The sequence below is a fragment of the Coenobita brevimanus genome, chromosome 104 (genome assembly GCF_032717465.1).
Source record: "Coenobita brevimanus isolate Jiangsu-jjx chromosome 104, ASM3271746v2, whole genome shotgun sequence".
Classification (NCBI taxonomy): Eukaryota; Metazoa; Arthropoda; class Malacostraca; order Decapoda; family Coenobitidae; genus Coenobita; species Coenobita brevimanus.
Window position 1 is genome coordinate 23349708 of NC_137057.1, and position 72089 is coordinate 23421796.

Here is a 72089-nt window from a genome sequence, read left to right on the forward strand (position 1 = left end):
GTGGTCCAGGAGCACTCCCAGTAATATTCTCGGTCTGTCTGTCTGTCTCTATACGTTTGTCTTTTTTTCCGTCTGTTTTTGTCCTTCTGTTATTTCTTGTTTGCCTGTGTATCTGTCAGTTTGATTGTGTGTCTGTCTGTCCATCTTCGTATATGTTGGACTGTGCCTGTCTGTCTGTCTTGGTGTCTGGTTGACTGGCGTTGTCTATTTTGTCTGTTTGTGTCTGTATGGGTTTATCTGTTTGCCTGTCTGTGTATCTGTTTGTCTGTATGTTTGGCTGTCTGCGTTTGTGGTTGTCTGTGCATTTGTTTGTGAGCATTTTCTGCCTCTGTGTCTGTTTATATGTCTGTTTGTCTGTCAGTGGATCAGACAGTCAGAGAGTTAATGTATCTACAGTATGAATGTCTGTTTATGTCTGCTATCTTTATATGTATCTCAAACCATTCACCGATATGACAGATTTTCTGGGACTTAAACAGTTAATAGCTGTCAACTAACCCTTCTGCATCGCTATGATCTCGTTAAGATTTTTTTTCTGGCTAATATCAGACGATTTTGTTCAGCTAAGACAAACCATAGCAGTTCAGGGGTTGAGTGGTTAGAGTGGCCGAATCGGAGTGAGGGTCTAAGTGGCTTTGGATATTACGTAACACCCCGTTCTTAGCGATTTATTCCAAGGGTTGAGTGGTTGAAGTGCCCCAGTCGGAGTTAGGGTCTAAGTGGCTTTGGGGATCGCATATTATCGTAACGCCTCTTCCACAGCGATTTATTCTGCCCATCACACTTCAGTACCGTATCCTCTCGTGTATTACTGATGCAAAGCGTCGATATGATAACATGTAAGAGAAGGTTAAGGTGTGATATGTAAACGGTAGTGTGAAGTCTCCAGATCCACTTAAAATACCACTGACAATACCTCCTAAGCTCCGGCACAGGTTGGATTCCGACGAGGTGATTGTACTGTAGGTTTATCGATAATGTAATGCCGTCAGGGAAAGCAGGCTGGTTACGTGCCCTTAAAACTACTGGACTACACAATTCTATCTTAGGTTCCTTACATACTATTGGACTACACTGTTCTATCTTAAGGTCCATACATAAACTACAGAACTAAACTATTCTATTTTGGGTTCCTTATTTAAACTACCGGACAACACTACTGTATTCTATCTTGGGTCTCCTGCATATCGAAGGAGTGATTGTATAGGATAGGCTGTTACCATTACTAAGGGTTAAACGTTATATGGACAAGATAGAAAAATACCTTGACTAAAATTAAGGATCCCTCGTTTGACAATAGTGTTTTAAAGAACCATTCTGTGTGTGTGTGTGTGTGTGTGTGTGTGTGTGTGTGTGTGTGTGTGTGTGTGTGTGTGGACTGTATTGGTCACTATAACGACATATTCGTTTATAAATACTATCTCCACACGAGTTAATTCAACATTTAAGAGACTTTTCAAGCTGGTAGGGTTGGAAAAAAAAATTATTAAATCCATCTCATACTACTGTGCTTGCCTGACCTGAATAAAATCGTCGGAAAATAACAAGAATTAAATGAGGAAATAGGTCATCGGATTGAGTCAATTAACCACATCACCACCTCGACTTTTTCTATATTCATGCTGTCTCTAAATAATTTTATTAAGCCAATGAGAAACTCCTTTTTTTCTGGTAATAGCAAGAATGAAATAAGGAAATAGGTCATCGGATTCAGTCTTAACCACTTGACAACGACTATTTTTTTTTTTTTTTATTTATTTTTTGTCCTGCTGTCTCCTAGGATTTTTATTAGGCTGCTGTGGGACTTCAGACTGATGGGCTTGGTTGCTGCCTTCGTTCACCTTCCCACTATAGTTTTTTTTTTTTTTTTTTTTTCATCTGAGGGAACTTATACCGTATTTAAGGTTACGTGAAAGTTGATCATTCTTAGTTATGAGTTAGGAATGAGTCTCCTTGGTTACCAGTCAAATTTATCCTTCTATCTGACTGCATTTGGCCATCAATTGAGCTGAAAGAGGTTAGGGAGTTTTGTCAGACGAGATTAAATGGGCTATACAACGGGACTTCTGTGAACAAAATCGTCTGGAGGAAGCATAATAAAAAAGAAGTTAAATAAAAAGCTATAATGAGGTCATGGGGTTTAAGGGGGTTTAAAAATAATCCATAAACCTTTCCACTGTTCTAGTCCCGATTTAACTTTTATTTTGGCCTACGGACGACGATTTTATTCAGCTGAGGGAAACTGCTGACGGGTAAGGAGAGAGAGACAGGGCTGTGAGAAGGAGGAATGGACGAAAAATAATAAAAGGTAGAAGAGGGTTGTATGTGAAGAGGCTGTGTGAATGTTTCCTCTCTCTCTCTCAGGCCCCTCGGGTCATTAAGAGGGTCACCAGGAATTTGACCGTGTCCCTGAGGGTTTGAGGGACTACTGAGGACTCCTGATACTGAGAGGGCTAGGACGCTACTGAGAGTTAGAGGCTACTGAGGACTACTAACTGAGAGGGCTAGGACGCTACTGAGAAGGCTAGGGGACACTGAGAACTACCGATTCTACTGAGAGGGCTAGAGGATACTGAGGACTACTGATACTGAGAGGACTAGGGCGCTACTGAAAGGGCTAGAGGGCAACTGAGATATAGGGGACACTGAGGACTACTGATACTACTGAGGGCTAGGGGTTACTGAAGACTACTGGTACTGAGATGGCTAGGACGATACTGAGAGAGGTAGAAGGCAACTGAGAGCTAGAGGGCCACTGAGGACTACAAAAGCTGAGAGTGAGGGCCTACTGAGAGGGCTAGGGGACTACTGATGACTAGGAGGCTACGGTACTGTGTGCTACGGGACTACTGAGAGGACTTGGAGGCTACTGATAGGACTAGACGGCTAGTGAGAGGGCTAGGAGCTACGAAAAGGACTACTGAGGGCTAAGTACCATTGAGAGGGCTACCGAGGGCTAGGAGCTACTGAGACGACAGCTGAAGGGGTGACTGCTGAGATGACTACTATGGACTATGCTTCTGACAGGGCTGTTGAGGGTTTGGTGCCTTCTGATAAGACCATTGAGGGCTGGGTGGCTATTTATAGGGCTGCTGAAATATATCTAGAGGGACTACTGACATTGCTGTTAGCTTAAGCTGTGTAAAAAGATAATTGTTTTGATAGTTTTATAAATTTACTTTGACAGGTCTTCGTTTTGCTGAATGTAATTGCCTGCTTGAGAGAGAGAGAGAGAGAGAGAGAGAGAGAGAGAGAGAGAGAGAGAGAGAGAGAGAGAGAGAGAGGAAAAGATTAGAGATAAAAAACAAAAGACGTATTGGTAGTGAAATGTGAAAAGGCAACTACTAGGGGTGGAAACGGGAGGTGGAATAATTACTTTTCTTTATAGGCTGTTAGAGTAGGAATGTGGCGGCTGCCCCACAACCGAGGAAGGAGAGGGGAGGGAGAGAAGAGGGGGGGGGAATCGTAACCATTTCAGTACGATGACGTTTTGTTTCAGTTCATTTTTTCAGTGTGTCAGCTTTTGGTCACAGACTTGACAACTACTCGTAGTTACTTAATGCCCAGCAGTTCTCTTATGTGCCACACACCTGCACATGTCACCACTTCGGTTCTTCTACCTACCTACCGTCCATATTGAATACATACGTGCTAGAGACGTATCAAACAGAACTGATGTGATGATAGTAGTGATATGTTCGCTTCAGTGAAATGCAGATAATAAGACTGTTCTCTGCCTCAGACAGAGATCGAACTCACCGCGTTTAAAACTGCTAACTTCCTTGTTCAGATGACCAACAACTCCTGAGACTGTCTGCGCCGCAGCAGCATTGTAACGTACAACATAGGGGAATGGACAGTGGAATTGGAACATACTTCTCCAGTGATTCTTATCTCGAAAGTAATCAAGGGTTGTGCTGTTGGTGACCTCATGACATTTAAATATGAGAAGTAGTTCAGTGCTTATATCATCCTGTAGGGCGTTATTTTCGAAGTGTAGATGCCCTTGAATAGGCAGCCGAGTACTACCAGGAAGACTAGGGACAGTAAATATTCTAGTACTTTTAAGAAACTTACTGACACCTCTTCCTTACCGATTTATTTCTGATTCTGCTTCGTTACTATATTTTTGTGTGTTATTTGTGCAATCTATGTCGATATTGAAAAGACATAAGAGGTGAACTTGGGTATATTAGTGAGTATTGTGGAAAATAAATCGTTAAGGAAGAGATGGTAGCGATCCTCCTTCCCCTTCAGAAATACGGGCCTAGATGTTCTTAACTCCTCGGCTGATACGGATTTCCCTCAGCAAAGAAAATCAAACTGAAATGCTTGAATGGTCCCACAGTCTCGGAGAAAAGTTTAACAGGGAAGTCACTTAACACTTTGAGTCAGGGGGATTTGGGGTGGTGGTGATGGGGGTGTGTGGAGGAGGGAGGGAGGGTGGGGGTGATGGGGGAGTCTAGTGGAGGGGTGGAGGATGAAGGAGAGGGAAGTGGAGGGGAGGAGTAAGAGGTTTAGTCCCGAAAATAAAAAGTTAGCAGCCTCCTTAACTACTTAGTGCCGCTCCCCACGACCAAGTTATTATTAATGCAGAGTTTAATTCCTGCCTCCCATGTCCATCCAGCCTCTCTCCTTCTCTCTCTCTCTCTCTCTCTCTCTCTCTGACCGGTGATAACGATTTTTTATTTATAGTGATGATCAAGATAGACCAGGTTGATGATAGTGGTGACTGTAGGGGTAGGCGATGATGGTGATAGTTGTGATGATGATAGTTGTGATGGCGGTGATAGTGGTAATGATAAAGATAGGCGACGATGAAGATGGTGAGGATGATGATGACTGATAATGATAGAATGTGATGTTGATTATTTTGACTGAAGATATATTATGATGGCGATGGTGAAGACAGTGACAGTCACGATGATGAAGATTGACAGTGGTGTTGGAGATGGTGATAACTGTGGTGGTGGTTGTGGTGGTGGTGGTTGTGGTGGTGGTGGTGGTGGTGGTGGTGGTTCATTAACTTGGGCCTAATGTGGTCGCTAATGCAAATGGAAAAAGGTCTAAGTCTTTTCTCCATATCATATTAATTCCATATTAAAGAACTGTTCCCTCCCTCGCTTTTTCCTCCTCCTCCTCCTCCTCCTCCTCCTCTTTTTCTTCTTCTTCTTCTTCTTCTGCTTTCTCTTCTGTTTCCTCTCATTCCCCCCAAGTCCTCACTCTTTTCTTACTTCCTTATTACTCTCTTCAGCTTTCTCATTAATCTTTTTTTATTCTCTCTCTCTCTCTCTCTCTCTCTCTCTCTCTCTCTCCTGCCTCCCGTTTACTCTCCCTTTTTCTGCTGCTTTTCTGTCAGTGTTCCCCTTTCTGCTTTCTCGTTATCACTTTTTTCTCTGTTTATTTATTACTCTTTTCTGCTGCTTCCTCTTACTCTCTTTTCTGCTGCTGCTTATTACTCTCTCTTTTCTGCTGCTACTTATGACTCTCTTGTGCTACTTATTACCCTCTCTTTTCTGCTGTTACTTCTTACTCTCTCTTTTCTGCTACTACTTATGACTCTCTCTTTTCTGCTGCTACTTATTACCCTCTCTTTTCTGGTGTTACTTATTACTTTCTCTTTTCCGCTGCTACTTATGACTCTCTTTTCTGCTGCTACTTATTAAGCTCTCTTTTCTGCTGTTACTTATTACCCTCTCTTTTCTGCTGCTATTTATTAAGCTCTCTTTTCCACTGCTACTTGTTACTCTCTCTCTCCCTTTTCTGCTGCTACTTGTTACTCTCTCTCTCTTTTCTGCGGCTACTTGTTACTCTCTCCTTTCTGCTGCTACTTATTAATCTCTCTTTTCTGCTGCTACTTAGTACTCTCATTTCTATTGCTTCTTTTCTGCTGTTACTTAGTACAGTACTTTCTTTTTCGCTGCTGCATGCTTTTCTTTCCTGTTATTTGTAAGTGTTTTGTGGTGTTACTTATCACCCTCACTTCTCTGTTACTAATTATTACTTTTCTGGTTTTACTTATTACTTTTATGCTGCTCTCTGTCTTTGTCTGTCTGTCTGTCTGTCTGTCTGTCTCTCTCTCTCTCTCTCTCTCTCTCTCTCACACACACACACACACACACACACACACACACACACGGTTTTTTCTCCCAGTTGCCAGTCATCTACATCTCCCCTGCCACTTTCCTGATTTAAAAAAGGCAAAAAGTTAATTGAGAATCACATTTTTTTTTTCCCTCCGATGAAATGCGGAAGCGACAGGAAACTATGGGATGGTCAACCCTTTCAGCCTGAGCACGTCTCTCATATCTATTGCTACGTTCAGCGATTTTCTTTATCTTCTTGGGGTCTGCTTGAAGTGTGTGTGTGTGTGTGTGTGTGTGTGTGTGTGTGTGTGTGTGTGTGTGTGTGTGTGTGTGTGTGTGTGTGAAGCAGGGGGTTAATGAAGGCCATATCGAACATCTCTAGTTCGTAAAATCTAACCTAATCTAGAACATCTCATAATAAAAGAGGTTAATAAAGAGTATGTCAAACCCCCCCGCCCCCCCCAGTTCGAAAAGTCTCTCCCGTGCTGAATAAAATCGCGTGGAGACAGCGGGGAAAAAATTGTTAATAAAAAAAAAATATCTTGGCACTGAGTTGGTTGGGTCATAGTGGAATCTTTTTCGTGTTTTTAAAGTGATATTTCAAAGAGTCCTTTCTTACCTTTCCCTTGTGAATGCTACCCCCCCCCCCGCCCCGACTCTGACTCTCTCTCTCTCTCTCTCTCTGCATGTGTGTGTGTGTGTGTGGTGTGTGTGTGTGTGTGTGTGTGTGTGTCCAACTCCATTTGTCTGTCTGCTCTCTCTCTCTCTCTCTCTCTCTGTGTCCACCGAGGATTCTTGTAAGAGGTATACCATCTTAAAAGGAGGCGGACTGGCACTTTACATCCGCCCTAAGAGGAAGATGGAGGCCAGAGAGTGAAGGAGGGAAGCGAGAGGGAGAGGGGAAGGAGAGAAGCGAGAGGGAGAGGGGAATGAGGGAAGCGAGAGGGAGACGGGAAGGAGGGAGGAATGGAGGGGAAGGATGGAAGGGTGGAGGGGATGGGTGAATGGGATGTGAGAGGTTGAGAGGGAAGGATGGAAGGGTGGAGGGGATGGGTGAATGGGGTGTGAGAGGTTGAGAGGGAAGAATGGAAGGGCAGATACTGAAGAAATGGGGAAAAAGGGAGAGATGGAGGGATGGGTGACAGGAATGTGAGAGACTGAGAGGGAGGGATGGAAGAGCAGACAGTGGAAGGGGGAGATGGAGAGGGGAAGGATGGGAAGATGGAGAGTTGGTGATAGGGATTTGAGAGGTAGTGATGGATGGATGGAAGGGTGTTGGCGAGGAAGGGTTGCATGGAGAGATGAATGGACTAACGGGGAGGAGGGATGGTGGAGTGCAAGGGATTGGTCATAGAGTTGGAGGGATAAGGGGTAGAGTGGGAGGGGATAGGGAGTGAATCAGTAATTGGAGGGAAAGGGTTAGAGGGGAAGGGAGGGAGGGATGAGTAAGACGGGTGGATAGAAGGGGAGATGAAGGGAGATGGTGAGGCAGAGGGAGGGATGGATGGACGGGACTGACGGTGAAAGGGCGAGGTACAGTGGGAGGCAAAGGGAGGGGGTGTGTGAGAGGGGAGGATTGAGAAGGTGGTGAGGGATGGTAGGTGGAGATGTGCGTGACAAATACGAAGAAAAAGAAGAAAAGGGGGAGGACGAGGAAGAAAAAATAGATGAAGAAGAAGGTTTAGGATTGATAGCCATCGATTACGCGTCAGTGATTAAGGCTGACAGTTTTTGCTAAGTCTCAGTCTGCCCATAGAAAACGATACGCAACCATCGAATTTTACATCCAAGTTCCCATTTGTGCTGCAGAGTGAACAGGGTCAAGGGGGGAAATAAACTTTGTCCAGTTGTCTGAACGGCCGGAGAATCGAACCCGTGGTCGTCTATTTGCGAGCTGGATTTATTACCACTGCACCACCTGCTCCGTCCAGCTGAGGGAATTGGTGAGAGGAATGGAGGGAAGAAGGATAGAGAGGGAAGGAGGGGGAAGTTTGCGAGGGGAGGGGAGGGAAAGGGGGAATGTTGGGAGGGAGAGAAAAAGAGGAATGGAAGGGGTTGATGTGTGTGTGTGTGTGTGTGTGTGTGTGTGAGAGAGAGAGAGAGAGAGAGAGAGAGAGAGAGAGAGAGAGAGAGAGAGAGAGAGAGGTTGAAGGAGGTGGTGTATGAAAGATAGCGAGGAAGTGAAGAGTGTAGGGAGGAAGAGAGGGAGGGAGGGAGAGGGGGGTGACAGGGATTGAAGGAGATGGTGCATGTGAGAGATGGGGATGGGGTGAGTGGTGTAGGAAGGGAGGAAGAGTGAAGTGTGTACGAAGGAGAGATGGAGGGAGGGAGAGAGAGGGAAATGAGGGAAGTGGTGTATGTGAAAGATAGGGAAGGGATAAGGGATATAGGAAGGCCTTTTGTGAGATGGAGGGAGGGAGGAAACAGGATAAGAGGAGTAGATAGAGAAGGAAGTGAAAGAGATGAACAGCGATAGCGCATGTGACAGACAGGGAGAGAGGGAGGGAGGGAGTAGGGAATGTGTGAGAGGGATGAACTTAGGGGTAGGGGAAGGTGAGAAGGAAAGACACGATGTATGTGCGAGATTGGGAGGGAGGGAGAGATTGTGTGAGAAGAAGGAAGAGTGAAAAAAGAAAAAAAATAAGTCCTGGGAAGTGAGAGGGAGAAATTTGGGAATGATGGTGATGATGATGATGATGATGATGATGATGATTGTGTTGCTGCTGCTACTACTAATACCGAAGATGATGATAATGATGATGATGATAAAAGTGATGATAACGATAGTAATAATGATAAGAATAACAATAGACTGATAATGATGGCGATAGAGATAAAAATATAAATGGTGAACAACGCAGTCCCTCAATCATCCCACCATGACGCGTGAAGGCCTTACCCAAAAATATGAAGACCGCGTCCTTGTGCAGTGTATACATTCATCAAAGCTGTTTACATCTCACCACACACACACACACACACACACACACACACACACACACACACACACACACACACACACACACACACACACAAGGGCAAAATAAAATACGAAAACATTTACTCAAGTTTATCATCATCATCATCATCCCTTCCACTTTACAATAATTTTTTTTTATCAGTGCCTCCCCTTTTCAGCTCGCCTCTTCCATTTACCGTTGTTTGGGATAATGTAATATTTTGAGAGCGATGTTGTTGATATTGGTGCTGCAGTCCGAGAAGCAAAGATGGCAGTTTTTATGGGAGCTTTGGTGGGTATGGCTCGTGTTTGTGTAAGTTAATGGCTGCCGCTGAGTGCTGTGTTTGTGTATGTGTGTGTGTGTGTGTGTGTGTGTGTGTGTGTGTGTGTGTGTGTGTGTGTGTGTGTGTGTGTGTGCACATACCACCCGACGCACAACTGAGCACAAACGCACCTCTTGGCAGTGCGCTGAGTGCCAGGTTTCCCTCTGTGTTACCTGCTTCTTTGATTGCCACAGCCAGAAGCAGTTCTAAAAGTGCAAGTGGGAAAGGAGAGTAATGTGGAAATAATGTGTAAATAATGTGTAAATAATGTGTTAATAATGTGTAAATAGCAAGTGAAAGCAATGGATGTTCAGTACATATGATTGAACAGTGTATTATAGTTTTATCTTACTGAAAATGATAGTGAATAATATAGTGTAAGTAAAATAGAAGGGTAGATATTGAAAATACAATACAAAATGTAAATAGTAATGTAAGTAATTAGTAATATAAGAATATGAGTACAAATAATTTATGTTATAACAGTGAGAGTGAATCCGTGGCTCTCTACGTATTTTACTGAATGAAAAATTGAATGACTTCAGTGACAATAAACTAATACTACTGAAGGAAACTTATGGAGAAAGACTCCAGATATATATAAGTGTGATATAGTAATAGAAATATAAAGTGTGAGGGGTTTTATGAATAATAAATGACAGAGTACCAAGAGCGAACCAGCCCAAGTGGGAAGGTCATACGCGCTAGTAATTTTCATTGCTATCACAGTGTTTTTTTTTTTGAAGTATGGATCCCAAACTACTTGATAATCATAGAGTAGAGTTTATAGTGTTAATATCTGGCAGTGGTAATCATATTACGGGTTGTCGGGAAGTGTAAAGTGGAGACTTCGTTACCCAACTTCAGAGGTCTCCACAAGTCCTACGGTAACGACGAAGGCTCAACAAACATTCCAGGAGAAAGCTGAAGGTATGTGCCATAAGCATATGTAATTTTAATATTCTAGGACTAATAACTGATTTTTGGCAAATATTTTTTGAGAGTCTGTCGGAGCCCAAATAACCCCGCGGGACACGCAAAACATTGGTAAACATGCCCGCGGTGTAAGTGTTAAATAGGTGGACAAATGGAGTGTGTGACCGGAGTGGGAGGGGGTGGGGTGGGGTCAAGAGGAGGATGGGCAGCTTCCTGGAAGACAAGGCAGGAGACGTGTTTATGTCGTCTTATTTCTAAGACAGCAATGGGTGACGCTGTGTGTATGTGGACTGTTGCGTGAGTGAATGTTTGGATACACTGTGGGGAAGTGGGTCCTTGGGTAATAGATCAGTTGATTGAATAGGTTCGTGTTGGGAATGGGCCAATGTGGTGAAAGCAGGACAGTGGGGAATATGTCCTTGGGGAATTTGGCCCATAAACGAAGATAAGTCTAATATTTGAAAAAAAGATCCAGGAGAATTGGAACCATAAGAGGTCTGTGTATGAATCACGTGGTTCCCTATGATAATAAAGTATGTCCATGTGCAGAAATAGGTCTTGGGGAAAATAGGCCCATGGTGGCAAACATGTCAATGGCCAATGGCTATAACTAGGTCCATGTGAGTAAACTAGTTCAAAGCGAAAAGAAGGTCCATGATGAAAAATAGGCCCATGTGGTGAGATAGGCTCATGAGAGGAATAGGTCCATTAGAAAAGTAGGGATAAACAGGTTCCCCCTGTGTGTGTGTGTGTGTGCTCGCGCGTAAATAATGCATAGCACGGTGGCCAAATTTTTATTCAGATAGTTTTAATAAAGTAATAAAGACATTATTCACTCTTATGTATACTGACAGGCCTGAATTCCCGCAAGTAAAGTATCCAGGTATTTAAAAGGATGATGAGATGCGACTTTATACTGCCATAGAAAATATTTCCTTTTTAGAATGGAATACATTCTATGCTAAATGATATCCCATTCTATGTCGAAGGTGGTAACAGTAAGGTGTATGTTAAGCACCACATAAAATTCGGATAGTATTCCTACTGACAGCCTAACAACCAGTTTCTTTAACCGCAAGACCTACGTCGCACCATGAAGTTATCAAAGAGGGGTTAAAAAATGAGCGAGGTTAAAAAAAATGATGTGTATAGAGGCTAGATGTTTGGTGGACGGTATGGGAAGAGCAGTGATAATTATTTTATTGAAATGGGTGCTGAAATAGTGGTATGGGCGCTCTGAACGCATAATTCGAACCATCCTCCAAGACTGAAAGCATCAATGGTGGTGGTGGGAAAGGGAAGAGAGTATAGATATGGGCGTGATGAGCTAGGTGTTTGATCTGAGTGAAAAGTGGGGCATGTGAGCTTTCCCTTAGGGTATAAGAGTGAATGGATAAATGGTTACAGTGCAATGACTGTTTCCAATTTTTCTCCAACAAGACAAACCAACTCTCCTCTCGGTTTCATGGTAATGTGACCAAGGTAGACGCGAAGTTTATTGGGGTGCTTTGTCTTAAAGGTAAGTATTTTTTATAATGGACGCTTGTTTTATATAGTCCTGCACAATGTTTGTATCGTATTGGTTTAACGTCTGAATGTACAGTCATATATTTATATCCGGTTGTAAATGTATGCTGTGGCTACTGGTACACAATAACACAATATTACCTTCCACCTGAAAAATTCAGAGGAGGGTGTTGTTATCACCGGGATCAATAGGTGTCCTTCCGTAGAGCTGGGCGGCAGGATGGCTGGTCGGGTGTAGAGTTTTTGTTTCTTGGCCAACACTCAGAAAGTATTCTCTATAGAGTTATGAAATTCCACATAGTTATGTGTCTTATAGGTGAAGTGATGCCTCTTGATAGGAAGAATGTTGTATCTTATGTTTTTTTTGTTTTTTTTCAATAATGAGAAATTTTAAAAATGTGTTCTTTTTTTTCAGAGATTTCAATGTGACCTGCGCAAAAAATCTGATTTTATGTTTTTGTAGGTTCGTATCAAATGATCCTATAAACTTAGTGACAACTGACACTTTGGTTTTTGTTACCCTCCACCTGACATAGTCAGAGGTGAGTACTGTTATCACTGTGATCGATAGGTGTCCAACCTTAAAATTGGACAGCAGGGTGGCTGGCCGGGCATATAGATTCATTTCATGGATATTATCTGTCTATAACAAATTAAGCCAGTTGGTTTTGGCAGTTTTGTTTTGCATATTATCTAAGATCGTTTTTTTGAAGTTATGAATTATGAGACTATTTATGCTGGTCTTACAGTTTATGTTAATAGCAAGACTGATGATAATATCGCTGTCACCAAAATTCTGTCCCTACCTCTCACAAATTTAGTAGATCACTATCTGTTAGGACAAGGTCGGGTTATTGCCACGCGTCATTGAAATCACTGCCTAACTCAAGAATAGCGGATGGTGGAGGGAAGTATACCCTTAAAGCAAGGACGTTGTAATTCAGTTGATCGTCAAGGCAGTAACTTGCGATATGCTTCAAATCAAAACAGATATGCGTGGGGTGAGTGGAGAAGAGTGAGCTTGATGGGCTGGAATGAAGGTGAGTAGTGATGCATGCCAGGGACTGCACAGTTTATATTGTGGAGATAATTTTCTTTTTTTTTTTTTTTGTGAAGAAGAAGCAACCAAAGGCCAGGAGCCCGCAATAGCTGTTCCTTCTAAAAGAAAAACAAAATACAAGAGAGAGCCAAATTCAAGATCCGTGCATTTCGAGATTCCTGGACACACTGCGTTTGAAAGACTGGAGATCATAAAAAGCAGGAAATACAGGCAGAGGGAGACAGTTCCAGAGTTGACCTGTTGCATAAAATATGGACTCAGAGTTACGGTTAAATCTTGCATTCGAGAGTTGAAAAGAAAACGGATGAAAGTTTGCTGCTAAACGGGTGCTACGCTCCCGTCGAAGAGGTGGAGGAATGCATGCAGACAGTTCAGAGAAGCAGTGACCATTGAAGTAGCGATAGAAAAGAGACAAAGATGCAACAGTGCAGCGAAGAGACAGAGGTTGTAGAGAGTCAGTAGGAGGAGGAGAGTTAATGAGCGAAAAGCCTTTGACTCCACCCTATTGAGAAGAGCTATATGTGAGGAACCTCCCCACACATAAGAGCTGTACTCCACACAGAGTCGGATAAAACCCGTGCATAGAGTCAACAATTGTGCAGGGGTAAAGAAAGAACGGAGTCGGCTTAGCACACCCAATCTCTTGGAAGTAGATTTTGCATGAGGTGTAATATGATCTATCCAAGATAAGTCCCGAGTAAATGAAACCCCAAGCATGTTCAAGGATGATGTATGATTAAGATGAATATTATTAAACATTAGTGGATACACCTGTGGAAGATTTTGTCGGGTTGATAGGTGTAAGAACTGAGTCTTTGATGCATTAAAAACAACCAGATTATTTTTAGGCCAGTAAGAGATACGAGCCAAGTCAGACATTAGGTGTGCCATAGCCTCATCCCAAAATTGTTGAAGTAACTGCTGAGATGGGCGTTGCGGGAACCAAATGGAAAAGTGAAGGGTGGAGTCATCAGCGTATGAGTGGATAGGGTTAGATGTACAGCTTAAAAGGTCATTGATGAATAAAAGGAAGAGAGCTGGTGATTGGACAGAGCCCTGAGGAACACCACTGTTGATATATCTAGTAGAAGAACGATGGCCGTCTACAACAGCGGCTATAGAACGACCAGAAAGGACGCTACAGATGAAGACACAGATAGAAGGATAGAAACCGTAAGGGAGCAGCTTGGAAATTAAAGATTTATGCCAGACTCGATCGAAAGCCTTTGAGATGTCAAGTGCAATGGCAAAGCTTTCGCCAAAGTCCCGAAAGGAGGATGACCAGGAGTCTGAAAGGTAGGTGAGAAGATCGCCAGTGGAGCGTCCCTGAGGAACCCATACTGACGATCAGAAAGAAGGTTGTGATAGGAAAGATGCTTTAAATTTTTTCTATTAAGTACTGACTCGAAAACTTTTGAGACGCAGGATTTTAAAGCAATTGGACGATAGTTAGAGGGTTGGGAATGGTCACCCTTCTTTCGGACTGGCTGAATGAGAGCAAACTTCCAGCAAGAAGGAAAGGTACAAGTTGATAGACAAAGACAAAAGAGTTTGCCGAGGCAAGGTGTAAGCACAGAAGCACAGTTCTTGAGAACAACAGAAGGGACTCCATCAGGCCCATATGCCTTGTTAGTGTTGAGGCCTGTGATGGCAGAAAATACATCAGCTGAAGAAATTTTAATGTCAGCCATGAGGAAGTCAGAGGGGGGAAGTGATGGAGGAACAGCACCGGAATCGTCTAAGGTGGAATTAGAGGACAAAGTCTGAGTGAAAAGATCTGCTTTATCAGTGGAAGAAAGAGCTACAGAGCCATCAGAGTAGAAAAGAGGAGGGAAGGATGACGAGGTAAAGTTGTCAGAAAGGTTTTTGGCAAGGTGCCAGAAGGAGAGGGAAGAATTCGAGTTGGAGAGTTGAGAGCATTTAGTACGGATGAAATTATTTTTAGCAGAGCTAAGAACAGACTTAGCACGATTCCAGGCAGAAACGTATAAAAGATGTGATTCAGGGGGGGTTTGCTCTGGTACCTTTTATAGGCCCTCTCCTTGTAGCGGATAGCATTAGAACAAGCGTAATTAAGCCAAGGCTTTCTTGCATTAGTCAAACGATACGAGAAACGAATTTATGCTTCCTTTCCCAAGAGAATAACTTCTGTAATGCGCAAGGCACACTCAGATGGCTCCCGGCAATGGAAACAATAATCATTCCATGGAAAATCAAAGAAGTACAGCCTGAAGGCCTCCTAATCTGCAGCTCGAAAGTGCCAAAGATGCCGTTTCTTTGGAGGGTCCACAGGCCGTACCTGAGCGATAGGACAGGTTAAGGTGATAAGGTTGTGATCAGAGGAGCCCAACGGAGAGGAAAGATTAACAGTGTAAGCAGAAGGATTAGTTGTAAGGGAGTGGTCAAGTATGTTGGAGCACTCTCCAAGGCGGTCAGGGATACTGGTAGGGTGCTGTACAAGCTGCTCTACGTCATTAAGGATAGAAAAGGTATAGGCTTGTTCACCAGGTGGATGAGTGAAAGGAGAGGAGAGCCAAAGGTGGTGAACATTGAAATCTCCTAGAATTGAGATTTCAGAGAATGGAGAAATGGATAGAATGTGTTCCATCGAAGAAGTAAGATAGTCGAAGAATTATTGATAGTCAGTAGAATCAGGGGATTCGTAAACAGCACAGATATATTTAGTCAGAGAATGACAGGAAAGCCTAAGCCAGATGTAGAGAATTCAGATGAATCGAGTTCAGGAACACGAGAGCAACATAAGTCGTTGCGTATATATACACAGCAGCCACTTTGGCTTTGAAATGAGTATAGAGAAAGTAGGAGGATACAGAAAAGGGTTTGCTGTCAGTTACCTCAGACAGCTGAGTGTCAATTAGGAAAAGAAGGTGAGGTTTAGAGGAGGAGAAGTGGTGCTCAACAGAAGGAGAGTTGGATGAAAGGCCACGAATGTTGCAGAAATGAAGAAGTGAGTCAGACAGTGGTTCCAGGCAGCTCGGGTCGTTACCGGGAGAGAGGCGGAAGGTTGGGGCATTTATGGTCCCCCCCAGTGGGGGGGGGGGAAATGAATGGGGTGGATGGGAAGGAGTTGGTAGGGTAGAGGCGACTGACTAACATTGTCACAGATGATGGGTGATGGGTGTTGTTTTTGAAATTACTGTATGTCCTGTGATGATCGAAATGGGTTGGGGTAAATGGATAGAAGGGGGCAGAATGGTCAGGGATGTGGTTGGTGTGAGGACGGACCTACAACGCTGTGGGAAGCTGGGTATTATAAGCTGAACGGTTTTAGGTGGGCGATGGTCCGTATCCATAACTTCAACAACAAGAAGAACAACAAGAAAATAAGCATGTACATTCTCATATACCTATCATCCTCGAGCTAGAGCTGATAATGGGTCTCTGAAGTGGTCTGAACTACTCCTCGTACATACCGACTTATGACGAGTTGGGAAGGGGAAAACATATATTGCATGAGCCCTGGCAAGCAACCAGACTAGCTTATAGTTCATTTAATGTTTTATTGCGAAGACACCGCACTCTCCATGGAGATGATTGTTTTGATATTACTGCAGGGAAGATGTAATTGAGGTTGTTTGTCATCATCATCATCATCATTATCATCATCATCCGGACCTCCTTTCCCATCTTAGGGCAGGGTGAGGAGTGTCAATGTCCAGACAGCCCAAAATTGCCCAATCCAATGGGCCACGCTTCCATTCATTCATCATTCAAGCCCCCAGAATCCTGGCTCTATCGGATACGCCAAAAACATTCACAACGTTCTGTAGCTTCACATAATCGTATCTGACAGAGTCAATCCAGGCGCTGCCACGTTAAAAAGCGGTGCCAAAAATCCCTAATCATGCACTTCTCACAAAATTCATCCAGCCAGCTCGATCTCCTGTCAGTTCCCTAGCCTCATCGACTTCCAAACCTCTCTTCCTCACACATCCATCCACCATATCTCTCCACCTTCTCCTTGGCCTACCTCTCCTCCTCCCTCCTTCGAATCCGCTCAGATATACCTTTTTCACCACTCTATTGTTATCTATTCTCTCCACATGACCATACCATCTCAGTACACTCTCTTCAGTTCTGGTGTCCACAGACTTCCTCACTCCGCATCTTTCACGAATCACATTATTTCGTATCCTATCCATTCTCTGTACTCCACATACACTCCTCAGCAGTCCCATCTCCACTGCTCTTACTCTTGACTTCTCATTTTCATGTCACACCATAGTCTCACATCCGTATGTTAAAGTTGGCACTAACACTCCATGTAAGCCTCGTGCAGCTGCAACACTCAAGCCTCTGTATCTTATCAAGGCCATCATTGCACCAGCTAATTTTCTTCCTTGGGTCACTCTACTTTCAACTTCTTTTGCACATTTTCCTCTCTTTTCTATCACTGTAGCCAGGTATTTGAACTCTCTCACCAATGCCAGTCTCTCTCCATTCACTGTTGCATTACACTGGAAGTCACCTTATCTCTCAGTAACCATCACTTTACTCTTTTCTCCATTTACTCTCAAGGAACGACGCTTACAGACATCAGGTTGTTTGTAATTTCTTTATATTTGGCATTTAGAGTCGCAGTTGGTCTCGCATTATCGAATCATGAGTCAGCACATTAAGTTAAATGCATGGCTCGGTCTCAATGCAAAATAAATGAAAGAGTGTGTATATGCAAGTCAGATAGCTTCAGTGACTGATGTTATTGGAATACACCAGACCCTCACTGCTATTATCTATATGTTATCAAGAGTTAAGTACATTGATTATAATTAATTCATTTTAACGTAGATTATTCTGCAACCTGCTACAAAAACCGAAGAAAAAGATAATTTTAGGTTTCCGTCTTAAGCTTTTCAAAACGAAGATTTCTTATAAACGGCTGACGATTACATTTAGCTTTGGATAGCCTTTTCTAAGTGGAAGAGTTAAACAAACCCTTAAATAAGCCTCTATTGTTATTAAGGAGGCTATTCCCATGAAAATCTATGGAATGGACCATTATTACTTAGCACACTATACTCTCTGATTCAAGGTATTAAGAGGTTGAAGAGTACAGAATGCTGGTCTTCAGTAAGGGCAAACGTCAGTGTTAGTTGTATCTGCGCATGTGTTGGGAGGTGTCTGCGCGAGAGCACTTGGCCAGAATGTTGTCTGCAGCAAGTGTTCATGGTGTGAATGGCGTCTGCGCGAGTGTAGGTGAGGTGTAAATAAGAGGCAGGAGGTGAGAGAGATGTCAGTACGGGACTGCACTCCACACCACCACAAGAACAGCAGCGGTCATTATCACCACCAGAATCTGACATCGCTTCGCCACCGACCTTCGAGTAAGTGAGCCGCATACTTGCATGTGCAGGACAGACGCTACTTCCAAGTAGGGCCAACAGATTAAACTGCATTTATATTATTATATATGTATGCATGTAACTCCATCCTACAGTAGACCTGCAAGAGTTAACACTCACATTCTTCAGTACAGTAATACAGTAGCTCTATACATAATGGTAAGCTACCCACAAGCTGGCAGTTTAGGTAATCTGCTGAAGGTAATGAATGGCTGAGTGCATATACTTTCATGTTGATATTGCCTGTGCAGTTCTTAACAGCCATGGAATCTGTTCACCATGAAAATACAATCGTGTTCATGGCCAATTTGAAGACAAAAACAGAACAAGGAAATGATGCGGATAACTACACAAGAATTCAGTAAATGAATTATGAACTTTAAAAGTTAAAGAATTCTTACAGAAAAAAACCCTTACCGGCCCATTTTCTTCCTGACAGTATTTGAAGCCGCAGCTTAAGAACAGACTTAATATATTGTCCTGCATCGCAAAAACATTGTTTATCAAGTCAATGGGAAGCGCGTAGTAGAACCATTTCTAATAAAGATTCTGTAAGCAGGTACTCGACTCTGTCCACATAATTTTGGCCTAACAAAGCCATCTGTCCATCCTGAATGTTGAGCTGATGGATGTGACCCGTCGTCTAAACAGGGTACAACGGATTAACCTCTCAACGACCAAGTGTACCGCAAATTCACGGTCCCAGTGGGACATCGTTAGACTTCTTGGTTTTACTTCAGTGAGCTTTCTCAAAATTCAGAAGCATATTATCGAAAAAAGCGCCTAACTGAGAAAAAAAAACTGAGTCAGTTGTGTGACCTACAATGCTTTGTTATCAGGGTCCAGACCATAGGAATGATCATCTTTAAGACTGCATGGTATACAACATACTAGCTAATTTAATGTGTTACGGCACTGAAAACTACGGCTTTTATTCTTTTAGCTACAATAACAGCATTAACAAACAAGATCATTCGATTTCATTTCGCACTTTCAAGTCCAAACGCCTATAACTTCATTACTGGTGCACATAACCCAGTGAAAAAGGGTATTGCGACAGGGAAACTAACATCATGATGCATTACATAGATTTCTGTCCAGATCATAGTAGGTCAGAGTAATGATATCACACACACACACACACACACACACACACACACACATACACACTAAACTATCATGTGTTTATGAGTATCCTTGTGAAGAGGTGACAGAAAAGGCCAACTACAGTGAATCATTGCCTCCCCCCCTCTCTCTCTCTCTCTCTCTCTCTCTCTCTCTCTCTCTCTCTCTCTCATCAATAGTTTCAGAGTTAACCCAGTGTTGGTGCTTCAATTTTCATTAATATGATGTCGATTTCTAGAAATAACCATGCATGTAAAAGCTATGATTTTTTTTTTTAATAAATTTTGCAACACTCTGCGTAGATCTGTTGTAATTCCAATAATTTCCGATATAAGCTAGGTTTGGTTTTCAATGTGGTGTTCTTCTTTTACCTGTACTATGGCGAATTTTGAGAAAGGTAAAGAAGTTAAACACCTGTTATTATTTCACAAACATTGAAGTGGGGTGCGTAGACCAGCTTTTGCCTGTATTCTTTCCAAAATTACAGTTCTGGTGCTCAATTTTGCTTCTTTTTTTTGGGGGGGGAGGGGGGGCTTTCGCAGGGTTGTTGTGGTATATTTTCAGAAGTCATTTTAGTAATACATACTTTTTTATATGTTTTCTAACGACGATCGCAGATTCGATATAGCTTTAACAGGTTCCAGAATAACAGTTTTGGTGCTCTTCTCCATCACCCGGCTACTAACTGGTTAATAATATTCTTGCTCGAACGGTAAAGAATAACTGATAAGATCATTATTAACACACAAGGTGCAGTAAGTGATTCAGAGAGAGAGAGAGAGAGAGAGAGAGACAGACAGACAGAGACAGAGAATGAGAGTTGATACCATCCTAAACTTCATAGTATTATCATCAACAGCATATTGGCCGTACCCTCCCAGGGGCCTGCCTACTGTCAGCTTTGTCTCTACGCCACACAGATTAAACAGGGGTATGCCTTTCGTTGCCTGTCCCCGCCCAGGAGGGGCTGGGGTATTGTTTTCACTCGGTTTGTCTGTTTGTCAGTCTGTCTGTCTTAACAACTTTACGGGAAAACTACAGGTGGGATTTTGACTAAAATTACAGGGATGATGAGCTATGACCTGATCACCTGATTAAATTTTGGGCCAAACTGGGCCAAGGCCTAGGCTGAATGCCCAACAAATGTAGAAATAAAATCGTTTTTTTCGAAATAACTCCTTTCATATTCGTCATATCGACATGAAACCAAAACCTAAAGGTGCATCTTTCAGATCTACGTCCTATAACATACCTCATTACATCAGGGGGGTCACCCCCAATTAGTGGTAGGGAGTCAATGTCAGGTGGGTCAGGCCTATAATTTCAGATGGGCATAAAATCGTCAATTTTCACCAAATTTGATATGTGACATGTGTGACTAGATATCCTGTTTCTACATCAGTACTAAGATGACTGCCGGGGACGGGTTTACTGCACCTTGGTACAGCTTCTTGTTTAATCTAGAACCCCCCAGCCCAGTGGCACACCATCAATGCAGTCTACACTGTCATACTGTTGTACGAGTACTGGCTCTGGCATGTGAGCATCGGGTTTGGAGTTTCCTGATATATAAAATACAGTACAAGGAAATAATGTTCTATACCTCTCATAAATGATATTGCAAAAGAGAGAAGTAAGTGAACAGGAATCAAATTATACTAGAAAACAACAGTTTACAATCCAGTCTGGTAGATCTCTGGCATCTCTCTCTCTCTCTCTCTCTCTGCAGTTTTAGAAATGAGTGGAGGGACGTTAAATGCTCCTAACCCTCCCTCACGCCTTCCAATCCTACCTAATTAATGAAGCACAAGTATATAAAATGAATTATTTCCATGTAGTTTAGTCGTGGTTTTTGGTGGGTCTGGCAAATACAGTGGATATTGTTGTCAGTTTCATACAAATCGACAGTAAATAAATCTTTTACTTATTTATACTTGCTCAAATTCGCTGAAAGGTGCATAACATAGGCAAAATAAAAATGAAGAGATGATTACAATAGTGAGCGACTTTGGTAGCAATTTGTTTTGCCTCAAATATTTTTTTTTATTCCATTTGTACAGAGGTTATGCAAACATTTACGCATTATGAACTCCAGACTTATTCATTTCAGTACCAAAATATCTGAAATGAAATATAACAATTCACTTGTTGAAAACTAGATATGTAATTGCTGAAAGAAAAGAAATGCTTGGAAAAAAAATATTACAGCATATCGAGACACAAGGCTCTGCCGTCGTCACAGGTTTTGGTGTAACTGAGGTATTGAGTCGCTGGATGCATACCTAAGAGACCCTTATGTGATATTGTGTAGGACAAATATCCCCTGAATTATCATGCTGCATCTTCTCAGCTCCTCCAGCAGTCTAAGCCTGTGTCGTTCATCGATGCCTCCGGGAAAACTGGGGAAAAGACAACACAAGATCAGGCGATAATATCTTGCACCTCTTTTATGTTTTCCCACGTCACCGAGATTTTTAAGTTTCTATAAGATTATGGAATGGAGGATAGAGGAGTCGCGAGAGGAGTGGTCATGTTAACATTTTAACTAAACTTTTATTAAGTGTACCCAAATTATTTTACTAGAATTAAACATCACAATAGTGAAGGAACTAATAAAGCTGCTATCTAACTTTTTTCAAATCAATAAGACAAAGAACAAAATAGTGAGGCAGTGAAATAATAAGTACGTAACTTGACTGAGGGGGATAACGGTCGTCTTTTACTTCTTTTCATAGGCTATGGCTCGGCGCAAATTAACGGAGCTGAACGCACGTCAGAACTTCGTATGGATGTGGGTGGGAGGCAAGTCGTTCCGTGCCATCGCCAGAGAGACGGGAGTCAGCGCCAACACAGTGTCCAAGTGGATAAGGCGATGGGTGCTGGAGGGGCATGTGCATATGTATGGACCTAACATTCGCTGCAGTCCTATGAGAACCAGGGATATTTATTTCCACATGGAGCAATTCACAGGTTCTGTGGATGTTCCAGCCAACTCCCTCCCACACAGTAAAAAGTATCCTATATTTACCCCTTATGAACGTTTGTACAATCGATTTTGGTCTCCCTCTCTCACGAAAGCGAGTGATATGCACAGCTTCTTGAGCGACGCATCCTTACCTCCTGGAAAATTATGCCCTTGGAACAGGACTGATGGGTTAAGGCGCTCCGACCGGATGTAGCCCAATTGCATTTAGTCTGAGGCAAGATTTGGATTAACTGTTCACATATTGCCACTCGGATAAAGAGACTGGTCATTTGCCTGAACCCCTGCGATCCAGTGGTGTACTTCTTTATTTTGTTCTTGTTTTTTCCAGATCATCTGCTTCACCATGAGGCAGAATTTTCAGGCTGGGAAGGCTAGGTGTAACCTCCATTAACTCTTTAATTACCTTAGGGTCTCTCTCTCTCTCTCTCTCTCTCTCTCTTAAAAAAACGAGTAACAATAATTTAAGTGACTGAACCATGGAGATAGGCCCAGGGTACCCACAAGTATGTAAAGGAACACAGTGTAGCCTACATTGGTCGGGTCTTGATTTCAGTGACGAAAATAATAATCATGTGTAATAGAAGATACCTTAACGTTAATAACAGTCCACGTCTGGCTGAAAATGTACCTGCACAATAAACACAACGTATGTACAGAATCTGGGTATGATTTCTTCCTAGGCACAGCGCTGAGGCCAAGTCTAAGGCCTCGAGGTCAGTGATGAGGATTTTACAAGACCACAAGGTCGAGCCGAGGCCTTTTCTCGTGAGGTTTAAGCTTAGCTATCTGTATGTATGTATGTATGAATATATATATATATATATATATATATATATATATATATATATATATATATATATATATATATATATATATATATATATATATATATATATATATATATATATATATATATATATATATATATATATCATCATCAGCAGCAGCAGCAGCAGCCATTGCAAGTTCACTGCTGAACAAAGGCCTCCTTCAACTTTCTCCACGAATTCCTTAACTGAGCCACTTTATGCCACGTGCTGCCTGCGAACTTGTCTATCTCATCTCTTCACTTCCTGTCTGGCCATTTTCTCCTACGCTTACAGTCTCCAGGCGTTCAATCAGTCAGCCACTTGCCCCATCAGTTATCCATTATTCCTGCCACATGACCCGCCCACCTCCATTTATATTCTTTTATTTTATACTCTCTACATTGTTATGACTTTAGTCTTCTCTCTCACCTAAGCTGATCTTTCCCTGTCTCTTAAAGATACTCCAAACACTGACCTTTGCACTGTTCTTTGAAAATGGATTAGTCAATTTTCCATCAATTTTGTCAATTTCCACGTCTCACAACCGTACGTCATAGCTGGAATTATACATTCATAATATACTTTTCGTTTCTTACATATTGGCAAGCTACCTTCCATGGTGTCTCTATGTTTACTAAGTACTTTCCACCCAATAAAAATGCATCTTCTTCTTTCTCTACCATGGTCTTTCTTTAGTTTTATTATTTGCCCCAAGTAATTGCATTCCTCGACTTCTTCAAGAATTTCTTCACTCATTCTGATGACGCTCTTTGGTGTATGAGGATTAAACATTAGTTTTACTTCGGTACATCTTTAGCCCTACTTGGAGACTTTCTCTGTTAAGGTCATTTAACATTTTTGCATTGTCTCTGCTGTTTCTGAAAACAGGACAATGCCATCTGCAAATCTTATTGGTTTAGCTTTTCTCCATCTATGTTCACTCCTTTGTTTTCCCAGTCTAGCTTTATGAAAATACTTTCTAGGCGTGCTGTAAATAACTTTGGTGAAATTGTCTCTCCCTGACGCACGCCCTTCTCAGTCTTAATTCTTTCCGAGTCTTTAGGTTGTTTAATTGTAGCAGTTCCATCTTTATTTATATTTTCGACCAGTTTTACAATGTTCTCATTACTCCTTGTTCTCGCAATGAATTTATAATTGCCATGTTCTCCACTGAGTCGAAAGCCATTTTTGTAATCAACATAACCTAAGTACAGTGGTTTACAATATTTTCTAATTTTCAGAATTAGCTGATTCAGTATGTGTAGATGATCAGAAGTCGAATCCCGCTTCGGAATCCTACCTATTCACGAGACTGGTTTTCTTCTAGATTTGTTGTTTTTCTGTTTGTAAAGGCTTTAATAAAGAGTTTGTAAATAACTGATGATAAATTAATGGGTCGATAGTTACTAGGATATTTTGAGTCGCCTTTTTTAAGTACAGTAACCATTGCCTTACACCATACTTTGGGAATGTTCTTCTTTTATATACACTAAGTAAATAAGTGAACAAGCCTGTTTTATACTTCTACTCCGGCATCCAGTTGTTAATCTGCTACTATTCCATCTTCTCCTGGGGCCTTCCCTCTTTTCATATTTTTTTAGAGAAATGCTTATTTCGTCTGGTGTTACCTCAAGTCTAGGGCTGAGTGCAAGAAGGCCCAATGTCAAAAAATGAGGTTTTGAGGAAAACGCATTTAAAAGTTTGCAGGCTTCACTAAAATTCAGCTAAGAAGAATAGACATAAAAGTAATTTTTTCTTTGTTGTTTAAGCCAAGCAGCAATCACATAGTGTCTTTCCAGTAACTAAAAGCTGCATTGCATTGTGAAAAAAAAAATAATAAATATATGTAAAGAATATTTTCCTATGACATAATTTTTTCTTATTCGATAATAATTTGCATATTTTTTAAATAAAATTATTGTTTCATGTTTCTAACTGAATATTAAATTTACCTAAGTGTAATTTCCTTATCTTAGGTAATATTTCCATTGTTTATAAACAAAAATTTGAAAATTATATGTATATTTTTTTTTCATAAAAATCATTCCTGATTTGAAACATTAGCCAGATCTCTAAAAATTTTAAGACAATAATTTTTCCGTGTATAAAGACTAATGAGAAATTACACTCTGGTGTCATCATCTAAATAATCATCATCTACACCATCTGCTACCTGTAAGCTCCTGTAGAAATGTCTACTTCCAGCAGAAATCAGAGGAAGATCAATCAGGTCCTTCAGCTTTTTAGGCGCAAGTTTCCGTGGTCCGTCTTCTAGTTGTGTTATAGCATCCTCCCTAAGACTCTGGCGACATTGGCCTTTGTAGCACTGAAAGACCTTTATTTTACAAGCTCCCTGGTGCCCTTATCTCCATTTGAGCAATTTTTGACATTGGCCCTTCTTGCACTCAGCCCTAGAAGTACTTCACTTGTGTCAACTGAGAAGTTACCTGTTGGTACTACTGTCTTTGATGTATTCAGTTCTTTGTAAAATTCTTCAACTCTCTTCACCATCTTATCGCTGCATTTAATGACTTCACCGTTTTTGTCTTTCAGCGATTTAATTTGTTGCTTTCCCAGTGCCAGTTTACTTCGGACTTGTTTCAGACATTTTCCCTTTTTGATGGTTTCTTTGATCTGATCCATGTTTCTCTTTCATTTTTCTTAGCTCAGTTTCTTGTTGATAAGCTTATTTAATTCCGCTTGTTCTCTTTCATCCGTCTTTGTTTTTAATTTCATTTCCTTTATTCTTTTCATGACCTCAAGTGTCTTTTCAGAGCACCTCTTGGCTTTGTTTGTATTAGCTTTCCCTACTACCTCCACTGATTCTCTTAGTACTTTTGTTAATCTATCATTAAACTCATAAGTGTCACAATCAGTTGAACTTCGAGCCAGAAATCTGTTAGTTATTTCTAACAGAAAGGCTGCTTTGTTTTCGTTTATGTTTATTGGGCATATCTTTTATTTTCAATAGTCTTTCTTTCACTTCTGAAACTGAAACTGTCTGTGCAGTCCACCATTCTGTGGTCACTTCCTATATTTATTTTGTCGATAACCGCGATTGATCGTGTTATTCTTATCCGCTATAATGAAGTCGACTTCATTCTCTGTTTCTCCATTAGGACTTCTCCAGGTCCATTTCCCTGTTCTTTTGTGGAAGAATGCGTTGATTATTCTCATTTTATACATTTCAGCAATATTCTTCTCTAAATAAACTCCGTTGAAACTACATCATGACCTCTGGATCACTCCTAACTGGGGAAACGAGAGGCGTGGAACAGACACACACACACAGCCCTCGGGACTAGGTCCCGACCATCCCCCTTTGCTGAACTTTTTCAGTGTCTCAGTAACACAGAGAGTAGGCCAGCATGCTCTCCAATACAAGTTTCTCTAACTATCAACACCAAACTACATGCACAGTACACATTACACTTCCTTTTCCAAAATTAAAAAAAAAAGTCATGGCAGCACTACACGTAGCCTCGGAGTCCCCGGGGGGGGGGGACCATAAATGCCCCCACCTTCCGCCCTTCTCCCGGTGACGACTTGAGCTGCCTGGAACCACTGTCTGACTCTCTTCTTCATTTCTGCAACATTCGCGGCCTTTCCTCTAACTTTCGCTCTGCTGAGCACCAGCTCTCCTTCTCTAAACCTCACCTTCTTTTTCTAACTGAGACTCAACTGTCTGAGGCAACTGACAACAAACCCTTTTTTGTATCCTCCTACTTTCTCTATACTCATTTCAAAGCCAAAGGTGGATGTTGCATATATGTACGCAACGACCTATCTTGTTCTCGTGTTCCTGAACTCGATTCTTCAGAATTCTCTACACTCTGGCTTCGGCTTTCCTGTCATTCTTTGACTAAATTTATCTGCATTGTTTACTATCTCCTAATTCTGCTGACTATCAAAAATTGTTTGATTATCTTACTTCGACGATGGAACACATTCTGTCCATGTCTCCTTTCTCTGAAATCTCCATTCAAGGAGATTTCAATGTTCACCACCACCTTTGGCTCTCCTCTCCTTTCACTGATCCACCTGGTGAACTAGCTTACACCTTTTCTATCCTTAATGACCTAGAGCAGCTTGTACAGCACCCTACCCATATCCCTGACCGCCTTGGAGAGAGCTCCAACATAATTGACCTCTTCCTTACAACTAATCCTTCTTCTAACACTGTTAATCTTTTCTCTCCGCTGGGCTCCTCCGATCACAGCCTTATCACCTTAACCTGTCCTATTGCTCCGGTACGGCCTTTGGACCCTCCAAAGAAACGACGTCTGTGGCATTTTGGAGCTGCGGATTGGGAGGCCCTCAGGCAGTACTTCTTTGATTTTCCTTGGAATGATTATTGTTTCCATGGCCGGGAGCCATCTGGGTGTGCCTTGCACATTTCGGAGGTTATTCTCTCGGGCATGGAAGCATACATTCGTTTCTCATGTCCTTTGACTAATGCAAAAAAGCCTTGGTTTAATCACGTTTGTTCTAATGCTGTCCGCAACAAGGAGAGGGCCTATAAAAGGTACCAGAGCCAACCCACCCCTGAATCACATCTTTTATACATTTCTGCCTGGAATCATGCTAAGTCTGTTCTTCGCTATGCTAAAAATAATTTCATCCGTACTAAATGCTCTCAACTCGCCAACTCGAATTCTTCCCGCTCCTTCTGGCACCTTGCCAAAAACCTTTCTAACAACTTTACCTCATCATCCTTCCCTCCTCTTTTCTACTCTGATGGCTCTGTAGCTATTTCTTCTACTGATAAAGCAGATCTCTTCGTGCAGACTTTGTCCTCCAATTCCACCTTAGACAATTTCGGTGCTGTTCCTCAATCACTTACCCCCTCTGACTTCCTCATGGCTGATATTAAAATTTCTTCAGCTGATGTATTTTCTGTCATCACTGGCCTCAGTACTAACAAGGCATATGGGTCTGATGGAGTCCCTCCTGTTGTTCTCAAGAACTGTGCTTCTGTGCTTACACCCTGCCTAGGCAAACTCTTTCGCCTTTGTCTATCAACTCATACCTTTCGTTCTTACTGGAAGTTTGCTCTCATTCAGCCAGTCCGAAAGAAGGGTGACCATTCTCAACCCTCTAACTATCGTCCAATTGCTTTAACATCCTGTATCTCAAAAATTTTCGAGTCAATTCTTAATAGAAAAATTTTAAAGCACCTTTCCTATCACAACCTTCTTTGTGATCGTCAGTATGGGTTCCGTCAGGGATGCTCCACCGGCGATCTTCTCACCTACCTTTCAGACTCTTGGTCATACTCGTTTCGGGACTTTGGCGAAAGCTTTGCCATTGCACTTGACATCTCAAAGGCTTTCGATCGAGTCCGGCATAAATCTTTATTTTCCAAACTGCCCTCTTACGATTTCTATCCTTCTATCTGTGTCTTCATCTATAGCTTCCTCTCTGGTCGTTCTGTAGCCGCTGTTGTAGACGGCCATCGTTCTTCTCCTAGATCTATCAACAGTGGTGTTCCTCAGGGCTCTGTCCTATCACCAACTCTCTTCCTTTTATTCATCAATGACCTTCTAAGCTGTACATCTAACCCTATCCACTCATATGCTGATGACTCCACCCTTCACCTATCCATTCGGTTCCCGCAACGTCCATCTCAACTGTTACTTCAACAAACAAGGGACGGGGCTATGGCACACCTAATGTCTGACTTGGCTCGTATCTCTGACTGGAGTAAAAATAATCTGGCTGTTTTTAATGCTTCAAAGACTCAGTTTTTACACTTATTAACCCGACAAAATATTCCGCAGGTATACCCACTAATGTTTAATAATATTCAGCTTAATCCTGCATCATCCTTGAACATGCTTGGTGTTTCATTTACTCGGGTCTTATCTTGGAAAGATCATATTACATCTCTTGTAAAATCTGCTTCCAAGAGATTAGGTGTGCTAAGCTGACTCCGTTCCTTCTTTACCCCTGCACAATTGTTGACTCTATACAGGGGTTATATCCGCCTCTGTGTTGAGTACAACTCTCATGTGTGGGAAGGCTCCCCACATACAGCTCTTCTCAACTGGGTGGAGTCAAAGGCTTTTCGTCTCATTAACTCTCCTCCTCTTACTGACTTTCTACAACCTCTGTCTCTTCGCCGGACTGTTGCATCTTTATCTCTTTTCTATCGCTACTATAATGGTCACTGCACCTCTGAACTGTCTGCATGTATTCTTCCACCTCTACGATGGGCGCGTAGCACCCGTCTAGTAGCCTCTTGAGTCATGACGAGACACTGTCCTCAAAAATATCATGAACACTTTACATGACCTCTATGCTGAGTCCAAGGTCAGAGCAATTATTTGAGCCCAAGGCCGAGATCGAGACCCTCTTTCTTGAAAATTTGGCCTCAAGGCCGAGCCCAGGCCTAATCGATGTGCATGCTTCTTTCACAGTATACAGAATGGTATGTCTTATAAACCATGGAGTATGATATACATACATATAGTACACAAATACAGTAAAACAGCACCATGCTGTATGCGACAACTAATGAAACATTCATTTTTAAGAGAAATGGAACTACTTCTGAACAGCAAGTCATGTGTTACAGTTCTATAGAACAGAGTGTAATATTTACAGTACAGCATACATAATCAAACAATCATGGTAAAACTGTGCAGGCTTACTGGCTTTCTAATTACCAGACAGTAAAATCATAACTCATCAAGTGAAGTGCAGCCAGTAATAAACCATAAGGGAACTTCAACAGAGAAAGAATTTTACGGTTCTTTGTTTCCCAGAGCCATAAGTTGTTTGAACAGGAAAAGCTAGACCTTCACCAAAGTTTTAATTTCACTTGTTTGAAGCTAATACCTAAAAAATGTTCTTTTCCGGTATTTCCATGCTTTTGTTCTTCCTCCCAGCGTTAATTGTCGCGACTTCATAACTGTTTCTACGATGATTTGTTGAACATTACTATGCATGATTATTGCCTGGGTCACTAATTTTGAGATACCTTTGTAGATTGCTTCATATTTATGCGATCAAAGTTAGTTCATACGAGCCCAAAATACTGAAAGACAGGCACGTACCTCCAAGAGATGGGTGTTGAAGCTAACTGCTTCACTCAGAGGATTCCATTTCATTATAATCTCATTTTCAACAGATTGTTGTAATTAACTCACCTGGGGGTAGGGGGGTTTCAAGAATACTCCCCCAGTATCCCTGCTTGTCGTACGAGGCGACTAAAAGGGTTGGTGGTGAGTTAGTGCCCCACCCCGTAAAAAGAACTAACTAAAAAAGCAAATAAAGCGCCTCGGACCCGGACGGACCATACGTTGACGACTAAGGAACGGACAAAGGACATTCTGAGGGTAGGAACGTGGAATGTGAGAGGAGTGAATGATGAGGTGAAAGAGAGAGAGATTGTCCAGGTGCTTGAGGATGCAAAAGTGGATATATGTGGATTGACTGAAACTAAATGGTAAGGTGAAAGGATGAGAGAATGGAAATACGGTGTAGGTATATGTGCGGGAGTCAGTGAAAATGAGAGGGCAAGAGAGGGAGTATGTCTGATGATAAGCAAGAAGTGGAAGGAGAATATAAGAGAGTATGGAACAGTGGGTGCAAGGATTGTATGGGTGAGGCTGAAAGTAGGTATACAAGCATGGGCGATTGTATGTGTGTATGCTCCAACAGAGGATCGAGTGGCAAGAGTGAAAGATGAGTTTTGGGCGAGAGTAGAAGCATGTATGGACAAGTTTGAAAGGAGTGAGAGAGTGCTGTTGATTGGAGACATGAATGGCAAAGTTGGGAATGTACGAGTGGATGGAGTGGTTGGTCAGTGGGGTGTGCCAGCTGAAGTAGATGGGAATGGTAGTGCTTTGGTGGACATCTTTGCTGGAAAGGGGTTGGCAATAGCCAACACCTACTTTCGTCATAAGATGATCCACCGGTATACATGGAGAGTAATGAGGAGGATGGATGGTGAACTTGTTGAACGAAAGGCAATGATAGACAACGTGTGTGTGGATGAGCGAATGAGAAGACAAGTGTTGGATGCAAGGGTGTGGAGAGGGTGGGGGAATGGAGTCTCGGACCATCACTTAGTGATGGCCAAGGTAGAGCTGCAAAGAAAGTGGTTGAGGAGACGAAGGGGAAGACAGGAGGAAGCAGCTCCTGTGAGAAGCGTGGAGAAACTGCAAGATAATGAGAAAAGGACAGAGTATAAGAGCATACTGGAAGAAAGATTGGGAAGGTATGAGCTAGAGCAGATGGAAGGGGTGGAAGACGTATGTAAGATATTCACGGAAGAGATAAGCGCAGCGTGTGAAGCGGTTTGTGGAGTGAGGAGGAGGTGCAAGGGTGTGCAAGGGACAGCATGGTGGAATGATGAGGTGAAACGAGCTGTGGAACAAAAGAAGAAGGCATATGGTGAATGGTTGGCGAGTAGAGGTAGGGGAGAAGATGAGAGAGAGAAGAGAGAGGTATATGTGAGCAGGAGAAGGGAGGTTAAGAGACTGGTGAAGGAGAGTAAGAAGAAAGTGGATGAAGAGTTTGGGAGGAATCTGAGTGTGAAATGGAGGGAGAGTAAGAAATTGTTTTGGAAGGAGGTAAAGAAAGTAAGGCAGTGTGAAAGGGGAAATAGTAGGGGAGTGAAAGATAGGTATAATAGATTGTTGGTGGAGAAGAGAGAGAAATTGAGGAGATGGAAGGAGCACTTTGAGGATTTGTTGAATGTAGAGAGTGAGAGCAGTGTGGGTATAAGTGGTTGGGGAATGGCTGGGAGAAGAAGAGATGAGAGGAGGGAGGAAGAGATCGGTAGGTCGGAAGTAGTGGAAGCGATGAAGAAGATTAAGCTGGGAAAGGCCCCAGGAATTGATGGAGTGTGTGGTGAAATGCTTAGGTATGGGGGTGAGATTGTTGTGGAGTGGATATGGAAGTTGTGTAGATTGGCTTGGGAAGAGGGAAGGGTTCCAGAGGACTGGAAATCAGCTATAATTGTTCCTCTGTACAAAGGAAAAGGGGAGAGAGAAGTATGTGGTAACCATAGGGGTATTTGCCTTCTTAGTGTGACTGGTAAAATATATGGTAGAATACTCATTGACAGGGTTAGGCATATGACAGAGGAGCTAGTTGGAGAAGAACAAGGGGGATTTAGGAAGGGAAAAGGGTGTGTAGATCAGATATTTGTTCTAAGATGTTTAGTGGAGAAGTATCTAGAGAAGGGAAGGAAAGTGTATGCTGCCTTCATGGACTTGGAGAAAGCTTATGACAGAATAGATAGGCAAGGTACGTGGAAGGTATTAAGAATATATGGAGTGGAGGGGAAATTGTTGAGTGCTGTGAAGAGTATGTACGAGGGAGCTAGGGCTACGGTGCGAGTGGATGGTGAGCTGAGTGAGTTCTTTGATCTCAATGTGGGACTGAAACAGGGGTGTGTGATGTCTCCATGGCTGTTTAATATATATATGGATGGGGTTGTAAAGGAGGTGCAAGGTAGGGCAGTGGATGTGGGGTGGCCCTAATGAATGAGGGTGAGATTTGGAAGCTTCCGGTGTTGCTGTTTGCTGATGATACAGTATTGTTGGAGTGAAGATGAATGGGAGTTGCAAGGTTTGGTGAATGAATTTGGGACAGTGTGTAGGAGGAGGAAGCTGAAAGTTAATGTAAACAAAAGTAAAGTTATGGTGTTTGAGAGGAATGAAGTCACAGAGTGTGCAGTGAGGTTGGATGGTGAGGATATGGAGAATGTGAGTGCATTCAAGTACTTGGGTAGTGTGATGAGTAAGGATGGAACTTTGGGGGATGAAGTACGTGAAAGGGTACAGCAGGGAAGAAAGGTTGTTGGTACACTGAAAGCAGTGATGAGAAATAGGGAGGTGAGTATGGAAGTTAAGAAGTCACTGCATGATGGTATTGTGATCCCTACCCTGACGTATGGAAGCGAGGCATGGACCTTGCAAGAGGGGAACAAGTCAAGAGTGAGAGCAGTGGAAATGAGTTACTTGAGAGGAGCATGTGGAGTGACGTGGAGGGACAGGTTGACGAATGAAGAAGTGAAGGAACGTTGTGGGGTAGATGTGGATGTGGTTGAAAAGATTAGGAGAAATACACTGAGATGGTTTGGACATGTGGAGAGAATGGAGAATGAAAGACTGACTAAGAGGGTGTATGTAGGTGAGGTGGAGGGAGGGAGAGGGAGGGGTAGACCGAGGATGAGGTGGAGGGATGGAGTTGAGAGGTATATGAGGAAGGGGGGGGTGAGTTGGGGGGAGGGGAGTCAAATGGTGGGTGACAGAGTGACTTGGAGGCGTTTTGTCTGCGGCCACCCTTTGCGGGATTAGGGCGTCGGGCTATAGATAGATAGATAGATTATCATTATGGAAACAAAGCAATCGATGAAGTGCATTATCAGCTTTGTAGATCCTTCGTAGTTCCCTCTCAATGGTCCTCTAAAATTCAGTAATACTAAAGAGGTCAAATTTTTGTTATGCGAAGAAGAAGGAACCAAAGGCCGCGAGCCCTCAATTATTGTTCCTTCCAAGAGAAAAATAAAATAAAGACAGAGCCAAAATCAAGATCCGATCATTTCGAGATGCCCGGACACACTGCGTTTGAAAGACTGGAGATCATAGGAAGCAGGAAACACAGACAGAGGGAAACAGTTCCAGAGTTGACCTGTTGCATAAATGAAGGACTGGGAGTAACGGTTAACTCTTGCATTAGAGAGTTGGACAGATAAGGGATGAGAGTTTGCTACTGGACGGGTGCTACGCGCCCGTCGTAGAGGTGGAGGAATGCATGCAGACAGTTCAGAAAAGCAGTGACCATTGAAGTTGTAACAGAAAAAAGATAAAGATGCAACAGTGCGACGAAGAGACAGAAGTTGAAGGGAGTCAGTAAGAGGAGGAGAGTTAATGAGACGAAAAGCCTTTGACTCCACCCAGTTGAGAAGAGCTGCATGTGGAGAGACTCCCCACACATGAGAGTTGTACTCCACACAGGGGTGGATAAAACCCCTGTATAGAGTCAACAATTGTGCAGGGGTAAAGAAGGAATGGAGTCGGTTTAGCACACTTAATCTCTTGGATGCAGATTTCACAAGAGGTGTAATATGATCTTTCCAAGATAAGTCCCAAGTAAATGTTCAAGGATGATGCAGGATTAAGCTGAATATTATTAAACATTAGTGGATATACCTCTGGAAGGTTTTGTCGGGTTGATAGGTGTAAAAACTGAGTCTTTGATGCATTAAAAACAACAAGATTATTTTTACCCCAGTCAGAGATACGAGCCAAGTCAGACAATACGTGTGCCATAGCCCCATCCCTTGTTTGTTGAAGTAACTATTGAGATGGACCTTGCGGAAACCGAATGGAAAGATGAAGGGTAGAGTCATCAGTGTATGAGAGGATAGAGTTAGATGTACAGCTTAGAAGGTGATTGATGAATAAAAGGAAGAGAGTTGGTGATAGGACAGAGCCCTGAGGAACACCACTGTTGATAGATCTAGGAGAAGGACGATGGCCGTCTACAACACCGGCTATAGAACGACCAGAAAGGAAGCTATAGATGAAGGCACAGATAGAAGGATAGAAACCGTAAGAGGGCAGTTTGGAAATTAAAGATTTATGCCAGACTCGATCGAAAGCCTTTGAGATGTCAAGTGCAATGGCAAAGCTTTCTCCAAAATCCCGAAATGAGGATGATCAGGAGTCTGAAAGGTAGGTGAGAAGATCGCCAGTAGAACGTCCCTGATGGAACCCATACTGACGATCAGAAAGAAGGTTGTGATAGGAAAGATGCTTTAAAATTTTTCTATTAAGAATTGCCTTGAAAACTTTTGAGATACAGGATGTTAAAGCAATTGGATGATAGTTAGGGGGCTGGGAATGGTCACCCTTCTTTGGGACTGGCTGAATGAGAGCAAACTTCTAGCAAGAAGGAAAGGTACAAGTTAACAGACAAAGGCGAAAGTGTTTGCCTAAACAGGATGTAAGCACAGAAGCACAGTTCTTGAGAACAACAAGAGGGACTCCATCAGGCCCATATGCCTTATTAGTATTGAGGCCTGTGATGGCAGAAAGTACATCAGCTGAAGAAATTTTAATGTCAGCCATGAGGAAGTCAGAGGGGGGAAAGTGATGGAGGAACAGCACCGGAATCGTATAAGGTGGAATTGGAGGACAAAGTCTGAGCAAAGAGATCTGCTTTATCAGTAGAAGAAATAGCTACAGAGCCATCAGAGTAGAAAAGGGGAGGGAAGGATGATGAGGTAAAGTTGTTAGAAAGGTTTTTGGCAAGGTGCCGAAAGTAGTGGGAAGAATTCGAGTTGGAGAGTTTAGAGCATTTAGTACGGATGAAATTATTTTTAGCAGAGCGAAGAACAGACTTAGCACGATTCCAGGCAGAAACGTATAATAGATGTGATTCAGGGGTGGGTTGCCTTCAGTGCCTTTTAGAGGCCCTCTCATTGTTGCGGACAGCATTAGAACATGCGTGATTATACCTAGGCTTTCTTGCACTGGTCAAAGGATATGAGAAAGGAATGTATGCTTCCATGCCAGAGAGAATAACCTCCGTAATGCGCAAGACACACTCAGATTACTCCAGGCCACGGAAGTAATAATCATTCCAGGGAAAATCAAAGAAGTACTGCATGAGGGCCTCCCAATCTGCAGCTCCAAAGTGCCACAGACGACGTTTCTTTGGAGGGTCCACAGGCCATACCAGAGCAATAGGACAGGTTAAGGTGATATGGTTGTGATTGGAGGAGCCCAACGGAGAGAAAAGATTAACAGTGTAAGCAGAAGGATTGGTTGTAAGGAAGAGGTCAAGTATGTTGGAGCACTCTCCAAGGCGGTCAGGGATACGGCTAGGGTGCTGTACAAGCTGCTTGCACCTGTTACAGACTTCTTAAGCAAGTTACTCATGATATCGGAGGCAGGGGAGGGTAAATTTTCGACACCTTAACCTCAAATTGATCAGCTATGCTCATACACATTATTAATACCTTGGGTTCTAGAATTATTGATGTTCAGATCAGGTCCTCGACATCTATTTTTGGTCACTCGATTAGTAACTGGTAGAAAAATAGGCTGTAAAGCATTTCTTGTGGGTTTACAGGTTGATAGCTCAAGCCCCACCACCGGCACACATCATGTCTCCCAGAGAACAAACACCTCCACACCCTCAAGAGACTCTCCAGCAAGAGTAATACTTTCCAGACTCCCTCCTTGTGAATCTATCTATCTATCTATTGCCAGGCGCCTCAATCCCGTTTGGGGTGGCCACAAACAAATCGCCTCCAAGTCGCCCTGTCCCCTGCCATTTCACTGCCCTGCTCCCAACTCACACCCCCCTCTCTCATATACCTCTCCACCCCATCCCTCCATCTCATCCTCGGCCTCCCCCTCCCTCTTCCACCCTCCACCTCACTCACATACACTCTCTTCGTCAGTCTTTCACCCTCCATCCTCTCCACATGGCCAAACCACCTCAGTGTGTTCCTCATAACGCTTCCCATCACATCCACATCCACACCACAACGCTCCTTTATGTCCTCATTCGTCAGCCTGTCTCTCCACGTGACTCCACAGGCTCCCCTTAACCCGTGCCGTCCCGAGGACGTACTTCCACGTCCTCACGTTTTGTCACAGCTAATCCCGAGGACGTACTTCAACGTCCTGCAATTACAAGGTTCATAATTTCCACAATTTTCAATTTTCGCGAGTCATTTTTGGTACGTATACATGGGACACCTGCCTCAACAAGATGCCAGGCAGAGACAATGCCTTACCCAGCATGACCTCCTCCCCCCCCCTGCATGCCCTTTTTTCAGCAATTCACCTGTTATCAGTGACCTGGCCAGTATAGCCATGTCATGCCATGGTACGAAATTCAGGGCCAGAGTGATTCCCCAATCAATGACAATGTGGAGGACAAACTTTACATAGCATTAGCGGAAGAAACAGTTAGAAATGATGATCAGGTAATGTGGCAAAAAAAGGTCAGGTATTAGCGAGTGAAACAATGCTTATAATGCCTATATTACTGCTTGAAAACCAATATACTTTTGTACTACATATAAATTCGTAACAGTAAATAAATAAATACCGTTTATGAGTGGTGTGAAATAGTTATCCTCCCATAGAACTCGTTTTCTTTGGCGCCAGCCTGATAGAAAACCCAGTAAAGTAAGGAGGCTCTCCTACCTGTAATGAGTATTTTAAACCTCAGGTGAGCGATTTCTCTATGAATTTTCGATGTTTCTCACCAAAAGCGAAAGTTTTAGCAAAAAAAAAAAAGGTCAAAAATTGCCCGGGATTGGGGGGTACCAGTGGTCAAAAAGTGGCCGGGACTGGGCGGGTTAAATAACTCATTTCCACTGCTCTCACTCTTGACTTGTGTCCTTCCAACAATGTCCAGGCTTCACTTCCATACGTTAGACTTGGTATCACAATACTGTCATGTAGTAACTTTTTTACTTCCATGCTCACTTCCCTGTTCCTTATCACTGCTTTCAAGGAACCAGCAACCTTTCTTCCCTGCTGTACCCTTTCAAGCACTTCACCCTCCAAACCTCCATCCTTACTCATCACACTACCCAAATACTTAAATGTACTCACATTTTCCAATTCCACACCATCCAACCTCGCTGTACATTCACTGGCTTCACCTCTCTCAAAGACCATCACTTTACTCTTCCCTACATTCACCTTTAGGTTCCGTTTCTTACACACTCTCTCAAACTCATCCACCAAGCCTTGCAGCTCCCCTTCGTCTTCACTCAACAACACAGTATCATCTGCAAACAACAGTACAGGGAGTTTCCAAACACTATCCTCTCTCACCAGGGCCACTCCAACATCCACTACCCTACCTTGTACCTCTTTTATTACCCCATCCATGTACAAATTGAACAACCATGAAGACATGACACATCCCTGTTTCAAACCAACTTTCAAAGAGAAAAATTCACTTAGTTCACCATCCACACGCACTGTAGCCTTCGCACCATCGTACATACTCTTCACAGCATTCAACAACTTCCCATCTACTCCATATATTCTTAATACTTTCCACAATCCTTGTCTATCCACCCTGTCATATGCTTTCTCCAAATCCATGAAAGCCGCATACAACTTCTTTCCCTTCTCTAGAAACTTTTCCACTAAAGATCTAAGAATGAATATCTGATCTACACAACCTCTTCCCTTCCTAAAGCCTCCCTGTTCTTCTCCAACTAATTTCTCTGTTCTTTCTCTAACTCTGTCTATAAGTATCCTACCATACACTTTTCCTATTATACTAAGAAGACAAATGCCCCTATGATTACCACACACTTCTTTTTCCCCTTTTCCTTTGTACAATGGAATAATTATACCTGACTTCCAATCCTCCGGGACTCTACCTTCCTCCCAGGCCAATCTGTACATCTTCCACATCCATTCTACTACTATCTCTCCCCCATGCTTCAGCATTTCACCACACACTCCATCAATTCCTGGGGCTTTCCCCGATTTAACTTTCTTCATTGCTTCCACAACTTCTATCCTACTGATTTCTTCCTGTCTTCTCACCTCCCTCCTTCTCCCAGCCATTCCCCAGCCACTTATACTCGCATTACTTCCATCCTCTACGTTCAACAATTCCTTAAAGTGTTCTCTCCATCTGCTCACTTTTTCTCCCTTCTCCACTAGTAATCTACCATTTTTATCTTTCACTCCCCTGCTAACTTCACTTCCACCCTGTCTTACTCTTTTCACTTCTCTCCAGAACATTTTCTTACAGTCCCTCCACTTTACACTCAAATTCCTTCCAAATTCCTCATCCACTCTCTTCTTACTCTCTCTTACTAATCTTTTCACCTCTCTCTTCCTTTCCACATATAACTCTCTCTTCCGCCTCTCAACTTCTTCCACGCCCCTATTTCTCATCCATTCATTGTATGCTTTCTTTTTTTGTGCCACAGCCTGTTTCACCTCTTCAGTCCACCACGCTGTTCCTTGCACCCCCCTCCGTCTTCTCTTCCTTCCACACACCACATCACATGCTGCACATATTTCTTCTGTAAATATCTTACACACACCTTCCACGTCTCCCATCTGCTCCAATTCATATTTGCCCAATCGTTCCTCCACTTTTCTCTTATACTCTACCTTTTTCTCATCCTCTTGTAACCTTTCCACTCTCCTTGCAACTACTCCTTCCTCTCGTCTTTCCCTTCTTCTATTCCTCCATCTTACTTGCATCCTAATTCTGGCCACCACCAAGTAGTGGTCAGATAGTCCACTCCCCCAACCTCTATACACTCTTGCATCCTTTACACATCTTCGCATCCTTTCATCCACACACACATAATCAATCATTGCCTTCCTTTCATTCAGTTCACCACCCACCTTTCTCATCACTCGCCATGTATACCTGTGGATCATTTTATGCCTGAAGAGGGTATTGGCTATCACCAACCCCGTCCCAGCACAAATGTCCACTAACGCACTCCCATTCTCATCTATCTCGGCAGGCACACCTTCTGACCAACTATTCCATCCACCTTCACATTACCAACTTTACCATTCATATCACCAATCAAAAACACTCTCTCATTCCTTCCAAACTTTTCCATGCACACTTCCACATTTGTCCAGAACTCTTCTCTCACTCTTCTAGCACGATCTTGCGTTGGCGCATACACACACACAATCGCCCACATTTGTATTCCAACTTTCAACTTTACCCACACAATCCTTGACCCAACTGATCCATACTGTCTTATGCTCTTCTTCCATCTTTTACTCACAACTATACACACTCCTTCCTTTGCCCTCTCATTCTCATCTACTCCCGCACATATACCCCATCCATGCTCCCATTCTCTCCTTGTGAATGCTCTCCTTTATAATTATACCGAACAGTCAAAGTCAACCTTATTTTCCATCCTGCTATGACAGCACCACCACTTGCCCTAGATATCGTTATGTTTGTTTTATCCACGTTTACTCTCAAATCCTTATACTCTACTCAGTTTCTTCACTTCCTAAATCTTTCCTCCGCTTCACTGTCATTCTTCACAGTCAATACTGAGTCATCAGCATACAACATCTCCCATGAGAGTTTAGTTTTGAAGTCACACGAGAGAGCTTCAAGCACCATGATAAACAATAAGGGGCTTCAAACTTACCCCTGGTGCACGCCAAAGTTTGCGGAAAATTCATATCCCAAGCCGACAATCATCCTCACCAAGGTGCAAGCACCTTCTTATATTGCTATAACCAATCTAACCAACCAATCGTCAGTCCGAACCTTTCTCACCATTTCCCCTCTCCGTTGGTACTTGAAAAGCATTCTCGAACTCAACAAAGACAAAGTACAGCTCTTTCTTCCCTCTTAAACATTTTCCTAAAGTTGTCAGACAATAAATATTACATCAGTGGTTCCTTTGTCCGGCATAAAGTCAGACTTCAACTCATCAATATTCACACTTTCCCCTATCATATCTTCCAGGATTCTCCTCATGACTCCATTATATGGTTCAAAAGTTTTAAGCCTCCTATAATTTCCTCTTTGCGAGGAATCACCCTTCCCCGTATACAGTTACAGTCACAGTCTTCAAGCAGTCATCTGGAACAACACACTCATATATGGTGGAATTTATAAATTAACTAAACCCACTCCTCTATATCCAGAGGTCTTTAATATCTCAGCAGTCAACCCTGACACACTCACATTCTTTCTCAACTGCATTACGTCTATTGTCCTGTCCACGGCAGCAATGTCGATCAAGGTCCAAGGACCATACACTGGAACTACATGCCCTGTTTCAGTCAAACTTCTTGTTCAGATGTATAATCGGAAATCCTCCTAGTTAATTTTGAATCAACAATGCAGCCAGTAAGAAGTCAGTACCTAAATCCTTGTACAAAGGGTGTCGAAGCTAATATACTGTAAATATGGCCAGACATAACCAATCAGTATGCTTTCATGGTGACATGGCAAAACTCTGGCAGCAGAATGCACATTAATGAAAGTTGCCACAGTGTCATCATCCAAGAAAGCGTTGTTTGACCCATGCTTCTTAAGAATCTTCCTAGTCTCCGACGGTAGTTCGATTGTGTGTACTGAACATGTTTTGGAAAATGTAAAGTAAGCATCATTCTCATTAGACTCCTGCACTTTGATGCTGTAACAATATTTCCTCCGGGATTAGTACTGTGATACGAAGGTCATCACTCTTGATCAACATATGACATTTGAGGTTCTTGTAATCTCAAGCTGATCTTATCTGATTTAAGTACATTCTGCCCAGCTATAATGATTTACGCCCTCATTTCCTCTTAACAGACCATAACACCCTATTGTCTTGCGTTCCGCTGGTATGTAATAGAATTTCTCGTATGCCATTTGTGTTTTGCAAGAGAAATTTGTCACATATTTTGTCATCTTGCGTTTCCTTGAACACATGTGTACTAGTCTGTAGACTAATCTAATTATTCTATGATGATGCATTAAAGTTTATCCGAATCACTGTATGCTAATGCTGCTTGGATTTTCCTGAATGCATACAACTTTCGGGTGATGCGTAACTCATTAAGTATTAGGAGTTATTCATCTGAATCGAGACCCTGGAAAAGCATGACATTCTTTTCTTGGATCTATCTTCTCATCCTTACCATGTTTGAGCAGTGACTGAAGTGTCTTGGCTCACTCTTTCTCTTTGGGGACCAATTACCTTGTGGGCCATAAGCTCCCCTAGATCGTCAGATTCCGTACAGCTCCCTGTGTCCTTTAGATGTCCCAGTACGTCTCTATTCCTGATCAGGTAGAACAATAGCAACCTGTTCTCGGTTTATTCCTTGCACCTCTCAAACGAATCCCTGGTTTATAACATCGAAATTATAAGGTTGTCTTGTCCTTAAGGCGGGGCATGACGTTCTCATAGATCTATAGCTTCATACATAAAATATATGACTCCTTCCCACCCAGCATTGGAATCTTTGCAAATTTGTTAGCTACGTCACTGTCATCTGGATCGAAACAGTTCAGTATAGAATAAAATTACGGCATTACTCATGACCAAGGGTAGATCTACTTCGTTCGGTGGCCAATTGCTGCTTCTGTAGAGACAAGGTGCTGAAACTTTTTTTTTTTTTTTTTTTTTTTTTCTGTGTTCATACAGTAAGGCACAGCTTCTGCCTCCCAGGGTGCCTTCATTTGTACTGCATCTGTGCCTCGGCATCACCGTCGGAAATGGGATGCCCTACAGTCTTCAATAACCGTGCCAGTTAATTAGAATAATCTGAATCCGAGATCTTGTGTACTGAAAAGTTGCGTTCTCGCGTAGTCCTGACTAATGTTAACAGAGTAGGTCATTCTTGTACCAGTCATGAACTTGACTTGCTATATCTGGATTCATAATTCCTTCCGTATTTGCAGTGATCTTGTAGAACTTGTTTCCAAACTTCTTGCTAAGCTGAGCCATCTAATGGTTGAAGTTTATCTCCACTTTCAGATAATTAGAACTGTAGGACACACCTGAGTTATACAATGCCAGTAGAAGCGTTTACATTATATAATGAACACAACCTACGTGGGGGCGCCTATAATCCACTCACTGGATGAAATGTTGCATTCTTGTCACTCAAGACTGGCGAGTCAAATGGTTCATAGGTACCTGAAAACATTGGTAACAGAAAAATGAAAAAGCCAATTACACTATGAAGAACCTTCACTTACATAATGTCGGTCATGAAAAAGACTTAAAAATTATAGTAAAAATTATCAAAAACCAAGAAGTGTCTGGAGGCTGTTAAGAATGCCAACAAACTAATTGGATTCATTGGTAAGTAATTAAAATATAAATTTTAAAAAATCGACCTCACCTTGTATAATATCCTAACATGCTCACTCTTAGAGTATTACTGTAGGTCCAGTTCTGGTCACCTTATTAAAAAAAGTTACAGAGAAACTTTAGACAGTTCAACGAAGGATGGCAAAGATGATATCTCGAGTAAACAATAAAACACACACACACATTTATATATATATATATAAAATCATCATCATCATCCGGACCTCCTGTCCCACCCAAGGGTGGGGTGAGCAGTAGCAATACCCAGACAGCCCAGATTTGCCCAATCCAATGGGCCACGCATCCATTCACACATCATTCAAGTCCCTGGAATCCTGGCTCTTTCGGATATGCCAAAATCATTCACCACGTTCTGTAGCTTCACATAAACGTATCCAATTGAGTCAATCTGGACGCTACCAAGTTAAAAAGGGGTGCCAAAATCCCTGATCATGCACTTCTCCTCACAACATTCATCCAGCCAGCTCGATCTCTTGTCAGTTCTCTAGCCTCACCGACTTTCAAACCTCTCCTCCTCACACACTCATCCACCATATCTCTCCACCTTCTCCTTGGCCTACCTCGCCTCCTCCCTCCTTCAAATTCCTCAGATATACGTTTTCCACCACTCTATTGTTCTCTACAGTACTCATGACCATACCCTCTCAGTACAGTCTCTTCGATTCTGGTGTCCACCGACTTCCTCACTCCACACCTTTGACGAATCACATTATTTGATATCTTATCCACCTTCTGTACTCCACATACATTCCTAAGCAGTCCCATCTCCACTGCTCTTGCTCTTGACTTTTGATTTTCATGCCTCTCACATCCATACGTTAAAGTTGTCACTAACACTCCCTCATGTAAGCCTCGTGCAGCCTCAACACTCAAACCTCTGCATTTTATTAAGGCCTTCATTGCACCAGCTACTTTTCTTTCTTGTGTCAGTTTACTTTCAACTTCTTTTGCACATTTTCCCCTCGTTTCTATCACTGTATCCAGGTATTTGAACTCTCTCACCAATTTCAGTCTCTCTCCATTCACAGTAACATCACACTGGGTGTCAGCTTCTCTCTCAATAACCATCACTTTACTCTTTTCTACATTTACTCTCAAGGCTCGACGCTCACAGACATCAGCAAAACTCTGCACTAGCCTACCAAGTTCTGGTCCGGTACTTGCAAGCAGTATTGCATCATCAGCATACAACAAATTTGGGATATTCCATCCATCACCATTGATTACCAACGCCATCCCTCTCTCCATTACTCGTGTTTTTACTTCTCTCATCACACTATCCATCCATCCATATATATATATATATATATATATATATATATATATATATATATATATATATATATATATATATATATATATATATATATATATATATATATATATATATATATATATACTTCCTTAGTATATTCCTATCTCATAAAGTTTCATTACTAATTATTTCATTCTGTCCAGTGTGAGTCATGCTGCTGTTGATGATCTTTTTGGTGACCCTCCTGGCCCACGACTCTGGCGGTCTGCTGTACCCGTATGGTAAGCCTATTTTCATACACCAGCACGGGGCAGCACATTGATGTATTATCTTGTTCTTTGTCTATAGTTTAATCACTTTTGATCTGATTTAGACTAACTTTGACGAAAGTGTAGAATGTAAGACGAGAACAACGGGATCAATTTCTTAAGTATGCTGAACGCTTTATAGTAGTGTTAGATAACAGTACGGAGAGCAGTTCAACAGTATTTTGTAAAATGGTGTTCTACATTGATCAAATATGTTGTGCAAAGTGCTGTACAATATGGTGAACAACAGCATACAACAGTGTATAACTTGTGCAGCACCACTGTACAGTAGCGTTGTACAGTAATGTTATGTAATAGTAGTGTTGTGCAGAATACAGTGTACAATACGTCGTACAAAGCTGCCTAGACGCAGTGCTATACAGTAGGGTTGTGCAGTAGTAATTTATAGTAGTAGTAGTTGAACAGGTGTACAGGAACTCCCTGTACTGAAGTTGTACTGTAGTAATGCATAAATATAGTTGTACTGAGTATTGTACAGTATTCTGTGTACATTATTATCATATTAATTCAGTGGTCTTGTATAGTATAGTGTTCATAAGTGTTGTGCAATTTACAGTAGTGATAGACAGTAGTGATGTAGTACGTTATAATACTGTATGTTGTACTGTTGTTCACTACCTTATATGGCATACACAGCTGCGTTGTACAATACAGTACATGTGGTGTTTCACAGTTTACAATGCACAATGGTTTGTTGAACAACAGAAAAATGACGTTGTACAGTAGCTTGTATATTAGCAGTCATAGCTATACAGTAATACTATTGTACAAAAGAGTACAGAGTATACAGTAGTGTGGTACATTAGTGGTATTGTATGGATGTCTTGTGAGTGTGCTCTGCACATCCTGTATTTCCCAGAATGGCGTTTGTTTACTGGGTTTTACATTTTTGGTCGTAAGATTATCCATTTGTTGACATCTCATCAGTTGGTACTCAGTGTCTCCAAGCGCTACGAGTGGTCAGAGCTTTTAGGGAGAGAATGATTATGTTCTGTGAATGGACAAATATATATTCGGAAGAGCTCAGCAGAGCAGGGAAATTTTTTCGAAAAACAACTTGTTTCCCACCCTCATCATACGGCCCCTGTGTGGCTGTGCGGCAAAGGTTTAAGAATAGCTAAAAACCAACTTCCCCAAGGAAACCACACCAGTGTTATCCATACAGTGCCCCTAGAGACAAGCGTTAGTGCATCCGGCTTATGGCCTTCGAATTTATAAGTAACTGCAGCATTATGGCTCCTTGCAAAGCCCACAAGAGACAAGTCTGATGAAACATATAATTTGAATACCAACATACGAAAATGCATCCAGAGTTGATGGTTGAGTAGCGACTGAATCTGGTGCTTTGTAAGACGTCTGAGGAGATGAAAATATGAGTATACCAACATTCGACAATTCTCCCAAACTTAAGGATGAGGTTGCGGCTGCGAACTCAGCGTTACATCGTGGACTTCGATGAATCATACATTTGATGAATTCGTCATTATATTTCTTACAGATATGAATATCAAGTCCGGAGTTTGGGATGCCTTGGGCGTGGTTGGTGATTCTGTGGATCGAGTGTGCCAGCAGGCAGCGTCCCTGCTCCTCCTCCATGACGGCTCCCTCAGCGCCCTGGTCCTCCTCCACTCCCTCCTCACCCACCACGCCGCCTCCAACCCACGGCAGGTGGCTAATATCCTGACCTGGCACCAAGACCCCTGGCACTACTACCGCCACCACCACAACTCTGCGTTGGGACTGACGCTGCTCTTCCTACACAATTCATCCTCTCTTCAAGGCCTTGATGCCCTTAAGCCTGGTTGGGTTTATGGCCCAATACTGTTGGTGGCTCTCAACCCACATCAGGATTTCAGGTGCGTGGTACATCACAATGATTACACGAAGAAGTGTACTGTAAATACTGTCCTCGTTTCAAGGCCTAGACACCCATCAACATGGTTCTATTTATGGATGAACCCTGTTCCTGGCATTCAACACACAATAATTTTAGGTGAATGGCATAACATTATTACAACACAACACTTAATATCATCGTGGCCTAGACACCTTTCATTCTGGTTGGGTTCGTAGACCAATACTGTTACTGACTCTCAGTCAACACTATATTTACACATTAGTGGCATTCAGTTATGATCTTGCTAGCATAAATAATTATAGGTTTTGTACCATATTAGGGAAATGACAGAGGAATTAGGTGGAGAAGAACAGGGAGGTTTCGGGGAAGGAAGAGGTTGTATAGATCAAATATTCATCCTAAAGTGTTTAGTGGAAAAGATTCTAGAGGAGAGAAATAAAATGTATGGAGCCTTCATGATTTTACAGACAGCATATGACAGAGTGGGTAGACAAGGAATGTGGAAATTACAGTATTCAGAACAAGCTGGTAGGGGACGATGGCCAGCTCTAAGCAGACTTAGCTTTATTAACGACTGGAAGTGGGTTTCGACACTTAAAGGAGTTTCAATATGGAAGTACGCCAGTGCAACATTCCACCAAAGAATCATAGCCCTGGCTTAATAATCTTCGAAGCATTAGCATTTCGCATGAGCAAGGTCGTTGACCCCTGACCTGGTGGATATTGGTTATGCATATACGAAGCACACTTCTAGTACTCGTTAACGTTTATAAGCCCGCAAAGTTTCATTCGATTCCATTCATCCACTGTGGAGCTAAGGAACTTGAAGCTCGTGGAATGGCCAACAAGAGGTACAACTTCTAGGTAAAGCTGCCCACGACTGGAAGTGAGTTTCGACACTGTCATTTTTGTGTGGAGGTATTCCAGTACAACGTTCCATCCAAGAATCATGACCCTAGCTTAATAACCTTCGGAGCATTAGTATATCACGCGAGCATAGCCGTGATTTTAGCCAATTCCACCATTTTCTCATATGATGACCTTTGACCCATGACCTGGCCAATGTAGCACATAGGTGTACATAGAAAGTTGTATAACTAATAATTGTCTATAAGCATAAAAACTTGCATTCAATTCCAATGAGCTGCTGGGGAACTATGGGGGCACTTTTGAAAACCAGTACTGGTTGCTAGGGATGCTGAGACCAATCTTCGCAGGGTTGCCACTTGAAAACTAGAGGAGAGAGGGGAAAAATTGATGGCACACTTCCGATAGGAAATGATTCAACATTACGCCTAAAAAACTGGAGTTCTCTACGCCCATTAGCAATGCATCTACAGCTCAAAACGTGAAAAGTACGGAATAGGCGGGGTTTTGGCCGTTGCTAGGCTAAGAGTGGTTGCCTAGCAACCAAAACCTTGTTGACACAACTAGGTCATAGGCTGGTCATTGTGTCCAAGTTTGGTCGGAATCAGTTATCTCTGAAGGGTAGAAGTACTTGCCATAGTTAAACAAGACAAAAAAGAAAACGCGACTAACAATAAGGGCAGCATAGAGATGGCCAATATATGAAGTGAATGGGAAGCTGTTTAATGCCGTGAAGAGCATGTATGAGGGCGCTAGGGCTGCAGTGCGTGTGGATGGTGACCTGAGTAAATTTTTCTGTCTGAATGTTGGATTGAAATAGGGATGTGCCATGTTTCCGTGTTTTTAGTCTGTACATGGATCGTGTTATATAAATAAAAAAAAAAAAAAAAAACATACAAAGGGGGCAGTGGATGCTGAGGTGGCCCTAATGAGAGAGGGCAGCATTTGGAAACTTTCTGATCTGTTGTATGCACATGACACTGTATTGCTAAGACGATTTGGAACTGCAAGGCTTGATGAATGAGTTTGGGAATGTGTGTAAGAAACAGAACATAAAGATAACGTAAGGAAGAGTAAAGTTGTGGCCTTCGAGAGAAATCAAGTCATTTAATGCACAGTGAGACTGGATTGTAATGAAGTGGAAAATGTGAGTGCATTAAGCACTTGGCTAGTGTGATGAGTAAGGCTGGAAGTTTAGAGGATGAAATGCTTGAAAAGTTACAACAGGGAAGACAAGTTGCTGGTTCTTTGAAAGCAATGATACGGAAATAGGGAAGTGAGCATGGAAGTGAAAAGCTGCTGCATGATTGTATTGTCATACCCATTTTAACGTATAGAAGCGAGGCTTGGACCTTGTTGGAAGGGCAAGCCAAGAGTGCGAGCGATGGGAATCAGTTTATAGGAGAGGAGCTTGTGGAGTTACATGGAGATACAGACTGACAAATGAGGAAGTGAAGGAGCATTGTGATGTGAATGTGGATGTGATGGAAAGTGTTTGGATAAATACACTGAAGTGGATTAGCCATGTGGAGAGGATGGAGAGTGAGAGACAAACGAGAAGAGTGTATGTGAGTGAGGTGGACGGGGGAGAGGGAGGAGGAGGAGACCGAGGATGAGATGGAGAGATGGAGTAGAGAGGTATATGAAAAACTGGGTCGAGCTGGGGATAAGGCAGCATAATTGCAGCGAATAGGGCGAAATTTAGGCGATTTGTTTATGGCTACCCCATAAGGGATTAAGGCGTCTGGCTACAGATAGATGGAGAGTACAGTATATACAATCCTCGGTTCGAAGCATGAATGCCTTTCACTGCCTGAAATCGCAGCCCATCAATCAACATACATCACCAACACATGTACAGTACTTTCCAGTGGACATTCTTCTTTGCGATGGGTGTTAATAACTAACACTGTTCCCCTTAATTACGAAAATAATCGTTTTGATGCACTGGGAGAATTTGATCATGTAAATCGACTGACGAACCTGTGTCATGAGAGAAAAAAATCCCAAGTTATTAATATTTGAAGTATAGTTTGGTACTCAAGTACACATTGTATTGGCGGGCTGCACTGTTACTGCAGCAGAACCCTGATTGATTATTTTCTTGTAGAAGGAAACGGGCTTGTTATCAACAAGAGAATCGAGAGACGATGTGTGGAGTACTCTCTGACTAAGTGATCGTAATATACGTACTAAAACTGAAATGAAAATGAACGAAGAAGGGTGAGAGAAATAAGTTAAAGAATAAAAGTGTAAAAAAAAAAAACGGTGCTTATTGAATATAGGCCAAATATAGAGGAAGATTTACGAATCAATAGACTGTATTCAGTTATTCACTACATTTACGTAACTCAGAACTATGGAGTGCATAAAGGGATTGTGTAGTGAGCATGGCAAAAAGCGTGTGTAGTAGGGTAAGGGTATCAGCCAGTATGAGAGAAAAAGCGTACCGTAGTGGAATATGACAAGAAAAATGGCAAAGGGAAACGGAAGGGCAATGTGAAGGGAGCCGATATAAGAAAAAAATTCGGATGAATGTTCGAGCAAGGGAAGCCATATAATAGGGGAGGGCAGTCATCTTTTCCACGGTGGAACAGTTCGGTTTTTGACGTTCTTGGAAATTGTAGGAGATTATTCTCGCGATATTTTTGCGTGAAGATTGAAGAGTTGGTCACCATAGAGTTGAAGGAGCCGGACGACGATGGCAGCCATAGTTATTGATGCAGTTTAATGTGTGTGTGTGTGTGTGTGTGTGTGTGTGTGTGTGTGTGTGTGTGTGTGTGTGTGTGTGTGTGTGTGTGTGTGTGTGTGTGTGTGTGTGTGTGTGTGTGTGTGTGTGTGTGTGTGGTTTGCAGTTCCTCCCTTGCATTGTTAAACAGATACTTTCATGGTAAATGCCCAAACAAAGTTGCTTCCATTGCGCCACCTCTCCACGCCTTCCCCCGCACGTCATGGGCATCTGGTAGTGCTCATGACTGGAGTGTCACACTGCCATATTACAAAACTTCTACGTACCAGAATTCTTTTATTCCTCAAACTGCATCACTTTGGAACTCGCTTCCCCAGAGTGGTTTACCCCCAAACTTTAGCCTGCTGTTCAAGTCAAACTGTTCAAGTTTATTTATGAATGAAGGACACCTGTAATCTGGTGTATGGACTGTTTTTTTATTTATTCATTAGTTTTTCCTTCCTCTGTTCATCTGTAGAAAAAATCAAAGCTGTAGTAGGCACAGATGCACTCTTTCATCCAGTGGCCAGCATTTGCAGTTGGCATAGGCCTACATAGTTACCCAGACTCAAATTTTATCCTCCTCCTCTCCTCCACCTCCTACCCTTTGAACTCACTGTCTGAGGTATAACTGATTGATAGTTGGCACCACTTTATTGGGTGGGCATTATTTCCACCCAGTTGGGTGATGGGGGAAGTGGGGTAGTTGGAAGTAACAGGGCAACATCCTGCCTTTATAGTGGCCAGTGGGTGGTTGAATGAAACAACACCTTCAGGTATGCTGGGGGGTCCCATGTGACGCATTCATTAACCATAAACAAGCATTAGGTAGAATAATCAAGCATAAAAAATATGAAATGCCTGTGTGGTCTTCTGGAAGGACCATCGCGCTGCCCCCACAATCGTACCAGTAGAACCAGCCTACCCTGAGGGTTAGGCCATTTTGTGATCATTAATTCAATATAAGTGTTGTTGTAAGAACAAAGCGTTGGGTAATAAATGCATAGTACAAAATGGTTTGTTGTCTTTTTACATGAAATACATATTGATGTATTTAACCCCTTGGCTGCAATGATCCCTTTAAGAGGTCCAATCGACAGACAGAGACATTCCGTTTAAAATCCTCGAATCAATTGCAAAAGTTGCTCCCTGTATTTTGGTGCGAGTACTTCGTGTATTCATCCATCCATGCTTGGGGTTGCCAGGTCATCCTTTTAGCATCCTCCACACTACATCACACATTACATAACCACGTGAGCCCAGCTTCCTTCAGGAAGTCATGGCGTGTACAGGTGGTCCATTGTATTCGCCCCAGCCCTCAACTTCGCTTGGTGTTACCAAGAAAAGAGGTGCTAGAAGTCGTATTCCACAGAAAAGGAAGTACTGTATGCATCTACTGGTGACAGCAATCCTAGTGATTCTAGTGTGGAATACTGTACTGTTAAATCATCATCATCATCATCATCCGGACCTCCTTTCCCACCCTAGGGCCGGGTGAGGAGTAGCAATGTCCTGACGGCGCAAATTTGCCCAGTTCAATGGGCCACGCATCCATTCACTCACCATTCAAGCCCCAGAATCCTGGCTTTATTGGATACACCAAAAACATTCACCACTTTCTGAAGCTTCACATAAACGTATCCGATTGAGTCAGTCTGGACGCTGCCACGTTAAAAAGGGGTGCAAAATCCCTGATCACGCACTTCTCACAACATTCATCCAGCCAGCTCGATCTCTTGTCAGTTCCCTAGCCACATCAACTTCCACACCTGTCTTCCTCGCACACTCATCCACCATATCTCTCCACCTTCTCCTTGGCCTACCTCGCCTCTTCCCTCCTTCAGATTTGCTTAGATATACAGTACCTTTTTCACCGCTCTATTGTTATCCATTCTCTCCACATGACCTAGATTTCAATACACTCCCTTCGATTCTGGTGTCCACCGACTTCCTCACTCCACATCTTTCACGAATCACATTACTGATCCACTCTCTGTACACCACATACACTCCTCAGCAGTCCTATCTCCACTGCTCTTACTCTTGACTTTTCATTTTCATGCCACACCATAGTCTCATATTCATATGTTAAAGTTGGCATTAACTCCTTCATGCTAGCCTCGTGCAGCTGCAACACTTTAGCCTCTGTTTCTTATCAAAGCCTTCATTGCACCAGCTACTCTTTTTCCTTATGTCACCCTACTTCCCACTTTTTTTGCATATTTTCCTCTTTCTATTACTGTACCCATGTATTTGAACTCTCCCACCAATTCCAGACTCTCTCCATTCACTGTAACATCGCCCTGGGAGTCACCTTCTCTTTCAGTAACCATCACTTTACTCTTTTTTACATTTACTCTCAAGCCACGACGCTCACAGAGCTCAGCAAAACTCTGCGCTAGCCTACCAAGTTCTTGTCCGGTACTTCCAAGCAGTACTGCATCATCAGCATAGAGCAAATTTGAGATAATTTATTCCATCCATCACCATTTATTACCAACGCCATCCCTCTCTTCATTACTCGTGTTTTTACCTTTCTCATCACCCCATCCATATAAACAGTATATTGAACAACCATGGGGACATCAAACAAACTTGTCGCACGCCCACACCAGTCTTGAACCATTCACTTAGATGCCCATTAACCCTTACGCATGCTTCACCACCATCAAAAAAACTCTTGACGGCACCTAGCAGCTTACCATCTACGCAATACGCGTACATGCACAAAACTTTCCACAGTTCTTCTCTGTTCACTTTGTCACATGCTTTTTCCCGATCCATGAATGCCATAAACACATTATGGTCCATCTCACAAGCCTTCTGTGCTATCAGTCTTACTGTAAATATATGGTCCAAACATCCTCTGCCACTTCTAAAGCCACCCTGTTCATCTCTCACTAGGACTTCTGATATCTCTCTTACTTTCTGAAAAATAATTCTTCCATATACCTTCCCGACCACACTGAATAAACTTATGTCACGATAATTCTTACACTCACTTCGTTCACCTTGATTTTTGTACAGGTGTACAATCACAGCCTTTTTTCACTCTGCAGGCCCAGTTTCACTCATCCATACCTTCTTACATATCTCCAACAAGCACTTCATTCCACTCTCTCCACTACACTTAAGCATCTCTGCATATACCTCATCAACCTCAACTGCTTTTCCATTCTTCAGCCGCTTCACAGCACTCTTCACATGTGTCAGTGTCACCTCTCCTGGTACTGCATTCCTTCTCTGCACACACCCTAAACCAATCATGTTTACAACCGCTCTGCTCTCTCTATTCCTATTCATCAGGCTTTCAAAATATTCATTCCTTCTGGTCCTTACTTCATCCCCATGGGTTAATAATCTACCCCCTATATCCTTCACACCATCATATTTCTTTCCACTTTCACTTCTACATTTCCGCACCTCTTTTCAGAAAAACTTCCTATTTTCAGAGTAGTTCGCATTCATTTTTCTTCCTAGATCATCATTTGCCTCCATCTTTTTCCTCTTCATTAGTCTCTTTACGTGCTTCTTGCTCTCAATATATTCATTTCTTATTTCAACTGAACCCCTGTCCTGTAACCACTTTAGCCACTTATTCCTCTTTTCCTCCACCGCTCTCTTAACCTCCTCATCCCACCATGCCGTACCGGTACCTTTCTTCTGTCTTGTTGCTCTTGCCACACCACACACCACTTTAGCGTTCCATCCCTAAATTCATTCCACAGGCTGTCCAGATCCATTTAATTCCAAATCACTGATTCTAACTCATCCTCTACTTTGGTCCTGTAATCATCTGCCATTTCTTTGATCCTCAGCTTCTCAACTTTCAGTCTTTCTCCCTGACTGCTCCTCTCTCTCCTGATCCACCTCACCCCTCTCAGCCTGATCTTGCACACCACAATCATATGATCTGACAGACCTCCACATCGTCCTCTCACGGCCCTTGTATCGGCAACCATTCCCATCATCGACCTCTCTACTAGCACGTAATCAACCAGGCTTCTTTCAACACGATCCCAGTTCCCTCTATACCATGTATATTTATGTGCATCATTGTGTTTGAAATACGAGTTTCAAATGCACAACCTCCTCTCCTGACACATGTCCTTTAGTCGCTTATCATTAACATTTTCTCCTGGTACTCTATAACAATCCATTATGTCAACCTCAGGACCAGTGCCTACTTTTCCGTTCATATCCACCATTACAATCACTTTATTGTTCCTGGGCATTTCTCCCACTACTTTACCCAGCTCATCCCAAAACCTTTCTCTCTCTCATTCCTGTCCTCACACGGTGCATATGTTACAATCACTGCCAGTTTCACCTGTTCAAACTTGAACTTGATATACATGCACCCCGAGCTGACATATTTGTAGTCTTTCATTCGACTCTGCCACACCTCATTCAACAAGAAAGCAACTCCTTCCTTACATCTTCCTCGCCCATTCATTCCCGATCTTACACATTTCACACCCTTCCACTCCTCCAATTCACACTCTTTCATCTCTGTTTCACTCAGTGCCATCACGGCATATGTTGCACTCTTGAACACATTCACCACTTCCACCCTCTTCCTCTCCTCATTCACACCTCTCACATTCCACATGGGCATGCGAATCTGCCCATTTGTTTGGGGCCCTGGACAGGTATTGGGCCTTCATAGGTTCTCTGAAACGACTGCCATGATTAAGTGATTTTTGGATAGGGCAATCTGGGGGACACTTAACCCTGCCAGAAGCCCCAGTTATATGCTTACCACCCAGCGTTGTAAATGGTTTCCTGGGTACAGGAAACCATTTTGCTTGTCACTCAGTGTAGAGATCATATGGCATCTTTACAATGAGTTAAACCTCTGAAAAAGCAAGTCGGCACATCACGCTCCAAGCGACGCCAACCCACCTATGTTGCACCACCGTGACTTTCACACACTCATCAACTTGTACTCCCTCTAGAAAAGTGATTGAACAAATGTAAATAAATGACAGAGAATAACTGTCAGTGTAAGTGACTAAAATGTAAGGAAAATGAAAGTGTCTGGTGTAGGCTTTGTAAATATCCTTTAGTGAGTTTAGCATTATTTACTATTACTGAGTAGTTTTTCACGGTTTAGTATCACAGTTTTTTTTTAATCCAGTATTTGTAAAATAATGATTTTGAAGTGTTAAGTGAACCGTCCAAGATAAGGCAAAAAAAGTGATGTGTATAGTGGTGCTGGTCGGGAAATGAAGCGTGGTGAGTGGCGGTGTGGGTGGTGGTGGTAAGCGTCTAAACATTCACTGATGTGCTTATAGGTAAAAGAAAGGTTTCGTTCTCTATTGCATATTATATATATATATATATATATATATATATATATATATATATATATATATATATATATATATATATATATATATATATATATATATATATCTTGTGCATTACTGTGAAAATTATTGCATTGAAAATGGGTAACTTTGTGTGGGCTGCCGCAAGAGAGGTATCGCTCTCGACACCTTAACCACAGTCAGAGGGTTGTTTCAGTTGAACTAACACCATTTGAAAATATTCATTGAAGTTATTTGTGGTGTTTCAGTGATTTTTTAACAATTACTATACATCCATAATTAATATAGAATGAAATTTGCACATCTTGCTGGTACTGTCACACTAGTGAGAGATGCTAAATTAGATAATCGCCAGATATACAACTGCACAATAAGTACATGTTTTTCAGACCTGTGATGTACTCAGCCACTTCATGAGGGTTAAGGTGGTTAATAAATTGGTCAGTTCTACTCTATTTTACCCGATGTGAAGTCAAGTTCTTTGCCACTGTTCAGAGGTTAACTTATTTCTTGCTCCCACAAGTATATTGAAGCATTGTTAAGTAAGCAGTATTTACAGCAGATGACCAAAATCATGTGGACATGTTTTATTCATATTATTAGCGATGATAAAACTTGGCATATTTTTCTATCTATTGCCAGACGCCTCAATCCCGTTCGGGGTGGCCACAAACAAATCGCCTCCACGTCGCCCTGTCCGAGGCTTATTGTTTGTCTTTTTAGTTAGTTGTTTTCCGGGGAGGGGGATCAACCCTCCGCCAACTCTTTTAGTCGCCTTTTAAGACAAGCAGGGATACTGGGGGAGTATTCTTGAAAACCCCCCCTACCCCCAGGGGTAGCAGCTTCTGGCGTTGCCATTGATAGAAGTTACCTTGCCGCATCCCCACATAGTTGATGAGTATGTAGGACGGGAGGGGATAGTTTATATGACATTAGCTGTAATCCATATTATATTTAAGGTAATTGGTTATCTTATGCTGATCCTCGCCCAACAGACCTGCATTATGGTCAGTCAGCTCTGCCAGATACTCAAGCCTGGTGCAGCCTGTGGCACTGCAAAAGCCGGACAAACATGGTTTGTCTCATATCACACTCTTCCCCTTCAACCCACCCTCACAACATTTTGATGTACAGGTGATATGAACTACATAATTTTTGCATATTCTTCGTAAATATATTAGGGTATTCAGTATGTGCCACCATCTTTGTCTAGTTTTACACTGCTAGAAAACGACTGCATTCCTTAACCAGATCAGTTTCTTCTTAATTAGGTGGCAATCAAATAAATATTTCGAAGTACTGGTTAGTACTTGGATGGGTGACCGCCTGGGAACACCAGATGCTGTTGGCATCCCCACGTGTCAAGTGGGGTTGGTGGAGGATTAGTGCCCCTCCCTGTAAAACAATTAACTCTAAGCCCTTGGCCACCCCGTCTGGGATACATGGCGTCTGGCAATTAATGAATGATGAATGTTTTTCTCTTAGGTGGATAAATCGTCTGGCTTTAGAAATGATTGGTAATTAAGGGTTATTGCTACAATTATATACGGTAATTGGTATATGGCTGTGATTTACTAATATTCCTCCCCCCAAAAAAGATATGGTAACAAGGTGAAACTAACAGGACAGATGCATTAAGATATTATAATTAGAGCTAACATGTCAAAAGCTCCCCAGATCCACTTTGAACAAAAACAGGAACTTAAGATGGCGTCCAGGAATGCTGCTGCTCTAGTTATCTCCGCAGCTTTGTACTACTAAATGATAGAAATACAGTGCAAGTCCCTAAACACAAGGAATCTAATGACATCATTTATTAGGTTATCCAATTAAAAAAAAAAAAAGATGGTGGCTCATATGCCTGTAACACCAAATCTCATAATGTTTAGGCTACCAGAGTGACCACCAAGAATACATAGCGATAGTCCCCACAAAGCCCTCTTTGTAAATGTAGTGTTTGATATACAGTATATATATATATATATATATATATATATATATATAGATAGATAGATAGATAGATAGATAGATATAGATATAGATATATACACGTATGTATAAATCCAGATATCTTGCGACGTACTTTTCCTCATTATTCAAAACAACTTTCTTTAGATTAGGGGAGACATTTTGGAATAAACAAGTAGGATTATTATATTCATTTACCCACTCACTAGTAAGACATTTAAATATCAAGTGACATATTTCCCCATTATTCAAAACGGCTTAATTTAGGTTTGGAGACATTTTGGAATGAACATTTATAATTATAGTTTTCATTTGTTTATTCACTCCAAATGTATATATATTTTTTATGAGTAAAAGCATATGGGTGTAGCAAGCATATTTAAATATGCATCACAAAACTGAAGTGATTAAAGTGTACGAAATGTAGGAAACCTACCACCCTTATGAGAATACTGTCTTATGTTGCTCTTCCGTCCACAGATCCTTCCGTCTGGCGCAATATTAACACAACAACAGCTGCTCCCTGTCAGATTTCCTAACTTTGGAGGGCGCACACTGGAACTGGCCAGCTGGGTAGATGAGTTTCCTATCCTCTATTGGTCTGACTTAACCAGTAAGGCCAACAGAATTAGAGTTTTACTGTAGTCAAGAAGTAGATGAATGAAATTTTTTGCAAATGTTAGAAAATACTGAAAGCAAATGCTTAAACACTGCAGACAGAGCCTACATTGTCTATTTAATCCCACCCAAGAGTGAACATTTAAGACAGTGCAGTAATTACTATGTCATTACTTATGTTAACTCGTGTTTACACCCAGGTGAAGTTCATTTGATGATATACCAGTGTACAGACTCTGACAAATTAGCCACTTCAACAACAGAAATTTCCACCAGTGTTCTACACTTATAAATTCCAACCAACAGCATTCTCACCTTCACTTTTACAGAATTAGCTAGTTCAGAGGATGTCACGGTCTTGTTAGAAGTGGGGCTTCCATGAATATTTTGGTTCACACTAAGTCTTCAATCTCCTCCCAGGCTTTTCATCAGATAATATCTAAACAATTGCCCATTCACTGATGAACCATCCCTGTATATACAGACTGTTCAAGTCTGACACTAGTTTCGGGTTTCGAGTTGTTCGTTTCGTTTTCGTTTTTGAACGCTCCAACATGCTTGCATGCGTCGGCCTTGGTCACTTAATGGCGGCTCTCCATGCTGCACGATCTATTGAAGCCTCCCTGTTCAGTCCCTTAACCCTGAGGTCACACTTAATAACTTCGTCCCACGTCTTTCTCGGTCTACCCCTCACAATCCCACCCCCAAAATTAACACTTCTCACCTTCTGCACCCAGTTATCACCCCCCATCCTCCCCACATGCCCAAACCATCTCACTCTACCTCTCCTCATCACAACACCAATACAATCCAAGCTCATCCTACCTCTCAACTCTTCCATCCTAAACCCAGCCCCCCCAGGCCTTGCACGCAGGGACGCACTGCACATCCACCTAATCATTGTCATTTCTGTACGTCTGAGCCTGCAATTATCCTCCTCCTTCACTGCCCAGGTCTCATTGCCATACAGGATTACACTCCTAACACATGCTGCATACAAAGAACCCTTAGCACGTAGGGAGAGTCCTCTCAGTGTCAGGAGAGGCAACAGCTCCCTGAACTTCTTCCAACCACTTCTCATCCTAGCCACAGAGCTAGCTCCAGCCCCACCTCCAGCACACAACATGTCTCCCAAATAAAAAAAAACTCTTCAACACATTCAAGAGACTCACCAGCAAGTTCAATCCTTTCACACCTGACAATCTCCACCTGCTCTCCCCGACACACCGCACACATAAAATCAGCATTATCTCGCAGTCTACCACTGATACCACTACATCTCTTGTGCACCCATTTATCACAAACACTGCACAAGATGGAATTACTTCCCACACCCTTGTGGCAAAGTGCACATGGCCACTCTCCTTCGTCTTTGACAGTACCGCCACCAACCCTAGATATCATCACTTTTGTTTTATCTGTATTTACTCTTAAGCCCTTGTGCCCCATACCATCTCTTCACTTCCTAAATCTTTCCTCCGCCTCCCTTTCGTCCTCTATAATCAACACCAAATCATCAGCATACAACATCTCCCACGGGAGTCCGTTACTGAAGTCATGTGAGAGGGCTTCAAGTACCATGCTAAACAATATGGGACTCAAAAGTGACCCCTGATGCACACCAACGTTCACGGAAAACTCATCACTCAAATCTCCATTCACTCTTACTTGGGTGCGAGCACTCACATACATAGCCATAACCACCCTAACCAGCCACTCCTCCAAACCAAGCTTTCTCATTGCCCACTTCACCACCACTCTAGAGACTCTGTCAAAGGCCTTTTCCAAATCAACAAAAACAAAATACGGATCCCTTTTCTTCCCGATATATTTTTCCTGAAGCTGTCTAACAATGAATATGGCATCAGTGATCCCCCTGCCCAAACTGCATCTCATCAATATTCACCCTTTCTCTAACCATACCTTCTAGAACTCTCTCCACTACCTACATTATCTGATCTAAAAGCTTTGTACCTCTATAATTTCCTCTTTCCAGGGCATCACCCTTCCCTTTATACACATTTACAATTACACTCTTCAACCAATCATCTGGGACAACACACACATACATAATCATATTTATCAGATCAGTGACTAACCTCACCCCTATATCTCCTGAGGCCTTCAGCATTTCGGCAGTCAGCCCAGACACACCTGCTGCCTTCCCCGCCTGGATCATGCCTATTGCCTCACTCACAGTTGCAGCGTCAATCAAAGGCCAAGGGCCAAACACTGGATCTGCTGGCTCCAAACCTTCCCTGTCCCAGTCAAACTCCTTATTAAACAACCGGCTATAATGCTCTCTCCATGCATCTTTAATATCACCACTGTTCACCACTACCCTTCCCTCATCATTTTTCACACACTGCTCACCGATAATATCCCTTCATCATTCTTCACACACTGCTCACCTATAATATCCCGATTATCCCTCTTCATCTGCTTTGCCACCTTAAATATATATTTTTTCTCCATGATTTAGGTTATCAAGTAAAAGTCACTGTGACTCAGACTTCGCCCTGTATACCTCTCTTCTAGCCCTAAGCTTGGCAGCCAAGTATTCCTCTTTATTACCACCCTTCTTCCATTCACGGAAGAGCCTTCTTTTCTCCATAACTGCAGCTTCTGCACCCTCATCCCACCACCAAATTTTGTGAGGGGATGAAGTCTTCCTCTTGATGCCCCTAATTTTACCGCACAATTGACCGCAGTTATTTTAGATTTTGAAACTGAATTGAGCATACCAAGAAACTCCTTTTACGGGTTTTAGCCACTTACAAAGTACCTTTTGGCCCCGAAGTATAGTAATTCATCTCTTCCCTTGGTCCTTGCCGTTACTGAGTGGTTTTCCCTGGTTGAGCGACAAAGAACTAGTCCAGATTTATTGCATTCCTTTGCATGCAGGTGTGGAGGGCGGTGAGGGACGAATACACAAGCTTATGCCGCGTCTGCCCAGTGACCCTCTTCACGTTACGATATGTGTCCATCCTTGAAGTCTGCAGTTACCTCCTTTTGACCAAGACAGTGGGATGCACTTAATAATAATAAATTAAAGATTTCTCAGAGGGTGGTTTCTCTAGGGTTCTCCCCTCCATACCTCGTCCATTACAGGTGGCTGTGGCCCACCATCGCATTCGTCATCCACTTTTTTCGTATACAAGAAAGAAGGGAACAAAAGGCTAAAAGTCTGTAATAACTATTCCCTTCATGAAAAAAAAAAAAATGTGTCTAGAAGAGAGAGCCATATTCGACATCCGTTCATGTCGAGATGCCGAGACACATTACACTGGAAAGATTGGAGATCATAACCAGAGGGAAAAACAGACCAAGGAAGAGGATTCTAGGGTTGACCTGTTGCATACGTGATGGACTGTGAGTACCGGTTAACTCTTGCATTAGGGAGCTGAATAGGAAAAAAAAATGGGATTCTAATGTGTCGTGGGACTCAGCTGTACTGTGATGAGTGTGATGGGAGCCTGATTCCCCTTGCTGTCCGTCATTTGCTGTCGAGTGTCAGAGTCAGAAGTTTGTCTACAGACGTAGGAGTGAGAGGGGGGGGGGGAGCAGATGGTGCTTGCTGTCTTCCATGCTTGGAGGTACCCCTGGCTATATGCTTTACATTTTATATTTTCTGGAGGAGGTGGGCCTTGCCCGCCTTTGATAGTTTTTTTTTTTAATTTTATCTTTTTTTTTTTTTTTTTTTTACTCCTGCAAACAGAGATTGATTATATTATTTTATGCCGGTTTAAGCGTTAGGATTCCATATTATAATTACAAATCATAATAGATAGATAGATAAATAGATAGACAGCTCTATGCGAGCCTGGGAATGGGAAATGATCTTGCAAGTTACACTGAGGAAAAGCTGACGACAGATTACGAAGCAGCCAGTAAGGAGATGATGCAGTTAGTTGTCAGCAATTCACCGGTGAACAAAGCCTTGTTGATCATACACACACATACACACATACTCACACACAGGCTTCTAGAACTTTCCAGTCACAAGGAACACACGTGATACGTCTCCTGTTTCACCAGAATTTAGGAAAGAGAAGTCAGAAGGAAGCTAGCGATAGAACAGACAAGTCGCAGGGAGAAGGGCTTAGCAATTTGAGAGAGAGACAGAGGGAGCGAGACAGAGAGATAGCTAGCGGGACTCTACTTTATATTTCACTCTGTGTGAGAGACTTGTTAATATTTCCAAGACAAATAAAAATAGTCCCATACTATTCTTTACCTCTCCTGTCACTACATGACAAATGGGAAAGAAGATTATCTACTCACAAAGCTACTCAAGTAAAACAACCGCTCGTCCACAAGTCTAATGTATATAACTTCTCTACAAGTAACTACAAAGTCTTTTATGACATTTGGTAGCAGCGAACGTATACGAACCTCGTCTACGAATCAACATTGAATTCCTACAAAATATCAAGATTGAAAACAAGAATACCTCTCACAACCAACAACTCACAAATAGCTCCTGACAGTTCTCTCCAACCCCCCCTCCGTCTCCCCAATCATCATGCTGATGCAGAGGTGAAGAGGTCACAGGACGCCTTGCAAGTAGTTTAACAATATATTGATACAAACAATCTTGCAACTTCTACGACGAACCAGCGAACTACAACCATCTACAATCAACTACAAGTAACAACTCTACGAGTCATCTGTATAATCTTCTACACGCACCTACAAGTAGCGGCAGTCTTCATCCTACAACGAGTAAATCACAAGAGAAAAGGACCGAGAAAACATCGACAAAGAAAAACGGAACAAACAAACGAAGAGTGAGACACGACTCATAACCACCAGACCTCACCCTCCTCTCTCTGCTACATCCACCCAACTTCCACTGCTGATGCAGGAGTCAAGAGGTCAAGACGACGAAGCAACTACCAAGTCCATATTCACAACTCATCTTACTCACTCATCTTCACTCAAGTTACTCATCGCTACTCATTTACTCACCACAGCTACCAGTGTGGGAAGCCAACATCACCATGTGCTGAGATGACATCACAACGCGAGTCTGCCATGCCAAGCAACGTGTGACTGACACCAGGCACCTCTCACCCACTACTCATTACTCATTATTCACATAGCTCCTATTCATACTCATTTATTTTCACAGTTAAGTTGGAAATTCGATGTTCTATGCTGAGGTTTGCCTGGGACAGCTGTTAACCACCACAAGCACCAGGCCATGGAATTTCCTGAGTAATATCGTCCATCAACACACCACTAGAATTATCAAGAGATCTTCAATCAAATCTGTATTTTTCTTCCGAGATCGACTTTTGTATCGACACACCTCTACGATCTGTATCAAGTGGGTAAAATTATACTTACTCATTTCTTCTCAGTGCTAAAATTAGCTATGTTCAAACAGTAGTAAAATGAATCAAGAAACAAATACCGCTGATCTAACAACCACACCTCACGTGTTTGTGTATCACGAGGATAAAACTGCCCCAAAATTCTCTGGCACAGACAAAGATCGCATTGATGTCATTTCATTAGTCAGTCAGAGTGAACAAATGTTCATCAAGCACCACATACTAGATGAACAAGAGAAAATTGCTATTTTTTCATCTTGCATAAGCCAGGAAAGATGTCCAGCGAGCAACTTGCTTCGCTCAGACAAGCTCCATCATGCTAGGACATATGATGAATTTAAAACTGAATTTTTGAAGAAATTTTCTGGAGGTATGAACTTCTTGCCAGGTATAATTCCAGAATTACATAAAATTGTAGATCTTGTAAGGGAGCACACAACAAACCATGTGCTCAGTGAAATAACTGCTGATGTCTCCACAATCAAGAGAACATTGCTAGTTACTTTGGAAAATTCTAATTGGATAACAGATGATGGAAAGATGTCCCCAGACCTCGTCATGGACATCATTGGTTATGTAGCTGCCTTGTGTAAATTACCTGATAGGACCCTTAAGATCGCCAAGACGATCGTGTACACCCCAGGAATGTGTTTGCTAGACTTAATGAACGAGGTAAAGATGCAGTGCAGTAAAGCAGGTATGGTCGACACACATGCACATTCTGGTAGAATGAGGGTACCTGTGACAGTATCAGCTGTGAAAACATCTACACCGACCCCAAACAGAGAACAAAATCGATCACGACCAGAAATCAGGCAGGTCAAACAACCAAACATGACAAGGCCTCGTTCACAGACGCCTTCCTACAGGCAGTTTCATAAGTTTTCGCGCAGCCCGAGCAGGTCTCGCGCCATAAACAACACTTCTTATGGGAAATCACATCGTAGGTCACAGTCAAGGGATAGGTCCATTCTATGTCATTATTGTGCAAAACCAGGACACACAAGGTATGAATGCTTTATCAAGGCAAAAGAGGACAAACAAAAGACACAAGGATTTGGTCCTTACTGTAGGCATCATAGATACCAAGGGCACTGGACCAGTGATTGCAAAACAGTAGAAAAAATTATGTCTATGTTCAAATCGGGGGAAGACCAAGTCATGACAAAAAACGAACAAACGTATAGAAAAACAAGGCTAAACTTCACATAGGAGGCATGTTGGGAAATGAGTGTATCTTGATACCAGCTGTATGTGAGGATCAAAACGTTTCCTTATTTTTAGATACAGGCTCTCCAGTGAACTTAATAACACATGAAGAACTAAATAGAATTCTTAAATATAAAAAGAAAGTAACTTTTCTGGATGAAGCTGATTTAGATTTATACACAGTAGATGGACAAGAGATTACAGTGAAGGGTATGATAAGATTAAATATCAGTTTCACAGAAACTACAAGACCATTCTCTGCATTTTTCTATATCGTTGAAAACTTAGCAATTAAAGCTCATATGTTACTGGGCTTAAGATCCATGAGAGCTGAGAACATAACCATACTCCCACAAATGAATGGAATAGACTTTGATAATGAATTCATAGAGGAAATAACTTCAGAGCCCTCACCGATTGATAGAAGAGAGCCAATAAGAATTGGTAATATTAAAGGCTTAAACAAACATACACAAACAGATGAGTGTATAGATCCACTCCCACCACCAACCCCATCCTCCAGAATTAGTGACCCAGATAACAGTACTAATTTATCAATTTTTCCAGCCCATCTCACTAATGATTTGGTTATACCACCTAATTCATACATGAAGGTTACCATAAAGAGCAAATTACGGAATAGTACTGTTCTTGTCTTAGAAGAATTATGTAAAGTAAAGGGATTGTCAGTAGAAAACGCATTATGTCATACGAACGACGAAGGGCAAACTCAGATATTCATAATTAATCACATGAATGGGGAAGTTCAGTTGAAAAAGGGAACTTGCATAGTTAATATTGAAAAATGTTCCGCCCCTATGAAGGAAATAGTTATAGCTTGAGTAACAAGTGAAATATAATCTACGGATAGAGAAAGAATAAAAGAGAATTTAATTAATTCAGGTGAATTTGATAAAGAAAATGATTTGTTAACCCTGCTGGAAACACAGGGACACCGTAGCATTGCCCGGAGAACAATTAGGGTGTACTAACTTGATTAATCACATGATTAATGTGCACCCAGAAACACCACCAATTTTCGTACCAGCTTACCGCATACCACACTCCCAACGTACACTTGCAAATCAGTATGTCGATGAAATGTTAAAACTTTGAATTATTGAGCCTTCAGTCTCCTTGTGGAATGCCCCCTTATTCTTCGTGCCCAAACGAAATGGAGAAATGCGTGCGGTAGTAGATTACCATAAACTAAATAATCACACAATCCCAGACAGATTTCCCATGCCATTGCTAAGCGATATTCTACAGAATATTGGTCCTGAGAAAAATATATTCTCCACCATCGATCTCCTAAACGGCTATTATCAGATTCCGGTATCTAAGGAGTCACGTAAATACACTGCCTTTTCAACAAACAGAGGCCGTTATCAATATACAAGAATGCCAATGGGACTGAGGACAGCCCCAGGCACATTCCAGCGTCTTATGAATTACTAATTGTCCGGAATTTTGGGACAAGGAATATTTGTTTATCTTGACGATATTATAATCGCAACGAAGAATATTAAGGATCATCTCAGGAAATTAGACTTACTCTTACAAAAGCTTAGTGATGCTGGTTAAAAAATTAAACTTTCTAAATGCAAATTTTGCTTTAAGGAAATAAATTTCTTAGGCCACAAATTAAGTTCTGATGGTATTCACACCACTGATGACAAAATACAGGCAGTGTGAGATTTTCCTGAACCCACTACGACTGACGAAGTTAGACAATTTTTAGGTCTGGCTGGGTACTATAGGTCATTCGTACCACAGTTCTCTCATATAGCCTTTCCTCTATTCCAACTACTCAAAAAAGATGCTGTATTCCAATGGGAAGAAGAACAAAAAAGGGCATTTAACAATCTACAAATTAAACTAACAAATGCACCTTGTTTAGCATATCCAGATTACACAAAATCATTTCTTATTTGTACAGACGCATCAGTTAAAGGATTAGGGGCTGTACTGATGCAGGAAGATAAAAGAGGAATGAATCAACCAATTGCATTTGCCAGCAGACAAACAAGAGGTGCAGAGAAAAATTATTGCACTACAGACTTAGAGGCACTTGCAGTGGTTTTTGCATTACAATAGTTTCGAGATTTGGTATATGGTTACGAAATCCACTTATTCACCGACCATAAACCACTGGTGGGTATGTTTAAAGAAAAACTCCTTTCTGGGAGGAGAGCAAGATGGAAATGTACAGTTGAAAACTACAATGTACAAATTCATTATATACAAGGTAAAATGAACATAGTAGCCGACGCATTATCTAGGAACCCGAACACAATTCAGGTCGCGGCGTTAGATCTCAAAGGAAATATCCCAAACCACGAGGATATCGCAAAGGAGCACCAGATGCTGTTGGCATCCCTACGTGTCAAGTGGGGTTGGTGGAGGATTAGTGCCCCTCCCTGTAAAACAGTTAACTCTAAGCCATTGGCCACCCCGTCTGGGATACATGGCGTCTGGCAATGAATGAATGAAACAAAGACTTGACCCAATATGGTCTAAAGTAATATACAAGTTAGAAAGTGGAGATGACATACAATTACCCAAACTGCATGTCCCACTTGAACAATTCACAATGGTCAATAATACATTATACAAAATTAACTCTAAACAACCAAAACTCCAAAGAAATACTAACCAGTTGGTAGTACCTAATGACATGATACCCCAAGTATTACGATTGATACACGACAGCCCACATGCAGGACATCCTGGAAAGGATAAGACATTCAACCAAGCCCAGCTGTTATATTACTGGCCTTCATTACGAAAAGATATAAACAGTCATATAGACAAATGCGAATCATGTGCGAAACACAAAGGATACCCAATCACACCTGCACCGATGGGTAATTACCCTGTACCACATCAACCATGGGACGTTGTCGCTGTTGATTTACTCAAGATGCCATTATCATTCAATAATAACCTATACTTATTCGTAGGAACGGATCATTTTTCCCGTTATGTCATTTTAGCTCCAATTAAAGATAAGACAGCAGAGACAGTAGCAAAGGCAATAACAGATAATGTAATATGTCGCTTTACTACCCCAAAGGTACTAATAGGTGATAATGGAGGAGAATTTAATTCTGAGATCTTACAAGAAATATGTAAACAATACAACATCAAAAAGGTTAACGTTTTAGCCTATCACCCAGCATCGAATGGGTTGGTAGAGAGACAAAATAAAAAGGTATTAGATGTGCTACGACACATTCTCAGTGAAAATTATACAAGCTGGGATGATTGGATTCCCAGAGTAGAAGCCTCGATTAATGGGTCTATAAATAAATCCATCGGTGACACACCACATTTCGTTATATATGGCACAGATAAAAAATTACCATATGAGCTCCTAGAAGGTGACAGCATGCCTATATACAATTACGATGATTACTCTAAACTCCGTTTACGTGAATTCCAGGACATTCACAAAAGAGTAAAAAAACAATTAACGATGTCCAAGGAAGAAATGACGGAGGCATTTAACAAGAAGGCAAAAGATTCACCTATCAGCTTAGGAGACATTGTTTACTGTGTCATTCATACGAGAGACAATAAATTATCCCCAAAATTTGAAGGCCCATACAGAGTAATTAACATAAAAGCAAACAAAGTTTTAATTAACTCACTTTCAAGTGGCGAGGAGAAACAAGTTCATATTGACCATTTAAAACGAGTTTCAAGGGAATTATCCCATAATTATTCAGCCTCGGATACAACCGAACAGGCGAACGTACCTCAAGAAACCAAGCAAGAACACAACAATGATTACAAAACGAAATTAAGGTCATATACCAAACAATCGAACATAGGTGCAACTGTTCCAATAAAATCTACAGTACATCATTTACGAGAATTAAATATCGATTTAAACTCCTTCTATAAATGAAATAACAATCAACCGTAACGCACATCATCACTATCATCGACCACAGCATGACCATATTAGGAAGTTAATAGATTTTTTTTTTTTTCGGTAGGTTACGATGAAGGGACTTATGCTATGGATTCTCCTTTACATAGCAAGAGGATATGCGCACTTAGACCCCCAACACATAGTACGACAAGGATGCCTCATAGCTCCAACGGCCACGACTACAATCGTTAAGGACATCATGAGTACTGAAATAAGTCTAGATTACTTGTATGAATTACCTACTTATCTAGACAGACTTGCGACGCCGATGCGAACTCTGGACTTCATGATAGGAAATTATGTTTCACAAGCACATAACACCAAGGAAGTGAATGACATGGTAAAGTTAGCGAAATGGAAACTAGAACAGGCAAAGTCAACTATGCTCATCATGATCCAAGATCTCCCATCTTATGGAACGGAGGTACTGAGCGACAGGAACAACATCACACGTACTCGCCAAAAGCGCGGTTTGTTCGACCTGGGTGGCGCAGTTCTTGGAAACATCTTTTGATTGGCTACAGAGGATGACCTTAAAGAAATAAACAACAAATTTAATAAGATAGCTCAGGTACTAACATACCAAGATAAATTCATCACACGACAGAACTCAGCAATGAAGACAGTTGTGAAAAATCTGAAAAAAGCAGAAATCATAGCTCTTGAGTGTAGATAAAATAAATGAAATCGAAGGAAACGTTACACTTTTCCAACACTTCTCCATCATCACAGAACATATTGACACGATTCTACTACAATTAGAGAACACTAGAGATCGTTTCAGGGCACTTATGCAAGGAATTTCGAATGCTGGTGATGGCAAGATCACAATCGACTTACTCCCAGTTCATGAGCTACGTCAGATAGTTAGTCAAGGCATACATAAACATAAATTGAAGCCGTTGTTCCGCAGTAGGGAATTCATGCAATATTACCCATATTTAGAAGCAACACTAACACCAACATCAGTGGTAGTTCATGTACCATTCATCACTGAAGACCTGTTCACAGTATACCAAATACACCCCTTCCCCTATAAAAATAACAACACTTTGGTCATCATCAACATCAACACAGACACCGAACTCATCATGGTCTCCAAGAGACGGGACACTGTCACTTTCGCAAGTGAATCAACGATTGAACGAAAGTGCCGCACATCTTTACATGCTGTTCATCTTTGTCCTGTGTACATTTTCATGTTTCAGCCTACTGATACAGTCCCTTGTGAATTGGCTATCATCAGAAATGACAATATTCATCATCATTGCAACTTCACTTTTGCTCCAGATAAACTTGTACACCATCAACGCATTGGACACTCACAGTTTTTTTATTTCCCTCATAACACATCAGTTTACATAGTCTGTCCAGATATACCACCATCTCATACATCAGCATCAGGATTATACATAGCACCAGACTACTGTGCGGTATTTACACCAGCCATGTCTACTTATTCCACCATCAATCACTATGCCATTCTCAATCATACACACAAACATTTCCACCCACTGCCTGATATGAACTTAAACATGAGCACAAGTATTAAGCTGACTTCACCTAAGTTTGAAACTATGCAGCTGATCAATGAATCAATGAAGCCCTGGGAAGATTTGAGTTTGAGTATGTTCAACCCATATTATGTGTATAGCCCAGCACCTACTGTCTTTATAATCGTCTGCATTGTAGTTGCAGTACTGCTGTTCGCAATGCACAGAATGCATGCAAGAATTGCTAATTTGGAGTCATTATTTAGTGGGGGGAGAGTTAACATCCAAGTTAACCCCCCTGAATGAAGTGTACATATTTTGTATATAGTATTAATTATATATATATATATATATATATATATATATATATATATATATATATATATATATATAATACAAAGAAGAATGACCCATGTATGGCATACCAGTACCATTATCTTTAAATGAAATATTAATAGCTCTTACCATAATCTTAATTTTAAACTATTTTTTTTTCTTTTCTTGCATGTATGCATTTCACTACAATAACCCAAGTACATACTGTATTACAGTTAAATAATATATTTTAATGCATTTATTCAAATATGTATACAACTTGTTTAAAATGTAATATAACTGAATAATCACTATTTGCTATAAATATTATATGTATATAATATTCATACAATTATGTTACTTTTACAGTATTATGTATTTCACTTAATTAGCTTATAAGTTCATTATAATGTGTATATAATATGTATTAATATGTTATGACTATTAACTGTCGATGGTACGCCATTTTCGCGTGACCGAGCATATATTAGGACTCCATATTATAATTACAAATCATAATAGATAGATAGATAAATAGATAGATAGACAGCTCTATGCGAGCCTGGGGATGGGAAATGATCTTGGAAGTTACACTGAGGAAAAGCTGATGACAGATTACGAAGCAGCCAGTAAGGAGATGATGCAGTTAGTTGTCAGCAATTCACCGGTGAACAAAGCCTTGTTGACCGTACACACACATACACACATACTCATAGACAGGCTTCTAGAACTTTCCAATCACAAGGAACACACGTGATACGTCTCCTGTTTCACCAGAATTTAGGAAAGAGAAGTCGAAGGAAGCTAGCGATAGAACAGACAGGTCGCAGGGAGAAGGGCTTAGCAACTTGAGAGAGAGACAGAGAGAGCGAGACAGAGAGATAGCTAGCGGGACTCTACTTTATACTTCGCTCTGTGTGAGAGACTTGTTAATATTTCCAAGACAAATAAAACTGGTCCCATACTATTCTTTACCTCTCCTGTCACTACATGACAAATGGGAAAGAAGATTATCTACTCACAAAGCTACTCAAGTATAACAACCGCTCGTCCACAAGTCTAATATATATAACTTCTCTACAAGTAACTACAAACTCTTTTATGACACTGTGAGTACCGGTTAACTCTTGCATTAGGGAGCTGAATAGGAAAAAAAAATGGGATTCTAATGTGTCGTGGGACTCAGCTGTACTGTGATGAGTGTGATGGGAGCCTGATTCCCCTTGCTGTCCGTCATTTGCTGTCGAGTGTCAGAGTCAGAAGTTTGTCTACAGACGTAGGAGTGAGAGGGGGGGGGGAGCAGATGGTGCTTGCTGTCTTCCATGCTTGGAGGTACCCCTGGGTATATGCTTTACATTTTATATTTTCTGGAGGAGGTGGGCCTTGCCCGCCTTTGATAGTTTTTTTTTTAATTTTATCTTTTTTTTTTTTTTTTACTCCTGCAAACAGAGATTGATTATATTATTTTATGCAGGTTAAAGCGTTTTTCGGCGTCATTTAATCAAGCTGTTGCGGCCCTAAGTCATTATTTAATAACTAAGTTGATTTAGTCCAAATTTTTAGCTTGAGCATACTTGTTAAAATTATGAAAATCAGCTTTGTGAATCCTCTCCACATAGCCAAACCACCTCAGTGTGTTCCTCATAACGCTTCCTATCACATCCACATCCACACCACAACTCTCCTTTATATCCTCATTCGTCAGCCTGTCTCTCCACGTGACTCCACAGGCTCCTCTTAAATAACTCATTTCCACTGCTCTCACTCTTGATTTGTGTCCTTCCAACAATGTCCAAGCTTCACTTCCGTACGTTAGAGTTGGT